At 38.8% G+C, this 72,089-nt stretch overlaps 3 protein-coding genes across 6 annotated transcripts; 1 reads left to right on the top strand and 2 right to left on the bottom strand.

The window, feature by feature from the left end:
- Nucleotides 1–19,715: 19,715 nt before the first annotated feature.
- Nucleotides 19,716–38,789, bottom strand: LIPI (lipase I). The gene is made up of 10 exons (XM_009563543.2): nt 38,544–38,789; nt 33,708–34,084; nt 31,963–32,071; nt 31,741–31,842; nt 30,234–30,323; nt 28,919–29,086; nt 28,204–28,296; nt 27,445–27,556; nt 26,898–27,071; nt 19,716–23,275 (listed from the first exon to the last, which is right to left on the bottom strand). Exons 1-10 carry the CDS (start codon nt 38,590–38,592, stop codon nt 23,188–23,190), a joined length of 1,362 nt encoding a protein of 453 aa, XP_009561838.2. The 5' UTR covers nt 38,593–38,789; the 3' UTR covers nt 19,716–23,187.
- A 5,722-nt stretch (nt 38,790–44,511) lies between these two features.
- RBM11 (RNA binding motif protein 11) lies at nt 44,512–62,128 on the top strand. 4 transcript variants are annotated; one of them, XM_054083874.1, is made up of 7 exons: nt 44,527–44,650; nt 46,436–46,561; nt 47,656–48,342; nt 49,663–49,825; nt 50,460–50,538; nt 51,270–51,363; nt 53,224–62,128. In XM_054083874.1, the coding sequence occupies exons 3-7, from the start codon at nt 48,328–48,330 to the stop codon at nt 53,551–53,553; spliced, it is 681 nt and encodes a 226-aa protein (XP_053939849.1). In that variant the 5' UTR covers nt 44,527–44,650; nt 46,436–46,561; nt 47,656–48,327; the 3' UTR covers nt 53,554–62,128. The 4 variants fall into 4 exon arrangements, with proteins under 4 accessions (XP_053939828.1, XP_053939849.1, XP_053939859.1 ...); XM_054083884.1 differs by lacking the exon at nt 46,436–46,561 and having other exon boundaries at nt 44,535–44,650; XM_054083853.1 differs by lacking the exons at nt 46,436–46,561; nt 47,656–48,342 and having other exon boundaries at nt 44,512–44,650.
- A 734-nt stretch (nt 62,129–62,862) lies between these two features.
- Nucleotides 62,863–71,783, bottom strand: HSPA13 (heat shock protein family A (Hsp70) member 13). Its single transcript, XM_009563550.2, has 5 exons — nt 71,686–71,783; nt 69,805–70,145; nt 68,654–68,867; nt 67,862–68,029; nt 62,863–66,313 (listed from the first exon to the last, which is right to left on the bottom strand). Exons 1-5 carry the CDS (start codon nt 71,708–71,710, stop codon nt 65,652–65,654), a joined length of 1,410 nt encoding a protein of 469 aa, XP_009561845.2. The 5' UTR covers nt 71,711–71,783; the 3' UTR covers nt 62,863–65,651.
- Nucleotides 71,784–72,089: the final 306 nt, after the last annotated feature.

Raw genomic sequence — 72,089 nt, 5'->3', positions numbered from 1 at the left:
CCGGGCTCGGTCAAGGTCCTTGCTTAGCGGCAGAACTGAAGGACATCACCTGGAGAGCAATTCCTTCTTCTCTTATGTTGTCTCGTAGTACAGCACTCAAATAAGTCAAATATGCTACACAGGACACTAAGCTTTTAATGAAGCTTAACATTTTGTGCCTGGCAGCTTATGATATAACCTGATCCTGGTGTCACCTTTTTAGTAAACAGTTTTTGAACTAATGGAATTGTTGCCCTGAGAAAATTGTTACCCACTGCTAAATTCAGGGTTACAGAAACTGATACTTCTAGTACAGACATCAATAGCTGAATCCTTCATTCAGTGTCCACCTGAAACACAAAACCAAACAGTAATTGCACTATGTGTAATTGATTTAGTTAATTTGAGGATTTGTACCAGTCTAACCTTAGCAGAGTAGACTTAAGCCTTAGCTATATTAGCTCACCTGGGATCTCAGAGGAGATACTTCAGCCAGGTGAACCTGTAGCTCCACTCACTGTAGCCAGACAAAGCCACAACAAGGTGGCTGTGGCATAGGAAATTTCACTTTAAAAATCCCAGTGTAGCCATAACCTCTATTAGATGTGATGACTATAGATATGGTCTCTCATAACAGAAAATTATACAGTTCAGTCTACATGTTTGCTCTGTTTGTAAAACCCATCTTTCCAGATAGCACAATCTCAATGAAAGAGATACTATTTACCCTGTCTACTAGCCTGTGAAGTTTTCATTAAATTCCTGGAGGAATTATTCAGATATTTGGAGAAAGAATAGGATCATTGCAAATATTTCAGGCAAGTTAGTCTGTAACCACTTATTGGCGCAACATCTTCTAAAAGGTCATTGATTATTACCATTGTATCTATTAAAATTCAATTTTATATGACATTTTAAGAAGCATGTTGAGCAATAACTTGCTAAATTGAAAGTGTTTTTCCAAAGAAGAGAAGGTAGCCACAAGCACAGATATACACTGCAGACCAGTAAGATTGCAATAAACTAAAGTACACTATCAATCTGCTGAATTAAGGCAGGGGGGCTGATCCATTGTATTTGCTGTGATAGGGCTAGCAGTTGTTGCAGAAAAAGTGTAGCACTAACAAGCTTGATAACTATTACAATGATAAATACTAATAGACAAGGCCAATCTTAAGATGTCCATGTCAAAGCCGATATTTAACTTATTCCAGTTGAGCCTCAAAAAGAGTTTTCCTTTGCTTTGTTCTTCCAATGGACTCTGTCATTAATGGCCATAAATGTGGGCCTGAAAAAGAAGTGAAGGCAGAAGTTTCTTCCTCCACCACCCCATCATGCAATAGATCTCCAAATTTAGTACGAAACCTACTGTTTGGGCATATTATTAAAATAGGGAGAATAATTTTGCAAGAATATATTACCCAAACAGTCCTTTTACAATCTGCAGTGATCCAACGCCTCTCTGATACACTCTTAATTTCCCCCAGCTACACAAAGAAGTTAATATTAATTCAGAGAAGCTACTATTTCCAAATCTGATGATTTACAGGAACAACAAAGCTCATTAAACCAAGTGTTCAGAGAATCATAGAATACAAGTGTTACATGATATTGTTTCATTTGAATTCTCTGATGTGTATAACTACATCTGAATTCTGGAAGAAGTCTTCATCTGAGTGGGGCATCATTAAAATCTTTCTCCCTTGCAGTTTCTCTAGTACTTAGTAAGGATTAATTTCACCCTTTCTTTCACTTGGGCTGAGCTAATATTATGTGTCTCTTCTGGAGCATCTACTGTCACAAAAAGCAGAAACTATTGTCTCCAAAACCATAGCATTCCATTAAACAAAGAGTTATATTTCAAAGGAATGGTTGGACAAAGAAGCAGTCCAACACCATAACCTACATCCTCCTAGGAAACCCAGATGTTCTACAACTTACAAGATGGAAACACTTAAAATAAACGCTAATGCCTGGTTTGGGCAAGTTTTACCTCTTTGCATTTGAATTGCTAGAATGCTACTAAGGCCCAGTAATCACTATTACACATTTTACTAGCATAGAAACTGCTGCAATGGGGGAGTGAAACAGCAAACATTTCCAGCAGATCACTTCTCACTAATGGCAACATAAATCTGCAGTTACCCAGTTGACTTCAATGAATCTACTTTACATTTACATTACTGTAGCCAAGTGTGAAAATAGTTGCAGTGATTTATTCCAAGAATGAGGTAGATCTAGGTTGGATTGAGTTCCGCACTTAGAAAAAATGTTCTGTAGTTAAAAAATCCCTAGTTATTGGAGACAGAAGTCATGGTTGAGGAGTGTTTCCAGAGCAGAATTTTTTAAATGTTTTAGGGATTGCATTACTATGAAAAGCCAGATGTATGCAGTTATTTACGACTTAAAGTGTGCATGATTCAGATATGAAATAGTTCTTAGGACTTAACTGTAGGGAATAAAAAGTGGAACACTCCTCACATTTCAACAAAGGCTTCAATTTGGTATTGCGTAATTCCTGTGTCTGTAATGACTTCATACACCAAAGCAAAAATCATAACCTGAAACACAGAGCTGAAGAAGGAAATGGAATAAATCCAGAACAAAATCCATCCGTCACCTTACTCTAATCTAGACCTATAAATACTTAAAACACTTTCATTATAGTTACACAGGCATTATGGGTGTGAAGAAGACACCCATAAAGATCCGGGCTCTTCTCAAAGGGCATCCAGTGACATGACAAGAGTCAATAGAAATGCCTTTTAATTTATTGAATGTGGTTTATTATCTAAGGAGAACCAAATTGGTAAGAGTGTTGCACATCGTCTACTCTGTCTAAGCTCGAAAGGAAATTTTCTGCCTCTTCCAACACTGGCCTGCATTGGACAAAGCTCCCATGTCAGAATCCGTGAAAGAACCAGAAAATAAAACTACAAGATTTTTTTCCTCTCAGCCGACTGTAGTCTCCACCCTTTTCAGTAGTTGCACAATGGATGCTCTGTAGCAAAGTTCAGAAGAAATTTACATACCCATCTGGATAAAACATAAAATTCATTAACACCTTACCTTGTAGATGAAAATTGCAAGTTTAAAACCTTTCTTCTTGTGAAAAACTGGAGTCTTTTTTTTTGTCAGTAGTGTGAATTGATGTTTCCCATCTTTTACTTAAAGTCTTTGGTGGGAAATGTACAATTTGCACTTCAAAGACTCACTCCAGATTAGTCACGTGCTTTGGGGCTGCAGGAAAGTCTTGCAATTGTATCATTAAAGCGATTTCCGTATATTTAAAGTGATGGGTTTATATTAATTTAGTTTCACAGGCTATATTAGACTGTATATTGTTTGGAACAGCATTTCAGCATATTTGGAGCTCTGATCTATTTTTTTAATAGCATAAATGATGAGCACCATTGCAGTACAAAGTCTCATGTGTGTGAAATAGTTAACCAAATAATCTCAAAACATGAGACAAAAATAAAACAGGCTCCATGGCCCAAACCAATCCTCTCAAAACAAATCCTCCTGCCTTAAGCCTTTATTAGATTGTACAATTTAGCTTTTAAGTCTACATGGTACCAGACTGAACTCTGACAACTTCACGTATTCAGTATTCCTGATGGAGCATGTACCATCACAAAGACTTTGGGTGAGAAGCCAGCAGAGCACTACTTATATACTGCAATCATCAAAATGGTTTCTACTACACCCGTTTAAAGAAGCATCTCTGTAATCACACGGAGGTGCAGAAACATTCTTGCTTCCAATTCATGTCCTACGTAGAGAATATTTCTTCACGAAATGATCTGGAAAGCAAATGTGCCATAAAGTGCTGTCAAGGCAAGTAGCTGAGATGGCCTTGTTCTCAGCTGCTAAGTCTTTGCCAGAGTTTGGAGCCAGGCTGTTCACACCTTGTGGTTTGCTGTTCCCAGCACTGGCATGCCGATGTCTCATGGCAGGAACTAGACATCACTCCAACCAGTGATGGGCACAGGGGGGCAAAGGATCTCTTCATCACCTGTTAGCTGCCATCACCGCCTACTTGTAAATCTATTAAAAACAATAAAATTGAGGCACTGTTACCTAGGAAGAAGCAGCAGGCTGAATATGTCCTCCTGAAATTATCAAACCCTTGGGAACATTATTTGTAGGGAAGTCTACGACATTAAGATTCATAGCAACAGTATAAAGCATGGTGGATCGAACCATGCCAGGCAACATGAGATGGACGTCACAGTGCTCTCCCTTCCCAATCACAGAATCATTAAGGTTGGAATAGGCCTCTAAGATCATCTAGTGGAATCATCAGCCCAACACCACTATGCCTATAAAATTACGTCCCAAACTGCCATGTCTATAAGCTTTTCGAACGTCTCCAGGAATGGTGATGACTCCACTTTCCTGGGCAGCCTGTTCCAATGCTTGACCACTCTTTCAGTAAAGAAATTTTTTCCTAATATCCAATCTAAACCTCCTCTGGTGCAACTTGAGGCCATTTCCTCTCATCCTATCACTTGCTACTTGGGGAAAGAGACCCAACACCACCTCACCAGTGCCAAGTATAGGGGCATGATCACTTCCCTACTTGTGCTGGCAACACCATTTCTGATACAAGCCAGGATGTTGTTGGCCTTCCTGGCCACCTGAGCACACTGGTGGATGCATGTTTAGCTGCCTGTCAACCAGCACCCCCAGGCCCTTTTCTGTTGTAGTAAACCAGTCACCTCCCTCAGCCTCCAGCAAGGCCAGGGCCAGTGACTGGGGTCAACCACAGCCCCACCACCCCCAGGCACTGCTGCAGCCCCTCCGAAGGAATGGAGTCCGGGTGAGGGTGGTGCCTGGTCCAGCAAGTCCCAGAGGCAGGCAGGGGCAGGGCTGGACATCCATTTTTCACCCAAGTGAAACCAGCTTTTGTTCTGTGCTGTCCATGTCAGCTTAACAGCATTTCCATGGGGGTTGGACTAGATGAGCTTTATGGTCCCTTCCAACCCAAACCATTCTATGATTCTACAATATTGTCTTTCCCAACGCTGCATACAGTTAGCAGAGGTGGTGAGGAATCTCAGAGCTCTCCTGACAGCTCAGCAGGGCTGGGTTGAGTCCAGCCACTCTCTCTACTCCAAGGTAGGAACGGCCACAGGTGCATTTTCCCTGTCACCAGTGCCGATTAACTTCCTCCCAGTAACAATGTGCAATTATTTCCCTGTAACATATGAATGATAAAGCAATAAGAAAGGTGGCGATTCTGTGGGAGGAAGTCAAGGCTCCCTTTCACAAACCTTATTTTTCGGTAAGTTGCCTATGTTAAACAAAGTGTCCAGTTATAAGCTTGTTCACTGCAAAAGGCAGAGAACACAAAGGATTATTGTAAGGCAAAAGTTTTAATTTGACATGGAGTTTAGTACAACTTGGTCTCACTTGGAAATGTTGATAGCACTTGTAGTAAAAAAAAAAAAAAAACAACCCAAAATAAAAGCAGACATCTCTGAAAGCTCTAGTACTTAAACACTGTCAGCTAAAACTGATTGTTAGGAATGAAATAAATGCTACGGAGAACTCCTTAACAGCAGAAAGCTTTTTTTCACAAGGAAGTTCTGCATTCACTGTCACTAAATAGCCAGTGCTTCACAAACCTTAATGCATTCATAACATTTCTGGGAGGTAGAGGAATACCATTGTTTTTCATTTTACAGATGAAGAGCTGAGGCAGAGGAGGGGGAACACTTTGCTTGTGGCCATGAGTTTGAATCTTCACTTCGGGATTCCTAGGCCACTGCTCTAAATACTGGGCAATACTTTCTGCCACTAACATTTTTGACCCTGATCATGGATAGTTCTGGATAGAAATATTGATAGCATTATAACAAGAAACAGTAGGGTGCCCATCCCTCATTGCTCAGGGGAACAATACTGAGATCCCCCGTGTTCCTTAGAAAGTCTAGAAGATAACATAATATTAGTCATAGACATTTGAACTACTTTCAGGAGTTCAAGCGGAACTTTCAGGAGCTCCTTAGAGCAGAAAATCCTGTTCTGGAAGTTCTGGCATGTGATGAGGCTTCCAAGGCAAAAAATACCTCCGATGTAGAGCAACAGGGTACCTCTCAAACATGGTTTTGATTTAGTTTCCCTACTCAGCTAGCTAAAGCACCTGTCAGACACAGATCTACAAGACTAGGATTATGAAAAATCTTTTCCCAGTGTTTGCAAACAGCATGATATTTCATGTGTAAATATCACTGAAACCAGATAAAAGACTACCAAAGCTTTACTATAGGCATATGTAGGTTAACAGAGGCCTATGTTTAACATGAGCAGACAAATAAAAGACTAACACTCACGCATATGAAACATAAATTCTTGTTTTACTGGTAACTGCACCTCTGCAGACTCTATTAGATATATAGTGTATTACCTACACACCTGATATTTTTTGGTTTATCATTAGCTTGATGAAATAAAGTTATGCTTGATATGAAAACTATTATATGAAACTAGGACAAGGACCTGAAACCAGGATGCATCCATGCTCCTACCAAATAGTTACACATAACTTCTAGAGTAGTGCAAAACAGATCGTATAAAGATGTGGGAGGCAGCATGTAGTGAGCTAGTCTGTCACTATTGCTACAAATCACGATAGCCCCTTTACAAGGGAAACAGAAAAGACATCCATCAAGACAGCACCTTTCCCCTTGACCAGACTTAAACTGGTATTTGACTCAGTCAGATCAGTGGACAGGTACGTTAATTCACAAAAGGAGGCAAATGGCTTACAGTTTATTGCATTTAGCAATACACATATATAGTAGGTGCTCATTAAATATCTTTTGTTTCCTTGCCTCTTTTCTCTGCAGTCATCCTGATCGCATATAACTGCTCCTGCAACAACAGGTGTCTTAGTAGCTCTAAATCATATAATTTTTTGGTTACCAACAGTTGCCACCATAAGAAAGGAATAGAAACTAGTTTTGCAGGATTTGTCACAAAACCGCAGCCTGAAGAAGATGCTGCAAACCCTTAGTTACTTATGTTTTTCATGTCTTAATCCATCAGTAACAAAGGAAACATGCCATCATCAGTAGCAGGAGGAAGAATCAGAATATATACCCAAGATGTTGCATTATTTTTTCCCAGCTTTCTATAAATGAGACAGAATTCCTTTCTCCTTCCAAACATGGAATTATGGAATCATAGAATCATAGAATAGTTAGGGTTGGAAGGGACCTTAAAGATCATCTAGTTCCAACCCCCCTTCCATGGGCAGGAACGTCCCAGTAGACCAGGCTGACCAAGGCCCTACCCAACCAAGCCTTGAACATCTCCAGGGATGAGGCATCCACAACTTCCCTTGGCAACCTGTGCCAGTGTCCCACTACTCTCACGGTGAAGAAATTCTTTCTAATGTCTCGTCTAAATCTGCCCCTCTCCAATTTATACCCATTCCTCACCACAAGCCTTTATGAATAGTCCCTCTCCAGCTTTTCTGTAGCCCCCTTCAGGTACTGGAAAGTCACTATAAGATCTCCTCTGAGTGTTCTCTTCTCCAGGCTGAACAAACACAACTCTCTCAGCCTTTCCTCATAGGGAAGGTGCTCCAGCCCTCTGATGGCCTTTGTAGCTTTCTCTGGACCCGTTCCAACAGTTCCATGTCCTCCTTATGTTGAGGATTCCAGAAATGCACACCGTACTCCAGATGAGGTCTCACAAGAGAGGAACAGAGGTGCAGAATCACCTCCCTCGACCTGCTGGCCACGCTTCTTTTGATGTGGCCCAGGATACAGTTGGCCTTCTGGGCTGTGAGGGCACATTGCCGGCTCATGTCGAGCTTCTCATTGACCAGCCCTCGCAAGTCCTTCTCTGCAGGGCTGCTCTCAATTACGTCATTTCCCATCGTGTACTGAAAATGAAGATTGCCCCAACCCAGGTGTAGGATCTTGCACTTAGCCTTGTTGAACCTCATGAGGTTCTCAGAGGTCTACTTCTCCAGTCTGTCCAGTTCCCTCTGGATGACATCCCATCCATGCCCTACATCATTCTAGAATACAGCAAATTTTTTTCCTCTGTAGAAGAAAATAATACAACAATATTACACAAATTAAACATTGCTGACTTTTGCACTGCCTTTTGCTGCAGCATTTTCCATTTAATGGTATTCTCCACAGACACGTATACAGGCATATTTATAGCATATCTATATAGATAGTATTTTTCCCACACTCCCAAATTCTGAACTCTTCTCCAGCTCTACTGCATTGTTTATCATCTATTCTCCTTTTCTTTAGGTTAAAATATTTTCAGTTTTAGAAGTCTGTCTTTCAGCTACAAAAGTGTATAATTTTAAGGAATTAACTACGTTACTTCTGATGTGAACTTCTTCAGTTAAATGGTTTGTGTTCATAAACCTGTACTGCTTATGAATTCTCAGCACAAGTGGATGTAATCAGAGCTAGTCATTGCTCACATTGATAATTTAGCACTTCAGCTTCAAAAAAACTGATTAAAATTATCAGTCTCTTGGAATTTGTTTTCTATTTTTTGATCCTTTTGTTTTAAAACTCTGTATGGCTGTAATAAGATAAAAGGTATACATACTTTAAAAAAAATGTTTTCTTCATCCTTCCTCCTTCAGAAATTAAAATTCCTCTAATGTATTACAGATAATTGAAAAATGAAAATTATGTGCTCATTTTTAACTTAAAAAACAAAACTCTTGCAGAGCAATTCAGTCTGGGAAGTCTGAAAGATAAGAAGAGCTGTTATGCAGCATTCAGATAAGGCCCTTCCCAGTACTTTGCAATCAGCCAAAATTCCTACTCATTTTAATAGAACTTTGCAGAAGGGTAAAGTACTTTGATAATGAAAGCTTCCACATATGGAAAGTACAGACACGCCAATAGAGGCTATTTATTCAACAAGTACCTAATAGGGAATCCAGAGGGAAAGAGTGAAAATCAGGGAGAAGCAGATCTGCTGTCATCTCTAGTAGCTGCAGTGCCCTGGGTTTGGAAAAATGTCATGAGACCATCATTTATAGATAACCACATCACTTTAATAGAGAAGCCAACTGATCATAGATACCTCCACAATTAATTATATTGAACTGGAAAATTCTGAGACCATCGCTCAATGCTTTTGTTTACTATATATATAGCTATATTGCAACAGGTTTTTTTTCTGAAAAAGTGTTTCGATTAAACAAATATTTACATATAATTATATTGGCTTCAGTAATGATTCCTATAGAATTTTTTAATTGGAATTTGTTATTGGTCAATTTTCTAATTTGTTCCTGAAAATGCTAAAATGTCATAGTAGATTGTAATTAAAATCTTATTTTGTTTTCTTTCTGGGCTTATATTCTTTTCCTATTACTACTTGACATCTGAGGAGCAATAACTCCTCTTGACATGTCATAATAACCAAAATATTCTGTTACTTATATTCCTTTTCTAAAGCCAACATGAACAATTGAATGTTATCTTCAGATGGAAAAAAAAAAAAAGTGAAAATATTCAGGGTAGACACCTTAGGAGACAAGAAAATCTATTATAGTCTTTGAAAATATGCCTCCTGTGTCTGCTGTAATGAAAACACTGTGATAAGTACATATCTAGGCATCTTTGTATTGATCCACAAAACTCCTACTATTTACCATCCAGCTGTAATGATTTCAAAGAAAACCTAAAATACGAACCAAAGGTGTGTTTAAAACATGTTTGTTTCTTGCAGTAAGACAGAATAATTCTTGCACTCCTGCTTCGTTTCATCTTCCCCAAGTTATCCCATACATCTGTCTGGAAGACCATGAATGAGAGAGATTTCTCCAATTTGCTGGGTTAAAAATGTCTCAGAGATGGCTTTTAGCTTATTTTTACCATACAGATTCTTCCATTGATCAGTTCACTCCTTTAACAGCGTGCTGGCGGAAAAGAGAAAGCAATAAATTATGAGGGAAGGGAAAAAAAATAAATAAGTGGAGATGGGATGTTTTAGAAAAGAAGTTGGACCAGAAAGCTTAAGTGCCAGAGACTGATCTGCAGAAAGCCTGGCACAACTGGTAAGACTGCAAACTGCTCCAACACCAGCAGGAAATTCCCAACTTGAAGAAGGCATACAGTGCATTCAATAGCTGTGGTAGCATGACCTTGAAACTAGCTAGTTTTGGGACAGGTAACTGGAGCCACAGCAGCAGGGGCTCAGCTGAGCTAGAAATTACTGGTTTTGAGTAAATGATATGAACTACATCTGGGAATTAAGCTGGGTCTGCAAAAGCTCTTTTTCTGCTTTTGTTGCTATTAATTCAAGCCTGACTTTATAAGCCTGTTTCCTGATTCAATTTGGCCATGTTGTGAAACTATAGTTTAAGCATCACTTAGGACTTTTAGCTTCTTTCAATTTGAATTACTCAAAAACAAGAGGTGAGACATGGTCTGAATTGAGATCAATGCAGGCACGAGACCATTCCTTGAGAAAAAATTTGTAACCCTACATACTCCTGAATAAGGATGCACCCATAAATCTTCAAAACACTCAGAATGCAATACTTTACAGCATAAGCATACAAAGTAGGTAATTACTGGCTTGCTTACACTTCTTGCCATTCTGCAACTTCCATTTCACTTTATCAAAGTGCTAGGCAAGAAAATATGGAATAAGAATGACAAAGAAAACAAACTTGAAGTGCCACCCTTAACAAGTTAAAAGACATTAAGGATAGTTTTAATGATATTCTCCGGAATGACTGCAATGTCAAAGCATATTCAAAAGAATTTATGAAGAGCTGCAGAATAGGCATATAATAGACATTCAAGCCCGTAAACCTTGTAATACGCAAGCATATAATTAGGAGAGTGCTATATAATAAACACCAATTAAGCCAGAACAATCACAAGGGGAATAACAAAATGAATGCTAAAGCAGGAAATCCAAATCCATCTGCACACTGAAAAATAGCATGAAATCAAAACAGTCTGTGCATACCTGAAAAATTATTTATTACCAAACTAGGCTGGTGGGGGAAAGGGTGCCATAACAACAGTATTCTTGTTATAAAATTCTCTGCAATGATATTAATATACAGGGACTGCATGAGAAATTGCTTCAAAAAGACATTACAGAAATAAAATAGAGTAAGAGCACCTACAATATTTTCAAATAAGAAATTTAGGTCTGCTCACTACCAGGACTAAACCCAAACACTCTAACGCTATCCTGCTATATTAACAGGAAAAATAAGGTTTATTTTGCCTGTGGAGATTTACTGAGAGTCTTCTTTCTATGGCTCAGCTGATTACAGGCATGCAAAACATGAAGAGCAACAGCTTTTATCAATAACAGCTGCTACACCCTTTTTCTGACTAGTAGCAATCCACCTTCTTCACATTCCTTTTTACTAAAATATTATGTTCCTAATTACCATATGTAAAACTATTACTACAACAGAAGTGACTTTTACTTTTCCAAACATGGAGCGTTCTTGTTTTTTTCGCCTGTTAAACAAATGCCTCATTCTCATGAGGACTTAAATCTAATTTCACAAGGAATCAAATCAGTAGTAAAATCCACATCAACTGATATCTGTGCTGAAGAAGTATACAGCTAGTTATATTTAATACTGCATCTGTCACAGAAAACAAAACCTTAACCGTTAATGAAAAATACGTGAATTAACTTATGGCTTTTCATTATTTGCAGAACAGTACTTCTGTTTTATCTAGCATCACTGTACCAACGCAGCACACAACCTTTGAGTGTCTGTGAATGCAGGTAGTCAACAAACTAGCAAATTCTCCTGAACTCTGCAAAGTGATGACATCAGCAATATCACCAAAGAGGAAGAGAATAAGGTAAAAAAGAAGAAGGATAAGGTGCAAGGGATATAGTTTAATTAGGCTGCATCTTCATTAAATCTGGGAACACTTCCTATCAGCAAATCATTCCTCCCTCGATTGCCTCAACCTGTTTGGGAGGGTACTTACCAGCCCACTGACATAGGGGCAATCCTTCAGTTCCTCCTTAGCTAAAAGCAAAATGTTATTTGTTGGTTGTTATTGTTATTTGTTTCCCTGTACCTTCACAGAGAATAGATATTTTGATGCCTATTGGTCTCTGACATTCACCTACTTCCTGCCAGCTCATTTCCAGCCTGATTATTGGAAAACCAAACCCTGGTTGTTCCTCATCTGCTGTGGATACAGGTGGAGAAAAGGCAAAGCATTAAAAAAAAAACAAAAAACCACAAATAAAACTGACCAGCCTAGATTTGGAGATTGGAGAATTTCCCCCTTGCTCTCTTTCAGTCCCTCCCAGAGTTCAACAGTCCTCAGTGCGAATCGTCCAAAATGCTCCTCTTATAATCCTATAGGTGAGGACAGCAAGGAGTGAAACCAGCCTTTAGCAGAGATGGAGTGTTAGTGTCAAAAGGAACTGAGTGCAATTGTTGGTCCATTGCCCCCACCAGGCACGTGACATTACTTTCTCCAAGTCTTGGATAATATTCTCATCCAATTATTCTCACCTTCCAAGCAGACGTGCAACAGAAGGACTCAGAAGTGCCCTCTCTGCAGAAGCCCCCAGACTCAGGTTTTTGTGCTACATAAACAAAAAGGTCACCCACACTAGATGTAGTAACAGCAGATTTTACCTGGCAAGCAAGGTATTATTAGCTCTTTGTGTTCATGTCTCCTCTGGACCCTCCTAAATATTTGGCTGTGTATTGTTTAAAGCTAAATGATAAATTAAATGTTAGAGTTCTGTATTTTTGACAATACGCTATTTCAAGAAAATGAAAAGTCATCCAAGAAAATAAAGTATTATACTCACCAATATTGATCAGTATATATTATGCATGACTCATTTTGAATTACTTCTATAACCCACTATTCTCCTCTTGCTAGTGGGAATAAATTAATTATAACATTAAGAACCATTGTACAAAGGTTAAAAACAGGCATGCATGCATTCAATCTACAGAGAACTAAAAAGTTTAGGTTAATGAAATGTCTGAGGAAAAGAGTCTTATTAATTAGCAGGTTCACAGCATTCTTCACAGCTATATTTTAGAGATGCCAAACTGTAATATATTAACGCTGTAGGCAAAAGCTGCATCTCCATCTAGAGAATCATTTGAAGCTTATTTTATTCAATCCTGGATCTTTTTTTTTTTCTGGTGATTTCGTATGCTGCAAAGCACTCTCTCTTCTTCAAAGCCTTGCTTGAGACGGAAACCTAATGCAATGCTTATGGCCCTGTAGATAATGGGATAAAACTAGTGAAAGAACTCTAGTTATATTTATTTTTTTAAATGGATTGCATTTTCAAAGTTTCATTAATATTGTACCTGATGTAGGTAAGTGTTTATAGATTTTTTCCCCCCATCATTTGCTTTAGATTTGATTTTGATATAATACCTTATTTTTATTTTTTTGGGGGGGGGGGGGGGCTGATCCAAGTCAACTGCAACCCGCAGGAATCTTTCCACTCTGATGAATACTTCAAGACCTAGTAAACAAAAAAAAGTACAATACCTTGCAATGTAACAAACTTGGAGCTTTCCGCATGATATGCAGTGAAGGCATGGAGTGAGGAGTATTGGTCCTAGCTGTCACACTGCTCCAGTTCTTCAGCTGTGACCTGAAAGTCATTCAGGAGTAGATACAATAATGCTTTGTGGTTTTTCTATTTTCGGTCTTTGCCCTTTGAAGAATGTCCATAATGTTGTTTTTCATTGGAATTGCTTTTGTGGGATGGACACTTCTATTTTTTAAGTACAAAGCTCATTCTGTCACTGAGCATCACCTTTAAGCACAAAGTCCCAAACCAACATTTGTGTTCTTATGGGTTGTTTTTGTTGGGAGGAAAAATGGGTGCTGGAGGTTGCTGCAGAGATGGGTGAGCTGCCAGACTCACAGGCAGTTCCAGGGATAGGGACTTCTTGTTCTGTGCTTGAGTGGGTAGGGGATGGAGGAGTTGCCTGCTGAGCCAACTTTGAGTGGCATGGCTCCCAGTAAAGTGTGTACCAGGGTGGAGAGCAGTGCTGACTGAAGACAGCACTTCTTCAGCTGACAGACAGTTCAGGATGAAGCTCTGACTTCAAAATCCACTCATCTGAACTAGAACGAACCCCACCTGGCTCAGACCAGGATGCAACTGTGTTTATGAACAAGGTCCTTCCAGTGGACAAGTCCCCTTCTTAGCAATTCAAAGTTCTTTTCCCAGAAAACAGTGCACCCCAAAATTTCCCTCATTTTCTGTGAGCACATTTCAGAGTTTGTGTTTGTCATTATTTTGACTCTCCTCATGAAAGACTTCCTACAATTTTTTTTTTTTATTATTCTCACTTTACACTGCTGATCAAGTTGAAGATGTGCATTATTATGAGGCTGAGGAGAGACCTTATTGCTCTCTACAACTACCTGAAAGGAGATTGTGGAGAGGAGGGAGCTGGCCTCTTCTCCCAAGTGACAGGGGACAGGACAAGGGACAAGGGGGAATGGCCTCAAGCTCTGCCAGGGGAGGTTCAGGCTGGACATCAGGAAAAAATTTTTCACGGAAAGGGTCATTGGGCACTGGAACAGACTGCCCAGGGAGGGGGTTGGGTCACCTTCCCTGGAGGTGTTTAAGGGACAAGTGGACGAGGTGCTGAGGGGCATGGTTTAGGGAGTGTTAGGAATGGTTGGACTCAATGACCCAGTCGGTCCCTTCCAACCCAGTGATTCTATGATTCTATGGTTATTGGCCTATCGACAAGTTAACAATAACCTATATGTGGGCTAAAGCTTTTATTGCATTCATATACATAGTCAAGTATACAAATCTACTACTTCCCATTCAGCCAGGCTTGGAAGGAGACAGATCTGCAGAGACAGGCAGAGTCATACTGTTTCTGGAGAATTTCCAGTTTATGTGCCTCTCTAATAATGTGGACCTACCAGGATCCCATGTGTTTTGCTAGTCAAAACATTGGGAGAGATCCAAAATTCAGTTATCTTAAAATACAATAAAATGCATTATATGCACTACAACATCTTCAAACCATAAGCATAGTTACTGACATCTTTCATACAGCCCTCTGTTCCTTCAAGGAAAATCAGCTGGAAATCAAATGCTTTAAAGTGAAAGTATTGTATTGAATAAGAACTGAAAAGCTAAACTCCCATCTGCTCTGCATCCACAGTGAATGTGTCTTGCTGTATTTCATAGGAATAGGGGTGTGCCTTGGCATTCAACACTTGACAACGCATGCACCTCATGTTGAGCAGTATGCCATGCTATAAATAATGCTGTCACCTTCTTAGACTTGCCTGAAGGGTGGAGACTACAGACTAAAAGCAACCATGAAGATGGACAAGAGGGAGAAGATTGGTAGAGCCTTTAGGACACCCTTATGCCTCTTCCTTATGCTGTGTATGCTTTGGAACAAAGGCATAATATGCATATTATACACAAACTAAATATCTTAATACAGATTTGAGTGCTAAGAAAATCTTTGATCACTAAGCAAAAATAATTATTTGCTTGAGACTGCAATTAGGTAGGCTCCTGTTTAAGAGCTTACTTAATTTGCATCTTAATTAATCACTTACATCACCTGTGTGGTTTAAGTGCTTTACTGAATTAAGCTCTAAAATCTTCGATAACTGAAGTTGCGCCCTCACTCAGACAAGTGACTAGCCCCCGATCTCCACTCAAGATGTATTTCCAGGAAATTTGAGGACTATTTTGACATTTGATACATATTAAAGTAGACATGGAGCTACAGAATTACATTAATAAATATTTAAAGTTGATAATTCTGATTTCACCTCCTTCATTCTCACTGCCTTTCCTGCAACATAATTCTCAGGTTAGAATTTCCTTCATTGGAGATATTTCTGATTTTTGCTTTTAAAAGTAAGGTGTTTGAGGTGCCTAATATTGGCTTGGCCAACATCTGACTCTGTTTTGAAACACTGAGAAAGCCAAACTAGGTTTGCTTTGATATTACACATTTCTTTATTTAATCTACACAGAGTTTCTTACTTCATTCTTGGAAACCACTTGCCACTGGATCTCACCCATCAGAAGGCTACAAGAATCTACTTTGATTTTTGAAACTTTCCTCCTAATTGACAAAGAAAACATTCTGACGTAGAAAGATAGTTTGAACATCGAGCTAGTTCAATCAGACTCCTACTTTGTGCAACTTAAAGATATATTTTAAGATATGATTTCTGTGGCAAGTGCAGTTGATTGCTCTTGAACATAGGAAAAACTTAATACCACTAAGTGCAGGACTCAACGCTTCTTAGCTCTTAAGAAAAAAAAAATCATTGCAGCCTAATGCTCCTAGTTTCAGACTGGTTGGTTAAAATGTTACAGAATCTAATTCACTGAGGATTTTTGAAAGAAATGCCTGTGTAATCTTACATCTTGCAGGGCTTCATTGACATATCAGCTAAACGGACATAACAATCTGAGTTAGAAGTACTCCAAAATGGGCAAAGTTCCCATCTTAAATATACACAACCACATTAAGTCTTGAAAGTCAAGATTCCTAATCCTCTGATTGTCTTGCCTTGCCTTCCCTTCCTGTTTTTGAACAGATAAAATGTGTTCAAATTGCACTGGTCTGCATAGCTAGCAGGTGGGGCGTCCATTCTTCCAGCACAAGAGATATAATTCTGTATACACTGTATGGAACAGGGGGTCTGAAAACACTTGGGTTACTTTTTATCCATGTAAATCCCTGTGTGTTCAAGAACTCTGCTGATTTAAGATACAGCTACAGAGTAGACTGTAGGCTGCTTCTTTGGCTTGACGGTAGATTGAGTATCTACAGGTAGATGAGATGAGAGCTCCCTCCTCTCCTGTTCTGACCTCCTGGCTGTGAGATGCCTTTGGTCTTGAAATCACTTGACAACAATGGCTGAGTTAATAAGCTTTGCTGAGACACTGGACATTTTAATTTGAGATTTGAGTAAAGGTCTTCATGTGGAAAAGTTCCAATAGATACTGATAAATAATTCATGTAACTGTCATGTTTCTGTTAATTTTTCATGAACTGTGCCCACTTATAATGGCAGTGATCTTTATAAAGCCCTACCTAGACAGTTGAGGAGTTCCTGCTCCATTGCCCTGATCTACTGTAGGCTAAACTACTTGCAAAGAGACCAGCCACAAGGCTACTCTTTCACTCAGGAATCAGAAGTTAAAACAAACACACCTTCATAACCTCTTGTATCAGTTCACAAATAATGTGCATTCAAATTTTAGGGTTTCTCTTTCTTCACTATAGTGATATACCTACTGGAATAGTTACAGACTAGTTGTAGGTGGAGTCTATTGACTGCAACAGGTCCTGTATAAAGCCAGCGGAGTCTACCAACTGCTCATAAATTTCACTATACCAAACAGTCTTCAAGGCTACATATTGTATTTGAATAATAGTGAGATAGATTTATATGATTAAGAATACATTAATAAAGCATCATTCATTTAATATACTTGTGCTTTGTTAGTTCTTAATCTAAATATATTGGCTTACCTCACTGCAATAATATTTAAGCAAGTGTATTTTGACCTTAATATCCAAAGTATTCAAAGTTCATTTGCCTTTAACTACAAAAAAATAAGAAGGATGATTACATTTCCCTTTGTTGACTCATCTTAAAATCATTTCTAACTCTATTGTCTGGACATAACAGGAAAAAACTACTACTACAAAGCCAGTGCTCTGTCCTTTGAAGATCAAGCAACACAAGAGAAGTATTCTTGTTGTGATCAGGTTTTGCACATGCTGCAGTTTCTTTAACAAGGTTAAGCCCACACTGACATGTTTTACTATTGTGAAAGGAATAATTTAAGATGTTTCATATTGTTGTTGGTTTACAGTTTATGTGAAAAGGCTGCCCTCTTCTGACTAGTTTTTCATTTCTTTTAAAATCTTAACACATTTTTTCTCATCTCCATTTATACTTTATCCTTTGTTTCTCTGTACATTGTTTTCATAGGACACTTATTCCTTTTCCTTACTCTCATAATCAGAATAACCTAAGAAACTTAGCTATGAGAAGGTTAAACACTATGCAATTAATGTGTAAACTGCACGCAGTTGATAAACATGGTAAAAATTACTCCATCGAGCAGGGAGCACATGGATGTCTGGTACTCTGCGGTATGGTAGAAATATTAACTGCCACAAGTGTCACACTTTTAAAATAGGTGTCCTTTTACCATTTTTCAGATACATCTATTGTATGCATGCCTTTATCCACAGCATTTTGGCAGTAGCTGCATAAGCCCTTTTGTTTGAACCAGGACCATCCTGACTTACTATATCCTAGTTCACATTGCAGAGCAGTCTTGGAGCATGCACTGGGTTGATTTCAAATGAAATTAGATTCCTTCCAGGAGCATACCTAACATACTCTGATCAGTATTGGGGAGTCAGTCAGAGGGACCAGAACAGTGCCTATCTGAGGACTTGCTAAAGCAAGTGAGCAATCAAGTCTCACATCAATGGTTAATACTACCAATCCTCTCTTCCTGGGCCTACTTGATAGCCACATCCACTGTCTCCAGCTGCACTGAAGTCACAGCAGGTCAGGGACCTAAGAGCTAATCTTACCTAAAAGCTAACACGTTATTTTTTTAGGTCATAAAGCTCTTAATCAACGTTTCTCTCTTACACTCTGACAGTACACAGAAGGATGCAAGGGCTGAAACTAAAACTGGACTTTGACGCCACAGTATAAAGCCCCTCTGGCAGGCGCAGTGAATCTAGGGCTCTGTGGCAGTACGCACTTGGGCTAGCTCTTCACCTTTTGAGAAAGGACAAACAATTCAGGTGAAATTGAGCCCAACTGAATACAGACTTTTCAGAGTAAGCCTGTTTTAAACATTGACCATTTAACAGCCTTTGAAGCTAGGCCTGTTACCCAAGAGTCCCTCTTCTGTTGAGTACTCTTCTGACTAGGGTAACCTCTGCTTTCTCTATCCCAGTCAATCTTAGTCCCATTCTAGACTCCGGCACATCTTCAAGAGGAAAGAGGAAAGTGTGCCCAGCCCAGGAGAGCTTAGATCATGAGGGCACCAGCGATCCCTTGAGAATCCATAGATGTAAATCTAAAATTCCCCGATGCCATGGACAACTAACTTGTACTCCAAACAAGGTCACTTAACTCTTAGCTGTCTGCTAGGGAGCAACAGCATACCATTTTCCTTACACTTTTTTAACAGAAGGCAGTCTGTCTCAACTTTTGTGTGGACTTTAGTTCAGAGCATTAGATGTGCACCAGGCTTGCCCACCAGCCTGATGAGGAAGGTGTAAGCATGCTTAATTCAGGATTTTGATTGGGTGGAAGCCAGAGTCAAATTGTTCAGCACTAAGACTGATGCACATACCTGGATATGCTCAGAAGAAATCTTGGAGACTTCAAGGTGAAAAAATAAGTTGAACTACCCACTCAGTGCTGTCAGTGGCAGCTGCCAAATGCAGTACATGACTCTGAACTTAGCATAAATCCTTACTTAGTAACTCTTTAAGTCCCCGTGTCTGACTCCTTCTTTTCTTCCCCACTCCTATCAGCTATGCTGCATTGGTCTATCACTTGCCATCCACACATTAGTGTCCCATGTGATTATTAATTATCCTGAAATGGTCCTTTAGAAGTAACCCATAATTCTACAAAATTCACATAGAAAGAGCAGACATTTTCACAGGGCTTTATTCTTTGTAAAAAGTCACCTGACCTCCTTTCAGCAGCTCCTTACTAAGTTGCTTTCCACTTAGCTGTATATAAACTTTGCCATTAATTCCATGAACATATATCTGCACTTTACCTTATACAAATAAGTAATCACAATGTGAAAACAATCCTTACCTGAGGCAGAGATCATAAACCACAGCCTTAACAGTATACAGCATTATAGAAATCAATAAAGCCATTAAACTGGAAAATTGTCTTGTTTTACATATCTTTAACCCAGACCATTTCAAACTATTGTGAATTAAGAGAGTGATGTAGTGAACATTCCCTTATCACACATTGCCTTTTGTCTAAGTAAGCTACTGCTTATTCCAGTTACTACTAATGCTTAATGAGTTTCTTGACATATCCTCACTGTCATGTAATTTGAAATAGTATAGCTAAAAGAAAGGTGACATTATCAAATAAAAGTCAGGTCTAACACAAAGGGGAAAACCAAGCTTATATTAGCTTTATAGGCCTGTCAACCATTTCATCTCCCTTTGACTAAGCACTAAATATAAATATTGCACTAAATTTCTCAAGCTTGTTGTATTTGATAGAAATAATTTAGAGTTCATTACGACAAGTATATACTAATGAGATCCCTCTGGCATTACTACAATATACTGTTTAATTACAGAACCTACATTTACTCATGGGATATATCTTTCTTTACATGTATAGAGATTGTTCCTTATGATTAAACACAATAGAAACAAGCAAACTTCTAAAATACAGTTAACAAAATTTATCATTACAAATTGGGAAGCGCCTCTTGACTGGGCCATTATACAGGTGGGAAAACCAAAGCAAAACAGTGTCACCAGGCCACCCAGCAGGCCACTGCTTATTTCCAAATGCTGAATCAGGAGAAAATCAGTGCATTTATGGTAGTTCCATACCGCAAATATTCCACTCCAAGTCAAACTAGTATGAAATGATCTATTTCTCCACTTCAGGTTTTCTCAATGGAAATTTACTTGGGCTTTTCAGCTCATTCTGAATTTTCCCAATGAAAATGTTTAGTAAAATGAAAAATGTTAGTGGGTATTTTGTACAACAGCAGAGAATGCAAAACAGTGCTACAATGAGTCCAAACTCTCTTCATCTGTGATGCAGAAGCAGTGTGCTTCACTGAACTACCATCACCACTTCCTTCAGAACAGGGAACTCCTTAGAAGATTTTAATTTTTTTGCCTGATTGTGCCATCCTCCACTGAGCTTGAGGGAGCTGACAGAATTAGTACAAAGTAGCATGTGGCAGTAAGCCATAAAAAGCAAAGCATTTCTGAACAATTACAGTACATTTTTGGTGGTGCTGGGAGACACAAGGCTACAGTCCAAGTGCTTAGCCACTTGAGAAGTCCAATTATGCATTGGAAATGCACTGCCTGGAACAGTGCATTACGAAATGGAAAGTACCAACTAATATGGGAAATTAGAAAAAAAAAAAAAAAGGTTCTTTCTGTCTCATGTTGTTTATTGGAACCTCATTATCAATGCCGCTTCTTTCCTTTTTTACCCAAAATTTGCGCAAATCAAGACAACACATTGCAATTCCTGTCCTACACTTTTTATAGGTATGTTTAAAATGTGTGAAAATATTATTATTACACATGCGTGTGCAGCACTGCTAGTCATGTCTGTATGTTGCGTTTCATCTTTTCAACAGCACATCACTTTTTTTCCATACGCTTATAATGGCAGAAGTCTAGAAAGGTATCTCAGTCCTCAATTCTTCACATTTTCTTGCTCACGTCTTACAGTCTACCCCCAATTCTATATCGTTGACAGATTGCATAGCCACCATTTTGCCAGTATGTTTATAGGATAGATAAAGGATGCACAAGGCTAGCAGTATGTTGCATATGAGTTATGACTACTGCCTAAAAGCATATATTACTGCAAATTGACCTTTCCAAGGGTTGCAATATCAGACGTCTACCCTAATTTGGGGAGCAAGTAAATGGCAAAGGATATAGTGCATAGTGAAAATGCCAACAAATTTCCTGTGTATCTCTTAATAATTCCCTCGGAGGAAAGAAACAAAGAGGTATACCATAAAGCGATTAAGCTGAGAAAGACACGACCTGATACAGCCTATGGTAATGTAATTACTATTTCTAATGAATAAATAATTTTTTTTTAAAAGTCAGTCCATGAGCAAGTCTGTCCACTGCTTTGTAGATTTTTGGTGTGTCCAAGCACTTGCTTCTCTAGACATGTAAAACCATGTGCAACAGCTGGTTCAGAGCTTTGCACATGCTGACCATCATGCTGGAGCACTCTCTTGCAATGAAAAGGACAAAGTTAGAATTTGTCTTCACTTTCTTACGACACTAACTTCCATCTTCCTTCTAACCCACCTGCTGACTTTCAATAAAACTTACAATTCATAGGTTTTGGACATCCTAATCCAACATTCAGATGAAAGTGGTCAATAGGTTCAAGCAAGTATTACTGTCAAGAGCTAGGCCAGTGGAGGCATAGGAAAGAAAGGGAAAAAGTTATCATGCATAGGAATCATTTGCATGAGAAACCAGGATTAAATACATAAAACAACCTTAAAAAAGACAATATGCATAATCTCCTCTTCAATTAGTACTGCCAGGAAAAGCAATCTGCCATTAGAAAACCTTTTTCTGAACTGGCGGAAGGAATTTTATGTAGGGCTTATTCCTGCTCACATTCCAAAAGGTGAAAATCTGTCATCAATCTCAACATGGGCAGCAGCCTTAATTCCAACAGGCCCAAAGAGAAACATAATAAAATTGCTCTTCTTTAAGTTATTCTCTTCAGAACAGAGTTTAGAACTGCTTCATATATGAAACGTAGCTGCCCTGTCCATAGGTTTAATAAAAAAACAAAAAAGGAATGGTTCCAATTATATTCATCTATGATAAGCATAAAAAGAATTGATTTAAATAGCAAATTTACATGTGTCCACAAATCTTACTGCTCTAGTTCTTAGAGACTGAGATATTATATAATGAGAAAATGTGAATTCACTTATCCAATGAACAGAGCACAGCAAAACTGTATTTTAGTTGTAGATCCCACGTACAGTATATTAAATTCACTTAGTAGACAGATAATTATGTTTCCATGTAAAAGCCATTGCAAACAATAAATAATTAAATACATGTATGACTTGAAAAATAATGTGCCAGGATTATGCGGATAATTCATATTTAATTCAGTGGTTGCTTCACTGCTAAGAAATAATAACAAATAGACCACTGCATGCTCTCCACATGATACATTTACTTTTTTCAAATTTCCCAAATACACACATATCTGAACTTTTCAATTAATTTTACCCTAGGGCACTCAAAGCAAGTAATGCATATTACTATGTACACTCTTGAAAATAAATCTAGCTTATCTCATTTCCTTTGTCATTGCGGTCTTTATCCTGAGGAAGAATCAAAATGTCACTGCTTTAAGAGAAATTAGGTTAGTAGAAGCTCTCTCTTCATGTACCCTTCTCTGGGCAAGGAATAGGTTTGAAGGTCAGTTCAGTGTTCTCCATCAGTACAAAATCATATCTGCAAAGCTGCAGCCTACAAAAATACAAAAAGAAAAAGAATTGCAGAACCAAAAAAGTTAACATTAATAGAAAAATATTACAGTATTTGAATTATTAAATCTCCAGTATTTATCACCTCTCAGAGACAGTACTCAGGACAAGAAGAAATGTCTTCTCATCTAAGTTTACACCTCATTTTACACATCACTAGAGTGGTATGACAGACTGTGAACAATGAGGACATCAGCTGGATGGTGCAAAGTGGCATGAGTAAGTCTATCAGATTAGTCTGAAATATGAAGATGCAATACTTCATCTGTTAAAGCTATTAATCTGGATTCAAATTAATTCCTTAGAACAATGGTCCAAGAACAGCCCAATTCCTGTTAACACTGGGCCTGAATAATCTATTATGATTTCCCTAGGTATGAAAGTTTCTCAGCTTTCATTTCACAAAGTAGAAAACCGCATCGTAATATCTTCTATCTCTTTCAGTTGCAATGACAGCATGCGTAAGAAAGTTTCATTCAAGAAAGTAATCAATCATCTAGACACCTAGAAAACTCAGAACTACATAAGACTACAGGAACACATACAGGGGTCACACAAAATACTATTTTTTGAGATCAACATAGACACTGCCACTTTAGGGCAGAGACGGGTCATAGATCTGCCCTTCAAGTGCTGCTATAGACAGATGGTGAGAGCTCATTTGAACAGGCCAACAGCTAGCATACCCTCTGATGGCACCTCTAAGGGCATACAAGCTAGGATACTTATTTTATTTAAAATTAATTTCTAAATGTCTATATTGCTCTGAACTCACAGAGTGGTACACAACACAATCCACCTTGGACTGGGATGTAGCATACAGTGAAACAGCTAAAGGACAAAGCCTGAAAAAGATCAGTCCACCAGGCACTTCTTTTGTTGTTCGCTAGAGTTGGATTTCCAGCCAGCCAAGGCTTCACCTGTCTGTATGTGAAAGGACCGATGGATTTCAATGCAAGAATGTGAGGCCATTTAAGGACTGCACAAAGCTAAGATAGTAGATTCTATGACTAAGAAGATCAAGATAAATTCTGGTATTCCGTATAATGCAAAGCATAGAATTTCATCTAGTTCTTCATCCACAATTTGTTTTGATTTGAATTTAATGGTTTACTATTACATTATTTTTGTACAGGGAGAAAGAAGGACATAAAAGCACAGAAATTGCAACCATTTTTAAAGTCCTTATAAAAGACTGTGAAAGAATTCACAGGTCAAATTTCCAACCATAACAATGTAAGATTATTACGTGCATCCACTTCCTGAACTGACTTTCAATATCTCATGTAACAGTACGATGCTGTATTTTAGCACGTTTGCAACAGTATGTTTTACAAAGCAGCACAATGTTAGCATAGCCATTTCCCCAACAGCATCTGTCACCTGGGAAGGGCTATATCTAACCACAAGGGACACAATACCTAGACAAACCATAATGATGAATACTAGAAATAAAACCATACATATTCCAACACATTGTATCTCATTTGAAGTGCAATCCATTTAAGCTTGTAGATTATTGAATACCAGTAATGTCTTACAGGACAGTAGCAGGTTCTCCAGTTCACAGACAAGGAGCAACACACAAATAACTTCTTTTGTCAGTTGAAGCTTTAATAATCCCTCACCCCATGTATCTTTTCTGCTGCCTACTAAAAAGCAAGAGCATGACGCGCTCTCTTGTTCAGCAGAGGAAGTCTTGTTTTTTTATTAATCCTGTTCCCATTTTGGTTAAAAAAACCCAAAGTCAGCTAGGCTAGGTATCTTTGAGAGACTAACATTCCCCATCATTTGAGTTTGAGTTGAATGACGTGTTCAAATGTTTGAGAGAACTGGCACCTGGACACAAACAAGACAGTAAAGATTTCTGGTTTTACGGGTGAGTAGGAATGATTTATCACAGACATTAGAAGAAGAGTCCAAAAACTATATGCACCTTTTAGCACTCCCACATTCACACACCATCTGTGTGAGTAATGGACCTGCCCAGTAGACCATTGTCAGTGTCTGCTATTAACCCAGACCTCAGAAGGTTGAGCGACTCCTATTGTCTTTCATCCCTGCACCTGTCTCCTGGTTTGTAGCTACGACTTTGTTATATGAATAATTTAAATATTTTTAATGTCATTTCTAGTTGATTATCCTGTATTCAAGTAATTGTTGTAATTATATGTGACTAAACAAGGTAAATATAGGTAGTTATAATTACAATGAGCAATCACATAATTATACCAACCAATAGTGTTGTAACATCTGCATTTAATTACCTTCTCATACTGATTTAATACACCATTTTCCATTGCTATCTAAAGGTATCTAAAGTGCCTATATGACTGCCATCTGATGAGGCTCTGTAGTGGATCCCATGCCAAAGCAAATCAAGTGCATCTTACTTTAAAACCAACAAGAATCAGAGTAACATGAATGAAAACTCAAAACCAACAAGGGCTCTTCACTGAAAATCTTTCTTATTTGCTAGATCCTTTTCTGAGAAAGACCTGAATGCCAGTAGACTTGCATGAAATGTATCTTCTGATTTATCACCACTGGGTTAAAAAAAAAAAAAAATGATATGATTTAGAGCTTTGACTACCTCTCATCATCAAATGCTTTTCAATAAGACCATGCCAGTTCACCTGAGAGCTTGAGACTTATGGCCTTCAACAAGTTAATAAAGTCTAATGTGTACACATTCTGCGGTACTATTTAGATTACTGAGTGCCGTGTTTCCTCCTCAGTCTCTCCCACCTCTCCTCCTCTTTCCCAGTAAATATGAAATAGTAGATCAATTTAACAAAGTCTCATAATTTTTACATAGTATCATACCTTACCTGATTCCTACTAGGCTATACCCCATTATTAGATTTTATTTCATATTCCGACTTTGTTGAATCTGCCATTCATACGAAGCAAATAAATGTAACAGCTTTTTATTCCATGTCATAAGTTATTTTCACAAGATGCAAAAGTAATATTTAATTGCTAGTTCTATTGTACAAGTATAGAGATCTAAAAACCTAACATATGTCAATACTACTGAAGTATTTAAACCCAGAAAAATCAATAAAAGCTTAGTAATTACCCTTAATTATTAAAAAAATAGATTATTTCATTTTAAGTGCAGGAAAGCATTGACTTTGCTTTGGTCTTGGAAGATGTTTACATTCAGCAACAAGACCAAAAACATATTCCAGTCACAGAAGTAGCTGAAATGCTTCACTTCATATCTGAGTTTGAAAAGCTCTGTACAGACACATGATCAAAACCAGAAAAGTGCTTAACAAAATTTATCTTCTAGAATAAAACTTAACCATGCAGATGTATGTCAGGCTGGCCTACATAAGTGTTCCTTGAAAACCCATTGTGACCAGACAGCAGCAGCAGCCTGCTGTAACAAGTAGCATGCATGACACCTACATACACGAGGGCGCTGTGTACTATATGTTAATGTATAGAGTACCTCTTCCACATGATAAATTTGATTCTAGGTAGGCTGAGAAGGATATTCATGTATTTAGGAATAGACAATTAAAAAAATCAATAGAAGGAAATACACATTTCTGAGGAAACATCCTAAGCAGTTTAGTTGATACACAAACACTTACCTTTCTGGATTATTGAGAGATTTCAGCCTCATTTGGAGAACTCTGAGCTTGTGTTTTGGGCCTATCAAAGTCTTCGTAGAAAACGTCAACGAGATTTTTGATATTTTGTCAAGGTCTCGATAAAATCCAGTTAGTATTTTGACTCTTTTATACTGCTGAAATGTTGAAGCTTCACTAAAAAAAATATTATTTTTAGTTAGGGTTTTGTTAGCTGACATATTCATTATTGCTAAGCATTACTAGTAAGATCAGAAAACTTGTAAGATGTATTGACTTTGAGCATTCAGAACAAGGACATCTAGAACTGAATTTAAACCAGTACTGTCTGAGGACCTAAGCTAGTTCATGAATGGAGAGTGGATTATTTCAGTTTGAGGAACATTGCCTCTGACACTGAGCCATATCCAGGAAAAGGAGTCATGGCCAAGTCTTAACAACCTCATGATACTTTTTTGACTTACAAATTAAGAAGTTAAAAGGTTTAGGAAACTCAGAAAATTAGTCTTAAAACACGATAAGAAAGATTTGGAGACAAAGCACAACATACCTATTCATCTCTGATTCTATTGTGTCTCCAGCATAATCCGTTATTTTAATTTTAATGAAACCTCTCCTAATGCTTTTATTCCAGACAGTAATATCAAGTAAGTAGTTATACACTGAAAAAGAAATAGAAAATAATAAGATTCAAAGAATTACCTCAATAGGATACAGCTGTTATTATCACCTTGTTAAGTGTTCACTGGTTGATGCTAGGAATAGTGACTCTTTACTTCTAAGTTACCAGCTCAAAGCAGAATAAGAAAGCTATTGACAAAAATTAGCTTCTACCAAAGGGCTGCTTGGAGTTCTGTGTAATTATTGTAGCATTCTCTCCAGTTCTTTCATGGAAAGGATTTGCTTCAGAAAGCTACCATCAGAATTAGTATGAAGAGTTTGACCCGCCTAAGGAAAATATCAAGCCCTAACTGCACCTTCAGGTTCTGGCAAGCTGTGCAAAGAGGGAATATTTGAGCTGTTAGTGTAACAACACTGTCGTATTACCCAAAAAAGTGATTTGTCCAGAAAACAGCTGAGATACATTGGTAGAGAGAAGGGAGGAATAGCATTGGCACCAGCTTTATGTACAGGCAGAGTGCAGTTAGATATTCAAGCAGATTAATTAGATGAAATGACACTTAGGTCATGGTTTATTACACTATTTTATGCAACAGTTAACAATAACTTTTAACACTCCAGATTAGCTAACAAATAATAGCCATAACATTTCATAAAGAGTTTGTTATGTATGTATTCAGCCACTCACTGCAGAATGGGTCTTGATCTGAGGTATCAAAATAAGCTTTCACTGGTGATTTCATTGGGACTAATAGTTTTTTCCATTTATCAGCATAATAACCTAAAATCCAAAGTTTAAATGTTTAATTTCAGACATTTAGCAAAATCACAATATACATATAATTAAACAAACAAAGATTTGGCTTTAGTTTTCTTAAGTAGTCTCTTAGAAAGTAAATTGACTTGGAAAATGCAGGAATCCCCTGAGTATAATAGGATATAGTATGCAAGTATTTAATTCTTCTAATATATTAGTACCAATAAAATTGTCATAATATAATAGTTGGAATCTATTTACTTTAGACTACTAACTCCAAACAGTAGTGCTTATGAACTTCTGCAGACATAATAAAAAACCCAAAAAAGTAGCCCACGTATTTGCAAAGAATAGTTACAGATCAACTTCACGTGGTAAAATGTCTTCCTTTCTTTTTTGAACCATTTAAGTAGATATTTTTAAGCCTTTTCAGACTATAGCTGTGGATATTATTTAATAAAATGTTACATATTCTGTAAACCTCCTAAGCTTATGGATGTAACGTAGAAAGGACTTTTGGTTTACACAATTCTATGCAACTCTGCACACAATTAATCTCTACAGATCCCTCTACAACCCCACAAAGACTTCAACTGGATTTCCTAGAAAATCTCACCTAACCCAGAGCAGATATCGTAATGCTTACCCAGTACTGGACAGGACATTGTCTGGAAAGCTTGACAATCAACACATTTTCCTCTCTTGTAATCCACGTAAGACTCACAAGGATATGCTGTTATGTCACATATTCTTTTCAAAGATGATAAGAACAGCATGACAGATCTTTGATGGTCACACTTAAAATATCCAAGTCCTTCCGGAAAGAAAAAATGAAATATCCAAAGAATATGTAAACATTTTTCTCATGAAAGACAAAGTGTTATCAAATTAATCCCATTTCCCTTAGTCATTCTTAGATACCCATGCTTTTATTCTCAGTTTACCACAAAGTGTGAAAAATGGATACCCATACACAAAAAAAGAAATAAAAGACTACTTTGAATATTTACAGGTACAGAGAAAGGTCTACAAGGTTTTATATGTAAGAAATAGTCTACTAAGTCCTATCACTTTCACAGATTTTTTTGTTACAAAACATGAATTTGAGTTAAAATTTGCCTTGTTGTATCCAGTATATAACATTTTGGCCGAAAAATTACTGTGAGGAATACTTCAGAGATCTTTTTCTCTAGTTTTGTTGGGTAATAAGTTCCTTCCTCTCCTAGCAAAACAAACTATGAGAATTGTACAGATGAAGATGACCCTGAGTCTTAAGGGACTCTCCCATACTCACTGACACACAAGTGGAAACCCTATGTTTTCGTAGCAGCTCTAATTCATAGTAGTACTGTGCAGATCAGTAATAGCAACACAGACAGATATAAACATATCATAAAATGTAAACAAAAACAGTGGGTAGCAATCTTGTCGAAGACTTTATAGAGGTTGAAATAAGCAAAATTCTGCAGCAAAAGATCATGTTCTAAAACTGTTTTCACCCAAGAGCCTAAAAGACCTGTGCAAAACCTAATTCATCATTAAAACCAGGAGGAGTCTAAGACAGGGTGAAGACTTGAAAGCTTTGCCTTCTACGTCATATGCAAATGATCCTATTCAAACCACTTGGACACAAACATCTTCCCCCATGCCTAGCCATATATAAACACTGAGAAATAATGATCAGTATATGCAGATTATACATATAACAAAAAAATAAAATTCCATCATACCGATAATAATGATATCGTGCAATATGTATGCTTATAGCAAGACGTTTACTTTAAAAAATATGTTAAATATCTTTGTTATTTCTCATTTGCTGAGTGGGGATAGAAAAGAAAGAATACTATGCCCTCAGTTCCCACATTACTGAATATGTGCAGTGTCCATTGAACTCAGTTTAACCTTCTTTGATTTGATCTCAAATTCTTTTCTCATTAATTTAATACATTTTTACTTACCACTGAATACTGTTCTCGGACAACCAGGCTGATCCATTCCTCCATTTGGATAGAAATCAATGGTTCCTAAAGGTCTCTTGAAACCTAATGCTAAAGTGAAAACATGACAGATCAAAAAACTGTAAACAGAATTATGCGGTCAATTATCATTATAGTCACTAAAAAATAACACGGAGGTATTTAGGAATTTTTTTGCAATTATACTTTTCTTTTGTTCTGTAAACTCAGTTAACGGGTTAAAAGCCATATTTTTCTTTTCGTTTTAAGAAACTTATACACATGCAAAACGCTGTACACAAATGTATACAAATATGTGTAAGATTTCTACTACAACAAAGGAAAAATGAAAGAACAGAGGCAACTATTCATTGCTGTAGCTGAGAAATTATTTGCACAAAGAAATTAATTAAATTCATGTTCTTTCCAGCAACCAGAATTCTTTCCTAATGTTATTTTCATTACAGTAAGATTTTCCATTTTTTGACCCACACTGGATTCTGAGGTACAGTCATATGAGCTGTATAACAAAGTCGAAAAATCTGTATCTGTTCTACAAAAGACCATGAGTAAGATTTAGCTTAATCTAACCTATCTTTCTTTTTACAAGACATTTATTCACATAACTGGAACTTTATAAAAATTGGTATTTTCAGCTTCACATATTAATTTGTATAGCTTAATTTTTAATATTATTAAAGAAAATTGTATGAGACTACACAAATAATGGGACAAGTCTGGTAGGTTTGAAAGGTTTACTTACAGTTTTGAGAGAAAAATTAAACTGGAGTAGACTTTACAATGTTCTTCACTTTGACCTTACCATAACATGATTAAGAATTTTAAGCAGTGGATCTGCAGTGTACTAACATGATACAGCTAAGACTGGCAGTCTCAGAAGGGATTAATTCAGTGATAAACACGTAGTTACAACCTCTATGCTCATACACACTAGCACAGCAGAAGAATGTTGATGTTCGACTATTTTGGAAATGGTGGTGTCATAAATTAACGCAATAGGCAGGCTTCATTCAATTTGCAAACTTTTTTTTTTTTGTATTCAGGAGGAATATACAAAGAAGATGTGAACGACTGGTGTAATTGCTACTTTTGCACGACGTGGAATGGACTCATGACTGAATGGTTATCCACATATGCCTTCAGTTAGCTGTTACACATAAAAGTTATTTCAGTATTTTCAGGTTCAGTCATGAAACTTCACTCACTCAATAACATGGCTACTCATGTCAGAACTGAACAAACCAGCCCATCACTGTTGAAGTCATTACCAAAGTTCAGTTTCAACTTCTTGATGAATAAACGTAATAATATACAGCATGATTTCAAAAGTATACACATTTTTAGAAAGAAACAGCACAGGAATTCACATTATAAAACAAAATGTACTTCTACAGCACTATTTGGATGCTACTGAAACAGCTTATCCCTTCTCTTTTGCTTTCCTGCCTTTTCTCAAGTTGAAATATGAAAGTGAAGGCTATGTCATTACCATCAGTATCTGAATGGATTACATCGACAAATTGTGCATCAGTACGATCCAGTCTCCCCTCTGGTGGTTCTCGAGTGAATGAAGGCCCCGCTGGATCAAGTCCTAAATGAAAAATAACACAGATTATATTTCAATATTTCAGTCCTAGCATCTATGTGATCCGCAACCAGGACAACAAGAAAAAGTACATTAGAATACACATATCAGTATTAAAAGCCTTACCTGTAATTCTGCCAATTTTGCCATTATACTTCTGGCCAACAAAACCAGCTATATGAGCCCCAAGGCTAACACCAATCATATACATAGTGTCAAGAGAAGCTCCGTCTACCTATCAAGGTAAAAAAAAAAAAAACAAACCAAAAAAACAAAGCCAAAACAACACACATGGTTAACTGAACAGACATCAGTAGACCGATTTAGTTTTCACTTTTTGTCAGTACTCTAACTCTTCATCTTTAAAACCAAATGTAATTTACAGACTTCTTTTCAGTTTGACATTCTGTACTAGTTAAACAGCGTAGTAATTATTAAATTCTTTGATCAGAAAAAAATAAAAAGGAAGCTTGAGTCACATTTCTTCCAAACTGTCACGCTAGTTAAAAAGGGAGCGGGAGGTGGAAAGAGGAACACATTTACCAGATACAAGAAAGATGAACCAAAACTAAAAACTGGGAAAAAAAATATCTTTCCCCTGCTATATCCTTCTAATAAAACAAACTTAAAACATAACGCTGTTAAAAATTATGCCACAGATCTGCTGAATAACAGCACCAAATGCACACCTGCTGCAAGGTCCTAATGTGCCCATTCTACAAAGCAGACAGTATTTAAAAACAACTACCCAAGAACTCTGAAACTCAGCAGACTTGTTAGAATCTCTGCAAAGGGATGGGATGATATGTGGGACCTGATATATTAATGCATCTCAAAATACATTAACAAAGGCCTCACAACAGCTTGCAAGTATGAAACTGGTAGCTGTAGAACAGAAAACATCCCACCACCACCACTTTAACGACTTGCCCAACACCATCAGCTCAAGCATGCTCTGCAGTCACTTCGTTGCCAGGCAAACCTGTAACTATCATTTAACCAAAAATCTGCATCAAGAAATGTGCAAAAATACCTTTTTAACCCACTCTGATTGGAGACCATTCTTAAAGTCCTATTTTATTTTTTGATTCCATAATAATAAATTTACTGTCATAATTATGAACTGTTATTACTATATCTAATCCCAGAAGGCATATTCTGATAAGGTGTCTCTTCTTTCACCTCACCCTTTTTCAAAATCCTGCGGGTTTTACCCAAATTCCACATGAATATTTTCTTACTGCACGGCATTCAAAATTTCTGAGAATGACTGGAAAAAGAAGTACATAGAATAGAAGAACCAAATGATAAGTCTAACAATGACATAAATGAGATGATAATATGTTTTGTCTATTTGACTAAGCGATAAATCTAAATCTCAGTTAAGACCACTAGCTTCAACGATTGTTTCACCAACTCTATCTAGAATCAAGAAGTTTATACAACTTTGGAACAAATATTTATATATCTGTTAATGATTTCTTTTTCATTTGAAATCTTCTAATATAGTAGTTTAATAGTGAAAAGAGTCATGTAATGCTTTTATAAAATTTTAATGCTGCATGTATTTGAATGTCTCTCACTCCATCTCCCCACTGGTGGATTCACTCTTTCAATGAGGCCTGAAACTTCCAGCTGGCTAAAGAAACCAGATGCACTTTTAGCCATACTTCAATGAAATGGAAATAAGAACTCAGGTATAACTAAAGATATGCAGTAATAACTGCACGCAAAGTTAGTAAATACTTTGGTAAAGAAACATTATTTGCTATTGTTCAATGGGCTTCTCTTTAGATATATTTTAAATATCCATTCCCACACAAACTATGCTATTTAAAATTATCCAGAACAGATGCAACTCTCTGCCTTACCAGCATCTTGTCAACATAGTTCTTCAGTATTTCTGCAACTTTTCTGCAGTTTTCAACAGCAGTTATATAATTCACAGTTGTAGCACCACGATTCCAATCCACTATAATGAGATTAATATCCTCTGAAGACAGCAAAAGGTCCTTCATGTCACCTAGCCATGCTGGTGGAGATCCTGTTGGTCTGAAGCCATGGATAACAAAGACGATTTTTTTCGAGGTATTGAGGTACTCAGATAGAGTAACATCATCTGCAATGAGTCTCTCAGAACAATTTGGATTTTCCCTTGTATATAGCAGTAGCTGGACTTGAAGTTCTGTTCCGGACAAAGCATTGCCTATGTTAAGATCTGTAAATTCAGGACATTTTTTCTCCTCATCTAGAAAAGATGAAAATGTTAGACAGTCATTTGATGAGTTAGACCACCTGAAATACAACTCTTCACTTCTCTTTACATATTTAGCCAGTAAAAGTGAAGAACTTCAATTTTATTACCTCCAGAGTTTTGGAATGAGGTGCCACAACATGCACTGAACAAGGAGACGCAGTTTAACTAACGACTCTGCAGATAGCACTACGCTCCTCTGAACCCTCCAAACACAAAATTAGCTTTTCTAATTGTTCCTAAATTATATATTTTCTCCATAACAAATACAAATTAGTAGTCAGTGTCGATAAGATCCATTGCTTAACCATCAAATTTAGGTTCTCAATTTTTTTTCACAACTAGATTATGTTGTATAAACAGGAAGATAGCTATGGTAATTCCTTCCTCTTTCAGCCAGGGCATCAAAGCTGCCAAGCCTTAGGCCTTTTGTTTGATCAGCAAAAAGAAACAACTGCATGACAATACAGGATGACCCAGAACCCTTCCCTAGTTTTGATCACCATAAGAACACCATTACCAAGAAACAAAGAAACAAGAAAAAATGGATCCTGTCCTGAGTTAAGAAAAAATAACACTCTGTAAGGTCAATGTACATAATGGTATAAGAAAAACTCTAGTATATAGCATTTCAGTACTCTGATGATTGTGGTATACAAGTTTAAGCTGTAGGTAAATCAGTAAGAATCAACAAGAGGATGGAGTTTTTTCCAAAGGGTCTAAAAAGACTTTTTTTTCCCTGTTTCCTTATCAACATCAAAAGTTAACGCTTTAAAAAATATCCTTTGGATACACTGTCAAAAAACAAAAGTATCCTTGGTCACATTGTGTGGATAAGCCACTTCAGGACTCAGGGCACAATACTGATGCCTATCACAGTTCTTTTGCATGGCCTCTTCACCTCCGCTACGGTGTTAGCTGACTGGCAGCCAGAGATATTTGGGCTAATCTCTTGACCTCTACTGGAATATGCTACTCTATACAAGGCTTTTGCCTGGTGTTTGATGACACCTTTCTCAATTTTCCTGTCATTAACAACTTTGTAGAACAAGAGTCAGTCAACCTCTAGAAAGCAAAAGTAGAAAGAGGAATAGTGGCTACCCAGTTCCTTAAAAAAAAAAAAAATATTAAAAAAGTAGCCAAGAATTTTTTAGCTATAGGGGGATGCAGTTCTAGCTCTTCTCCTTTTTCCCAGCAAGCAGCTAGCAGGCAGAACCGCATGCACCACATCTGCATATCTGAGACAGACAGAGAGCCCTCATCATTGATAAAGCTGCAAAGGGCAAGTGCAGGGGGGTACAAGGTATCTGAAAAATGTGTTTAACACTATAGCGCAGATCTAAATAAAGATAAACAATGCAAGGTACATAACTTAATAAGGTAAAGACACTAATTCACTTAGGGTACTAACCTCTAGGCCAAATCACGTATCTACAACAGCTAGAACAGTTATTTCTGGATTTGACATCACAACAAAATACTGGCTATTTCCAAAGCAGAGCAAGGTAAAGTTATGGAGTGTTAGAAATGGCTTAAAAATTACTGTCTCAAATTGTGCAGACAAAAGATTCATGCCTGTCATTATCTTATGGCAACAGCTGCAATTGTTATGTCTGGGAAAAGTTAGAATTACATACATCTCAAAATAAATATCCCCATTCTCCTTATTTACAGAATCACAGAATCATAGAATTGTTTAGGTTGTAAAATACCTTTAAGATCATCAAGTCCAACCATAAATCTAACAACGCCAAGTCCACCATTAACCTTGTCCCTAAGCACCACACCTACACATCTTTTAAATATTTCCAGGGATGGCGACTCCACTACATCCCTGAGCAGCCTATTCCAATGCTTGACAAGTCTTTTGGTGAAGTAATATTTCCTAATGTCTAATCTAAACCTCCCCTAGTGCAACCTGAGGCCCATTTCCACTTGTCCTATCTCTTGTTACTTGGGAGAAGAGACCAGCACCCACCTTGCTACAACCTCCTTTCACGTAGTTGTAGATGGCGATAAGGTCTCCCCTCAGCCTCCTTTGCCCCCGACTAAATAACCCCAGTTCCCCCAACTGCTCCTCACAAGACATGTGCTCCAGACCCTTCAACAGCTTAACTGCCCTTCTCTGGACATGCTCCAGCACCTCAATGTCCTTGTTGTAGTGAGAGGCTCCAAACTCAAAACAGTATTCCAGATGCAGCCTCCGCAGTGCTGAGTATAGAGGTACTATCATTTTCCTACTCCTGCTGGACACACTACTTCTGATACAAGCCAGGATGCCATTGGCCTTCCTGGCCCCTGGGAACAGTGCTGGCTCAAATTCAATCCAATATCAACCAACACTCCCAGCACCTTTTCTGCTGGGCAACTTTCCAGCCATAGCCTGTAGCATTGCATGGGATTGTTGTGGCCCAAATGCAGGACCCAACATCTGGCCTTGTTGAACTGTATACAACTGGCCCCAGCACATCAAGCCAGCCTGTCCAGATCCCACTGTAGAACTTCCCTACCCCCAAGCAGATCAACACTCCCACCGAACTTGGTGCTGTCTGCAGCCTTACTGAGGGTGCACTCAATTTGCTCACCTAGATCACTAATAAAGTGATTAAACAGAACTAGCTCCAACACTGAGCACTGGGGAACACCATTTGTGACTGGCTGCCAACTGGATTTAACCCCATTCACCACAACCATCCAGCCAGTTTTTTACCCAGCGAAGAGTACGCCTCTCCAAGCAAGCCATGGGCAGACATTTTTTTCCAGGAAAATGCTGTGGGAAATGGTGTCAAAAGCTTTACTAAAGCCTATGTAGACAAGATCCACAGGCTTTCACTCATCCACTAAGTGGGTCACCTTCTCATAGAATGAGATCAGGTTAGTCAGGCAGGAGCTGCCTTTACTAAACCCATGCCAACTGGACCTGATCACCTGGTTATCCTGTAAATGCCATGTGATGACACTTAAGGTGATCTGCTTCATAAACGTCTCCAGCATGGATACACTGAGACATTCATTTAGACATTGAATAATTTAAGTAACTTATACTGAGATTACTGGAAACTAACTGCTGGTACAGGAAGATATCTCTGTTTCATTGCTCAGACTTATCCAAGAAGTGGTTTTGAAATTAAGAGCTGTTCAGCTGCAGTTGCCCTGAATTTAATGAAAATAACATTCAAGAACCTGGTAAAATATCATACATGTGACATGATGGTGAGATGTTAATAGAATGTGTCACATTTAATCTCTACTTATCCTATAATGATATGTGACAATAAAATTAGAATAGGAATTCTATTACACAAATGTCAAATGCAAGGCTAAATAATAATAATCACCCACTTGATTACATTTTTGCTATTCGGATTCAAAGCCACAAGACACTCTTTAAATTTCTGCCTAATACTGTTCTTAAATCCAAGTCTAATCACTGATTCTTATAATTCATTCCCGCATATCTATCATATTGATGCTAAGATATAGTTGAAGTGTTCCACCATATCCATTTAGATCTAATCCTTTGATTGGTAGAAATAAGAATTCATTCTTCTAAAGCCAGCGGAATGAGAGTGACATAAAACAGAGACACAGTCTGACCCACGGAAGTGAGAAATCTATCACAAGGAAATTATTTTAACTGATGAAACCTATTTACTAGCTGGCAAATCTGGAAGTGAAACAACTCATTTACTTATGGCTGTGAAATGACAACAGTTATACTTTGAAAAGTAAATAGAGAACAAAAGATGATTTTTTTACTGTCAAATTAGATAAGTACTATAAATAGATTAATAGATTTAATAGTTTGAATTGTTTAGTGAGGAATCATTGACAGGAGGTTTTTCAGACTCTTATTTCTGATTGATTACTGGAAGACATATTCAGCTGCCTTTCGTGCATGCTTGTAGTACTCACATACACTTTTCTGTACAGACAGAACATACAAATGTTGGGCAGTTACATATGCAGTTTAACTCAGTTAATATACAATTTCAGCTTTCCTGTGTACATTTGTAACCACTGTAAGTATCTTCCGTGGTTGAAGAGGGGAAAAACTTAATTGCACACTGACTTTTGGTAATTAAATTTTCTATTTAAAGCGCAACACACAACTTGGAAACCTGTCAACCTATCAAACCTAAACAATAAACTTATGTAAATATGTTAAAAGTATTTCATAGTTACCTCTTTACTTTGTACAAAGTGCACATACCTGAGCATGTCTCTGTGCAAAGTACAGCCAGAGATAAAGTATCAGGCTTTGTTCTGTTTACTTTAAAATGAAAACCTACGTCTCGGTTTCAAAGTGATCAAATTTTCTTTAGTAATCATCTGCTCCATTAGGCATAATTCACAAGTTTTAATCTTCAGGCAAATTTAAATGAACAAATATTCATTTTTATGTTTGAATAAAGCCAAGAGACATCACAAAGAATAAGCTAATGATTCTTACCTGATTTCACCCAGTATATCAAACAGATGAAGAAACACAACTTCAGCATGTGGAAATGGACAAAGTGATACGTAATACCCAGACAAGTGGCAAATCCAGTTCTTCCCTATAGTATGCTAGATTTCTAACCTAACTGAATACCACTAACAAACTAAGGGACATGTAGACTACAAAGCAGAAAGCAATGCTGTGTTCAAGCTTCTGCAATTCATGACTCCTCCTATTGAATGACTTCAGTAGGTAGGGTGGTTTCGGGTCTTTAAGGGTTGGGACTCTTTTAATCTATTTCCCTCTCTCTTTGGCTGTCAGCAGATTCACACGTAAGCAATCAATGTTAAATATTGCTGACAACTCTGTTACACGCATGGAATTTAGGAAGCAGAGTAACTAGAGGAACATTACATCAAAGACCCACCATGTGTCATTCAACTGCAACTACAGGTACCAAGACAGGCAAAAGTAACTTAGAAAAAAAAAAAGTCATTCTGGTGATAGGATTTTTCTGTAAGAACTTGAAAATAATTCTGATAACTGTATCTCCATGGATTATTTTTGCACAAAATATCTTCTGAGCTTTTCCCAAGAAGTCATTCTCTAATCTAAAGTTAGAAGTCGTCTGTGGAAGTGCTTACATGGGAGAGAGATGGAGCTTCAAGCCCCCCCAGATACTGACTTGCCAGGTGCTTTGGATAGGTAACTTCACTTCATTCTCTCTGTGTCCCCAACTACAAAACAGATGAAGAAAGAACTATTTTTGTGAAGCTCAGTTATTTACAAACCAACTCAATGGGTAAATACAAGAGGACAAACTTGGAGTTTCTCTGGAGTTCACAGTGAGGCAAAGAGGCAGATAGATAAACTCTGCATTATTCAAATAAGAGTTCTGGATGCTCAGTTAGTCTACACCTATCCCAAATTATTTCCACTGCAAGAGAAATTAAAACAAACCATAACCACTAAAATATGAGATATGCACGTTCCAGAATGTTTTTTTGAATACTGTATCCTTCACAATGCTTCCAAATACAAATACAACGTCTAGATCTCCTTTTCCATCCATCACAGTTAAGGGGCGTGGGGGGGTGGGGAGTGGGGTGTGTGTGTGCGTGTGTGTGTGTTTGTGTTTTTCATTATTTACTTCCAAGTGATCAAGCTCTTCAGCTGGCTTTATGACACTGAACAGATCAAGAAAGCTGGGCTATGCAAGCTCCTGCAGCAGACAGGAAACCTCTCCAAAGTCTTTTTCCCTTTGAACGCAGCCACAAGGAGAAGATGATGCAATATATCCACCCATATGAAAATCAACTCAGCCTAACCAATGAGCTTTTATTACTTCTTTTGCTTCCATTTCTCAGATTTGTCACCCTATTCTCAGTAAATATCACCAAGGCACCTTCTGTTATTCCTTTACATAACCTCCTTATCTCAAATCCTTGACTCTTTGTCCAATTATTATAAGAGCATAGCCCTACTGACGTTACATATTACATAGAACAAGTAATGGTGTAGTGTTGGTTTGGCTTGTTCTTTTACACATGAATGGAGAAAAAAAGGAAATTTTTAGTTCCCCCTTGTACTGAAACCCAATAAGCCCAGCTCACACGTAAGTAAAGTACTGTACTACCCGTGTTAATATAGTGACCCATGAAAAAGTTTTAAAGCCCTCTGAAATCAGTCTCAGGAAACGACTCCATTACTAAATCAACACCCAGAAAGTTTTCTGGTATTAGTCAGGATGTTGATCTAGTGCTTGTTGAACTCACCTCTCTGGCGTATGACAAGGGGACTTTGTTCACTAGCAGTGGCACTTATGTCACATAGAAATTCATAACTTAACTACTGTTACTGTTTGCACTGTAGTTTCTACTGATATCCCATCAGATAAATCCCTAAAGGCAAAACTGAATTTCAGGTACACTGTCACACACAGATGTGAGACCCTCCAAGTCCAGCTACTGCTTCACTGCATATCATTATGTCCATTATTTTTCTCACAAGGATACACTTCTTCGCATACTGAAATTCAGAGTTATCTGCTCTGAAAGCGCCTGATGCAAACCAGTGGAGGATGCCAGCACTGCCTCTTCAGCACTCTGTTTGTGTCCCAGTACTCAGTATCTTAGGAGTTGTACCTGCTGAACAAATCCTGGTGCTTTGGGGAGAGCCCACCATCTACCTGCTAATAAAAACCCCTCAAGACTGGCCAAGCATTCAAGCTGAACAAAACCATATAAAAGCTACATTTTATTACAGTACAAGATCACGGTGATTTACAGGTAACAGAATCGCACGTCACTTCAGTCTACCCGAAAATGTTTCTGATAAAATAACAGCTAAAAACATTACAGCATGGTTTTCAAGATTAAGATCAAACTCTTACGCAAGCCTTGATATCCTGATCTGTGGTCGTGTGTAAATGCATTTCTCCTAATCTTCTTTCTACCCCCAAGGATTTCGTAATCTTGAGGAATCCTGTTCTCATAACAGTTCTCATAAGAATTCTCACTTCTCTAATGAATCAAGTCACTTCTCCAGAAAAATTCCTCTCTAAACACTAGCTTAAGAGCACTGCTCCCTTTTAAGCAAGATGAAATCACATCTCGATTTTGCAATGCTATACGTTTAACTATGAAAAAAAAAGCTCTCTAAAGGTTACAAAGGGAAAAAACCTGATTGTCTGGAAGAAATTTCTCACTATGTATTCTAGACTGTGGCTTGCAATTCCTGTAAATTGATAATCTCTTTCTAAATACACTTGATAAGCCTGTGGCTAAGCCTCCATTAGAAAGCAGTGGGCACTGAGACAAAGTACACCATCTATTACTACAGAAAAAAAGACTCTTCAATAATATTTTTCACATTGCTGTCATCAGGGTGACTTCTAAAAACGTGCTTGTTTTTAAAATGACTTTAAAAATACATACTGAATGTTAAATGTGGGGGCTTGAAACCTGTTTGCAGCAACCACGCAACAACGGGTTATAACATGAGTGACTTCAGCTTTAAAGAGAGCAATCATGGAATCATTAAGGTTGGAAAAGGCCTTTAAGAGTTCAACTGTCAGCCCAACAGCACCATGCCTATTAAACCATGTCCTGAAGTGCCATGTTTACATGGTTTTAGAACACCTTCAGGGATGGACACTCCACCACTTCCCTGGGCAGTCTGTTCCAATGCTTCACCACTCTTTCAGTAAAGAAATGTTTCCTAATATCCACTTCAAGAAACACACAGCACCTGTCACTTCACATGCATCCTTTATTAGTGACTATCACAACACTTGAGGGCTTTGAAGGTTTCTGAAGCAGGTGCCACCCAGCCCAGCAACCCAGGTGTAGTTCCTACTGCTACTAAACACTATTAAACAAAATCTGAGCCTCACAGGAACCAAGACAAGGCCTCTAGCAGGATCTTTGTCCACTGTGCTGGGCTATCCTCTGTCCCTGTGCACGCCTCTTGCATGATGCCCCAATTCCTGCCCACCGATCCCCTTCTCAGGGTGGTGAAGCACTGGAAAAAGTTGCCCAGAGAGATGGTAGATGCCTTGTCCCTGGAAACATTCAGCCTGAGGTTGGATGGGGCTCAGGGCAACCTGACCTTGTTGAAAGTGTCCCTGCTCACTGCAGGGAGGGTGGACTAGACGACTTTCATCATCTCTTCAAACCCAAACCCTTGTCTGAGTTTATGATTCCATGATTCCGTGATTCTATTATTCTATTGATACTGAAAATGCTGGCAAATAAACTCTCTAAGACTCGTTTTTGAGTTTTAGAAATCAAGCACCCTTTATCAGGCCTGGGCAACACAAGGCAGTGATCTCCATCAACCATGTGCAGTGAGACAAGAGCTGGGCACAGAACGTATTTCCCACTTACATGCACATGGATAAATTCTCCCAGAAATCTTATGCATATTCTATTACATTCTAAGGTCTAAATTTAATGTTACAAAACTTCACAACAGTCAAAACTCTTGCCAGTTTGGGGCTGGCTCCAGCTCTCTGCTTGACCTTGCATTTGAGATGGGGAAAGGCTGCACACCGAGGTGATTACAGAAGAAGAGACATCTGTTCAGCACAGATCAGACTTCACATAAGATATTATCACCTCCAACAAACGAAGAGTGTCTGCAAAAACAATCTGGAAAAAAAGCATGCTATGAGAGAAAGAACATGTGCTGTCACAGGGACGTTCTGCGTAACTTTCAAAAATATACAATTACCTAAACGGAACTTAACCCTGCTTTAGGTTAAATAAAAAATATTCCATTTTTTGTAATAGTAACTACTTCTTGTATTTGTAACTACTTCTTGTATACTTCTTGTACTTCTTGATACTTCTTGTAATCTACAGATTGTAGATACAATATGTGGAATATTTCAAAGTGGAATATTTTGATTTAAGCTAAAGTACAGTTATATTTCATCTAAGCAGTTATGGCTTTTGAAAGTTAGAGAGTATGTCCCTTTGATAGCATGTTTTCTTTCTCTGATAGCACGTTTTCCTTAAAATGGTGCTTTGCAGACATTGTTCCTTGAAGATGGTAACACCTTGTGTTCAGACTGATCAGTGCTGAGCAGATGCATCTTCTTCTGTACACCCGTTTGCAGTATTTTTTTATCTCAAAGCCAAGGTCAAGCAGAGAGCTGGAGCCAGCTCCAAATTAGCAAGAGTTTTGACTGTTGTGAAGTTTCATAACATTAAAATTAGACCTTAGAATGTAATAGAATATGCATAAGATTTCTGGGAGAATTTATCCATATGCATGTACATGGAAAATACATTCTGTGCCCAGCTCTTCTCTCACTGCACATGGTTGATGTAGATCACTGCCTTGCGTTGCCCAGGCCTGATAAAGGGTGCTTGCATTTGAAAACTCCAAAAGGAGTCTTAGAGAGTTTATCTGCCAGCATTTTCAGTATCAATAGAATAATAGAATCATGGACTCATAGAACAGGCTGGGTTTGAAGGGACCATGAAGGTCATCTAGTCCACCCTCCTTGCAGTGAGCAGGAACACCTTCAATAAGGCCAGGTTGCCCCGAACCCCATCCAACCTCAGGCTGAATGTTTCCAGGGACAGGGCATCTACCACCTCTCTGGGCAACTTTTTCCAGTGCTTCAGCAACTTGAAGGGAGGAGTGCTGGGCAGGAATTGGGGCATCGAGCAAGAGGCATGCACAGGGACAGAGGATAGCCCAGCACAGTGGGCAAAGATCCTGCTGGAGGCCTTGTCTTGGTTGCTGCGAGGCTCACATTTTATTTAATAGCGTTTAGTAGTGGTGGGACCAACAGCTGGGTTGCTGGGCTGGGTGGCACCTGCTTCAGAAACCTTCTAAGCCTTCAAGTGTTGTGATAGTCACTAATACAGCATGCATGTGAAGTGACAGGTGGTGTGCATTTCTTAAACTGGATATTAGGAAACATTTCTTTACTGAAAGAGTGGTGAAGCATTGGAACAGACTGCCCAGGGAAGCGGTGGAGTGTTCATCTCTGGAGGTGTTCTAAAACTATGTAAACATGGCACTTGGGGACATGTGTTAGTAAGCATAGTGCTGTCGGGCTGGTGGTTGGACTTGATACTCTTCATACAGAGAGCTCGAGCCAGCTCCAAATTAGCCAGAGATTTGATTATAGGAAAGTTTTGTAACATTAAAATTAGACCTTGAAAAGTAATAGAAGATGCATAAGATTTCTGGGAGAATTTATCCATACGAATCTAAGTGGGAAATACATTCTGTAACCAGCTTTTGTGTCGTTGCACACGATGGATGGAGGTCACTGCCTCGTGTTGCCCAGGTCTGATAAAGGGGCCTCGCTTTATAGAACTCCAAAAGGCGTCTTAGAGAGCTTTTATTTGCCGGCATTTTCGGTGTCAGTACCACTACGCCTCTATGCCTGTGTCCGCCCGACTCACTGGCTCGGCGCTGCGCACGCGCGCCGCCGCGTTGCTAGGAGACCGAGGGCGCTTTACGGCAGCGCGGTGTCCGCTCGCCGGGGCTCGGTCATGTCCTCGGCGGGGCGGGGCGAGGAGGCGGACAGGACGCTCTTCGTGGGGAACTTGGAGAGCCGCGTGCGGGAGGAGATCCTCTACGAGCTGTTCCTGCAGGTGGCGGGGCGGGGGGCTCTCGGTGCTGGGGAGCGGGGCCGGGCAGCGCTGCGGGGGCGGGAGCGCTTCCTCTCTGTCGCCGGTTCTGCCGCGCCAGCCCCGTCCCTGCCCCGCCTCCCCTCCCTCGGGTCTGTCTGCTGTGCGAGGCTGGGGCCGCAGGTGGGCCCTCAGGTAGTGAGAGGGTTAGAGGGAATCATAGAAGCGCTAGGTTGAAAGAGATCTGTGAGATCATCCAGCCCAACCTACACCTGTTCTCTGTTGAGCTCCATCCCCGAGCTCTTCACCTACCTGTCTTTGAAACGCCTCCAGGGATGGTGGCTCCACCACCTCCCTGGGCAGGCTGTGCCAGTGCCTGTAAACCTTTTCAGTACAGAAATTTTTCCAAATGTCCAAGCTGAACCTCTCCCAACACAACTTGAGGCTGTTCCATCTTGTCCTACTGCTTGGGAGGAGAGACCAACACCCACCTTGCTACAATCTCCTTTCATAGAATCATAGAATAGTTAGGGTTGGAAGGGACCTTAAAAGATCGTCTAGTTTCAACCCGCCTGCCGTGGGCAGAAACATCCCCCTAACACAGGCTGCCCAAGACTCCATCCAACCTGGCCTTGAACACCTCTAGGGATGGGGCATCCACAACTTCACTTGGCAACCTGTTCCAGTGTCTCACCACTCTAATGACAAAGAAATTCTTCCTAATGTCCAGTCTAAATCTGCCCCTCTCCAGTTTATACATGTTTCACCCTGGTCCTATCACCACAAGTCTTTATGAATAGTCCCTTTCCAGCTTTCCTGTAGGCCCCCTTCAGGTACTGGAAGGTCACTATAAGATCTCCTCTGAGCTTTCTCTTCTCCAGGCTGAGCAAGCCCAACTCTCTCAGCCTGTCCTCGTATGGAAGGTGCTCCAGCCCTCCGATCATCTTTGTAGCCCTCCTCTGGACCCGTTCCAATAGCTCCGTATCCTTACGTTGAGGATTCCAGAACTGGGCACAGTATTCCAGATGAGGTCTCATAAGAGAGGAACAGAGGGGCAGAATCACTTCCCTTCACCTGCTGGCCACGCTTCTTTTGATGCAGCCCAGCTTGGCCTTTTGGGCTGCGAGCACACGTAGAATTCTTTGGGTTGGAAGGGACCTTTACAGGTCATCTAGTCTGACCCACATGCAGGAGCTGGGACATCTTTAACTCTATGAGGTTGTTCAGAGCTCCATCAAAACTGACCTTGAGTGCTTCGCTGGGCAACTTGTGCAAGTGTTTCATGATACTCATTGTAAAAAATTTCTTCCTAATGTGTAGTCCAAATTTTTGCCCCTCCAATGTAAAGCTATTCCTCCTCATCCTATAACTACATGCCCCTGTAAAAACCCCCTCCCCTGCCTTCCCAGGGACCCCCCCTCAAGTACTGGAAGTGGTTGTTGTAAGTGGCTTTCACGTGGTTGTAGACAGTGATAAGGTCGCCCCTAAGCCCCTTTTAAAGATTTTTTTTTTCAAAAATCCCCAAGGAAAGCTTAAGTTGTTTTTGTTCCAGTATTTCATTAAGAAAAATCAGTGTAAAACCCCAAAATGTGTTGAGCAAGGCTGAAACTATTAACAGAGTGCAAGAGGCATGATCTGCAGGTGGGGCTCTGGATTTCCACCTATAAATGATCTTTATGTTTAAGTGGTTTATATTTTAATGCTTGAGAAGGTATTTAAAACTCCATCCTTGGAATCTTCAGGGAGGTCATGGGAAAATACGAAGTAGCCGGAGCTGTCTCAAACCTAAGCTTAGTTCTCTTTCTTTAGAAATAAGGTATGCCAAAGAAGAAAGAAAACAGCAAAGACAGACAACGTTAAGACAGTGACGTGACTTCAGTTTTGCTCTTCTTTGACAACATCACTGGCAAAGCCAAGCTTATTAACCTGAAAGTAGTAAGGAGAAGGGAGTGGGATATGGGTGGGATATGGAGAGGAGACGGCATTATATCACTAATGCAAGCATCAAATTTCAAGATGGATTGACAGTAGTTGCTGATTGCAGGCCTTTGCTGGATTTGTTTATGGCTGCTTGTTTTATGGTTTTGGTTTTTTTCTTCCTGGCATGATCCAGTCAGCATCTGTCAAGCTAAAAGGTCCCAGACTCTGACAGGGACCTTTAGCTGACAGTGTGGTGATAAACATGCTTTTATCAGTCCACTGGTTTTGCTCAGTCTTCAGAATGAACCTTGCTTCTTTCTGGTGAGTTTGCAAAATAAATAATGCAAAAGTGGAATTGGGCAGAATCATTTGTTGTCTTGCTATTTCAGTTGCTAATCAGAACTATTTCTACTGACCAGTTTTATTACACTGATTAAACTGATATGTGTCTTGCTAACTAAGCAAGACCTCAGTATGCCACGCCATTTGCATTGAAAGGCCTTTTTTTCTTTTTGGTGTATTTTAGCCCTTCGAGTTTTTAGCTCTTCCCATCTCTTCCTAACTTTCAGTTTTCAGCCTTTCCTCAAAATTTGCCAATAAATAGTTGTGGTGTTTTGGTTTTTTTCCCCCCTCCTTATTTTCTATGCAGTATTCCTATCTTTTTCCAATACTAAACAGTAGTCTGCTGTTTAACGGTAAATGTTGGGTTAAGAAAGCTTGCCTTACCAGGGGACGTGAGTAATACTGTATGAATTCTTTTACAAAAGTGATATAAAGAAGCAGATGCTCTTAGAATGTGGGTTTGCTTGACTTCTGCATAATCAGCAGCAGTCATCCAACTGCTGACTTTTACCTGGGTGTTTAAATCATGCCAATAATACCCACTTATGTTTTTCCTTCTCTTAATCTTGTTCACACTCAGGTTTCTCTGCCTTTCACTGCAAAGCATATGCATCTCATTGCTGTATTGTCCTTTCTTGGACAGCTCAATATTCCTGCTATGCCATAATCTTAAAGGTGCACTCCTAACCTATAGCTTTTCCCCCATCAAATTAATATCACATATCTATTAATATTTCTAAACTATTAATATTTTTATTTATGGACAGGAAGACCACATACTTAAAGACTGATCTGCAAAGGGCTGTAGTCTTCTAGTTCTTGAAGAACCAGACCTTGCTCATTAGGGAATTAATAATCAGAAGATGGGATCTATGTAACTTTTTATCAAGAAAACTGTAATATAATGTAGAGCAACAACAATAATTCCTCAAGGAGCTAATGCAGTCAAAACTAAATATGTTCCGAATCTTAGTGAAATTTCTTCTTTAAAAACAAACAATCACAACAAAAACAAACCAGAAAAAAATATCAAACTTCAAGATATTTGGAAAGACGAGATCAGCCTTGGAAGATTCCCTGCACAGGACAACCTAGGTAGTTTCCCTTGCCATATAGCCTGGTCACCCTCTTAACCAATAATAAAATTAGTACATTATTTTTGATCTTTTGTGTTTGTCTATATGACTCATCTACTTTCCCTAGGAATGGGATGGCATTGTTTCATTTTTCAGCAAAAGCATCTTATTTAATGGAACATCAGTTGATACACTGCTGGCAAAAGCATGCAGCAACTGGACATTATTACCACAGATGACAATCGATAATATCTTCAGTCTGACAACGTGGAGGGTATAATAAGAGGGACAACTCCACATCATCACTCTAAATGCCTGCAGCAGACACACTGCAGATTTGTTGTTTTATAGTAATCATTGAAAATGCGGAATAATAAAGTAAATATATTTCTACAGCTTTGTTTCTTCCTCTGAGCTTATGCTGTGTGTTTATTTTGAGTGTTTAAGTGTTTATGCAGTTTAATTGCTGTAGCACTGTTACGAGTTAACTTGTATTTGCCTGAAGCTATAGATGACTTCTGAGTGACTTTTACTGAAAAGTACAGATTATATCAGCGGTAGTAGAGGAAGCCAGTTCTGCCAATGACTGTGATTTTTTTTGATTCAGAACAATGAGCTATCCACCTACCACAGTAATTTACACATTCAGTTATTTTTAATTTTTTTTTTTACTGGTGGATTTTTTTTGTAACTTATGTTCACTTCATTGCTCATCTGGATGTTTTGTTCTCCGGAATTTAAGTTGTTGCATCCCTGACTCTCTTGAGCTGTAGCGAGAAACTGCTGTTGGCCACTTCTTTTCACTCTGTTAAGTCAGCCACACAGATACATTGTTTGTTTTGATGAGAAACTGTTAATTTGGTGACTAATATAATGATTCCATCTTGTGTAGAGAAAATTCATTGTCTGATATCGCTTATGAAAATTAGAGTTTCTTTGAAAATTGAGCCAGTTTTTTGGAATATAACTGCTTTAATTTGGTTCTAGAACTACTATGCAAGGATTAAAATGGTGTTTGTAGGCAGAAATGGAACTTTACAATGAAGACATTTCAGCTAAAGTATATGATGTAGGGGTTTGGTTTTTTTGAGGAGGGCGGAGGACAGAGGGTCTCTTGATTCCTTACTGTGCAGTTGTGATGAGGGTTAGGCAGTACAGAAAACTGTTTTCTGGTGGTTCCAGAAGCACTGCTCAGGTTTGCTCTCTGCAGTGTTGACGCTGCTATTTTAGGAATTTAAGCAAGAGGAAGATAGAAGCATACTATTGGTATAGGTCACTATTACATAGCTGGTACTATAAATTTGCTTAGTTATGTTAGGTGTGCAAAAAGCCTCTAGTAATTGTATTAGCAGCTGTACATGCATAAGATAACTTTTTTGCTGTGCAGTCAGTAAATTACTCTTGCAGCAAACATAATCGTATTCTACAAATAATAAAAGATCTGATTATTGAAGACTAAACATCACCCATGGATGTTTGGTTCCCTTTTAATGTTTGTGGTGCTGTTTTTGTTTGTAGAAAGCTCAGAATTTGAGCTTGGGGAATCTGGAGAGTTGCAAAATTAAGTAGAGATTCTTACACTGAAAAACTTACTCTTTCTGACAATGGCAAAATATCCATCATTATGAAATATTCAAAACAGAATGAATTATTGATCTCTGTTAATTTCTGTGAGAGAGTAATACAGATTTCTTTCAGGCTGGACCATTAACCAAAGTGACAATTTGTAAGGACAAAGAAGGAAAACCTAAGTCTTTTGGATTTGTCTGTTTTAAGCACAAAGAATCAGTGCCTTATGCAATAGCTTTGCTGAATGGAATCCGTTTGTATGGAAGACCAATTAAAGTGCAATATCGGTTTGGTACGTTTAGTAGTCCAAATGATTACGTTTTTGTAAATTGTTCTATTTTGTTAATAACTATTTTTGAATCCCACAGTCTTTTACAAAGGTGATGATTTATAGTTGGAACAAATTACAGTTATTTTTTTTTTTTAAGAAACAAAAAATTCCTCTTGGTTTTGCATAGGAAAGGATTCAGTCTCTGTATTTTTTGTTTACTGAGAGAATACAATAGCTTGCTTCAGAACAGCACATCTTCCAAGTCAGCTCAGACCACACTGTGTGGACAACATAGCAGTACAGGTTTTCATGGCAGATTACATTTAGAAATTGAAGTGTGACTTTAACTTGCTGTCTGGCAGGAAAAGTTGATCAACTTTCAAGCTGTTTGTTAGGTTTTGTACTGACGCCACAGACTTATCAGAGCTGTTCTTTTAAGTGGAAGGGACTGTAGATTGAAGAATTTAGCCAAGTCAGTCACATTTTTCATTTTATGTTTATGAAAATAAGCATTCTAGAAAGCTAATGATCAGGCAGCATTTGCAACCCAAGCATTAAGGACTCATGTCCTTACAGGTGACACAGAACACTGTCTGTGTTTTTGTTGTGTTAATTTCAGAACTGAATAGTTATTATGCTCTTGTCTTATTTACAGGGAGTTCTCACTCGTCAGAACTAAACAGCCCTACACATGGTTTTGAGAACTATACTGACTTATATTCACCTTCGTATAGGTAACAAAAATCACTTGTGAATGAACTGTATGATTATAATTTCTGAAAAGGCTTATTAAGACAATTATTGATGTGGAAGAGCGATCTTTAAGCTTTTCATTAAAACAGCTGTCGCATCATTTAGTTGCATCTTTGCTGATGACTAGCAATGTGCTGTAGTTAATTTTATCATTAAATAATTAGGTTGTTGAGCCTGCCAAATGTTCATTTAGCTTTAATTTTCAAATTTTTAGTTGTTTCTGCAAGGTGCAGGACCTGAGAAGTTATTGAAATATGGCATTTATACTGACAATGTTTGCAGTTGTTGGGAGGAAAAGAATCTTTTTAAACCCTACTGAGTTAAATCTGTATTTTTTGTTTGTATATGTACAAGCAGCTGTCATGGATATGTGAATACACAGGTATAAACCTGTTATAATGGAACCCTGAACACCTCATGTTCAGTATTTTTCAGTGTTTCAACATTTTTATCTACTAATGTGACAAAACTCAATGGAAGCTAGATTCTCATGGTGAAATCCAGAACTCTTTTGCAGCTGTATTTAAATACACGTAGGATTACGCATTAATTAAGCCTTTCCATTTTATCAGTTTCTTTATGGAAGTCCAGTTGTTAATTTCTCAGTTCTCCTCCTGGATATGCTCATTATAGACTGAGAGCTCAGCACTCTGGTAAGCAACCATCCATCTGATGGATGTCTAGTCTTTGTATGTTTGCTTGTTTTTCCTAGGTGTCAAGAGGCTTATGGAAATCCTCCATTTCCTCTTACTCCTTTTCCAATGAACAATAGTTTACCTCATGAATACTCAGGCTTTCAAAAGATGGTGAGTTTGTGCTAAAAGTTTAGGAACTTTTTTGTGAGGTTGGAAGTGTTATATATTTCTGCAAACAACAGTGTTTATATAATGCCACAAGATGTGATTTAGGCTGTTCACTTTGACTGTATTAGGTCTGTTTATTTTAGCACCTAAGGTACTATAATAACGGGATATACCACATTGAACTACTTTCTTACTGCACGAATGTCTTAAAGAGAGGCTAAAAATATCAGTCTGCAGGCAGAGCTCTTTTTCTGTGCTGTGTTCCACATCAAATCCCCTTGGTGAGACAAGCTCACCTAGTAGAATTACAGCTATGCAAGCAATAGCTTTTTTATACACAGCTGATTCAGTCAGGGAACCTGTTGGCTCTTCTACTTAATTCAGAAATGCCCAGCAAAAGTTTAAAACATTGTAAAAACAAACCTAAAACTCTTCCAACAGATCACCACTGCCCAGATTAGAGCAACAACATTTTGAGGTTTTCTGGCCTGAAGCTTTTCATGCCCCTGCAGTTCTCACATTCATGACTTACTTTCAGTCAGAAAAGTCATGACAGAACCCTTATTCTACTTCCCCTCTAACGGACTCTGGTGCACTGAGCCATTCTTATAATCTCTTTTGAGATATTCTACGTGGCAAGTGGAATGTTCTCTTCATATGGCCAAGCCCTACTCGCGAAACACATCATGGAGCTTCTGAATCTGATGAGTATAAGCTGGTAGGACTGAGGAAAAAAAAACATTTAATGTGATGTACAAACTGTGGATGGTACTGCTGTCACCCGGTCTGTCTGGGGAATGGCTATCCCTTTTTTTCTGTAGAAAGGGTGAGGTCTGGCTAGATTACTCTTGCTAGCTGTGATCTGAGCAGGAACATGGAGAGGATCTGTTCCGTGTTGTACAGAGGTGATGGGCTGCCTCCACTCTTCCCAGGCTGTACCCTCAGAAGGGCTGGTGCTTACACAAGCTTTCCCATACCTTCCACTGTGGTTGGAAGGTTTGGGAGTCTACCATCTTCCCTGCTGTGTATGCTCCTCAATAAAAATGGAGTACATAAACACTGAGAGACCAGACTCAGCGGACTGTCACACACGACCAACTTGAGCGCATTTTCTGCTTGCTGGAAAGGATGATAGTTGCATGATGTCTCCAATGACAGTTGCAGTTTCAGCAGGAAGCAATCTCATTACCTGTAGGCTTTCACACATCTAATCTTACCTTTATTTGGGTGAGCCAGGCAGATTACTCGCTTGAAGTCTGCCTGCACGTATAACAGACATGCTCCCCATCATTTTCATTGTTACTGCCAGGCAATAGAAAGCTGCTCCTTTCTGACCTTTGTAATCCTATTTTTGTATTTGGGCTGTGTAGTTTTAGGAGAGGGACTCTCAGGATACTTTAGAGACTGTAGCAATAAGCTGGGCAATTACAGCATTGTTCCAAGTGCTTTGATACATGGATTGGAAGGCCTTGTTCCCCATTAACTTTAAAATTAGTTAAACCAAGATTAAAAAAATTGCAGACGTGCATGTCTTTAGCTACAATGCCTATTGTTAATCTACAACTATTTATAAAACATGATGGAATGAAAAGAATGCCATGTTTGATTACCTTACACTAAGAGTAACTGCCTGTTTAATTTTAAATCTAATTCTGTTTCTTTTCTAACTTAGCCATGAAAGATTGTCTACTTTTTTGAACTAGACTAGTTAGTAAAATAAACTATATAAGATTTATTCTCAAATGTTGTGTTATGTTAATAGTTTATCAGTGTTTTCATTGTAGAAGCCATAATGCATGCAAAGTTAAACTCTTTGTAAGTTCCTCTTTACATTGTTAACAACTTGAGTTTCTGTTTCTCTAGATGAACCATTTTTTAGCTCAGCAGTATACAGTACAGAGTCCAATGGGTCAACAATTTCCTTACTATCAGATGACTCCGCCACTGCCTTCAAATTTATCCTTTTCTGTCTATCCAAATCAAGCTGCAAATTTTAAGTCTGCACAGAGTTCTTTTGAACTCGCCCTACCACATTCAAGTGACTGTGAAGTGCACCATGTGGATGAAAGCACCTCTAAAAGAAAGAGAGAACAGCAAAGCTGTGAGAGTGACTCTAGTATTGAGGATGACAAAGTGAGACAGAGAGAGCGTGACCAAAAATACAAGCGCAAAGCCAAGAAAAAAACACACTAATACTGTGTAACTGGATTCATCCTTTTTATTTATTTGCTATTTTTATTTGAGAGAAATTCAATCTTTCATCTTTGCACTTTATTATAAAAGGAATGTTCAATATTCATATTATTTTTGAAATGTGTTATGCACAGAATATACTGATACTTTATTTAATCTCAACCTCCTTAAAGAGGAAGGTACCATTTAAGGTATGAGAAACATTTAGGAAGATAAAGTTTTCCTGATAAAGGAAAAAAATTAGTTGTTTCCCCTCCGAGGATCATGGAAGGCTGTGAGTTCACTGTTATAGAAACTATGAAAATACATAATTTCAGGCAGCCATGAAGCATATGTATCACTTCCATCACTTATGGAGTGTATTTTTGTGAATGGTGTAAGAATTTTCTGGAGCCATTGAAGGAGTGAGCTAGAAATTCTAAATGTCTTGTCAGAGATGTGTTTGTCACTGAAGTATCAACATCTATAACATTTTTCTGATTTAGCTCTGTTGTTACGTTCAGTTAGAATCACCTTGTATAGTTACTGGAACTAGTTTATTCCAGTAGTACATTTGAGATAAAATCTGGGCATTTGCACTAATTAAAGGACTTATATATGTATCAGTACTCAAATAAATGTGTCTACTTTGTGGCTGCAGTACTGACTAGAACTACATGGATATACATACATCTTTCTATACAGTTGCTCTCTAGTGTTTTGTTTGCTTATTTGAGAATCTTAAGTGTTTATTGTAACAAATGGATTAAAAATTTACTGAATATCTCATCTAACTGATAGCAGAAAAGCATGAGTCAGTGGACTTAGTACTTCCTCTTAAGAGAAGTTTTTTTCCTTTGTTTAACAGAGAAAGAATAAGTTGTCTGATATTGAGATGAATCAAAGTAGTCAAATGACCTATTTTCTATCTTTCACAACTGCCATCAACATCCTGTACATGGATACAGAGGTATTGTCCTATACAATACCAAGTACTTTTAAAGTCCTTTTATATAAGATAGCAAGACATTTAATTTTCAGCTATTTAATATTGGTTAAAGTTAGGTCTTCTGTTCAGACTAGGTGTTGGCTTCAAATTGAACCTGATGAAAAAATATTTTGGTTTTCATAGAATCATTGAGCTTGGAAAATACCTCTAAGATCATCCAGTACAACCATCAGCCCCACGCTACCATGCCTACTAAACCATTTCTCCAAGTGCCACATCTAAATGTTTTTTTAACACCTCCAGGGAAAGAGACTCCACTACTTCCCTGGGCAGCTTTTTCCAATGTGTGACTACTCTTACAGTAAAGAATTTTTTTTCTAATATCCAATCTAAACCGCCCCTGGCACAACTTATTTTGGTGAACACACCAGCACCCACCTTGCTACAACCTCCTTTCAGATAGTTGTACAAGGCAATAATGTCTCTCTTCAGCCTCCTCCAAGCTAAACAATCCCAGTTCCCTTAGCTGTTTCTCATAAGACTTGTGCTCCAGTCCCTTCACCGGCTTCAGTAGCCTCCTGTGGATGTGCTCGAGGACCTCAATGTCTTTCCTGTACTGAGTGGCCCAAAACTGAACACAGTATTCAAGGTGCAGCCGTGCTAGTGCCAAGCATAGAGACATAATCACGTTCCTGCTCCTGCTGGCTACACCATTTTTCACAGAAGTCGGGATGCTGTTGGCCTTCTTGGCCACCTGTGCACACTGGTGGCTCATATTCAGCCAGTGGATGACCAGCACTCCTAAATCTTTTTCCACCGGGGAGCCTTCTTTCTGTTTTCTTGGTTATAATGTTGGGTTGCTTGAAAGGAATACTTTTCATCCTTACACTGGTATTGAAAAAGAATATCAAAGTTTACTAGTTTAAAGGTGGGGTTTTACAAGCTTAAATACGTTTCAGAAATGGAAGAATGTTTAGCTTGCCACAATTACTATTTTATCTGATAAGTTAAAAAAATCAGTTTCTCAACACATTGCTTTAACTTCCCAAAGGGATTGCTTCTTGAGCCTAAGAGACTTTCCTGTAAGGCCACAGTATGGTACTCTTGAAATGTTATTAGCAGATGAAGTCAGCCTTCTCTATGAGAAACACTCATGCATTGGTAAAATATTGAAAGGGACAAAGTCTTCGAAACAAAGACAATAATATTTTTATTTTACAATTCAGCGCTGAATCAGATGTCCTTCTAAAAAAAAGGTATAACATTTTACAAAAACAATGGGTATATATACTAGTTTTAGACAAAGAACCATGTAAATCCTCAAAGAATGTTCATTCTTTTTTTAGATTATCCAACCATGTCTGGAGATTCCCTTCAGGTTATCTCCTGACCCTACAAGAGCTGCATCTTACAAGACAACTAAGCGTATTAATAAGTTCTCGCAGCCCTAAGGTTATCTCTTGACTTAAAACAGCTACATCTTACAAGACAGGTTCATATGATGAGATAATTAAACATACAAACCAGCTGCAGCAAAACTTATCAATTAATTCTCACATCTAGAAAGAATGTACATAATAGTTTGTGCTTTAAATAAGGTCTTATGTTCTAAGAAATTTGCTAAATCTGCCTAATCACTTTTACTTTTTCCCTCTACCCTTCCAAACAAACACTTGCCTCCTTTTTCTTTTTCATTATTTTCTTTCCCCACCAGTAGTTTTAGGGTTAAGCTTTGTAGATACAATCTCCTCTCTTTGGGGATGCTGCTGACATTATACCAGTAAATCACTGATCACAAAAGTTGCCAAATAATGGAAAAAGTTAACAAGCAAAATACACTGGATTTCCTTAAACCTATTCCTTGTGCTAAAGAAATTTAAATATAATTAAGTAGAGGAGTAATATGTCAACATTAGCTTAAGTTAGAAATGAAATTCATCAGACAAAAGAGAAAACGAATGGCCAAACCAGAGTTAGCCTACAGAGCAACTTAGTCAGGTCTATGTGAATGTGTCCTTACCAGACTTCCACACTGGATAGACAAGAAAATCTGTTCTATGCAATTATGCTCTACAAAAAAGAATGTCAAGGTGGATCATACTGCATATGGCTGATAAAATATCAATACAGTTAGTTCTTCCTAAGAAATACTTTTTCTCAGCCGCTTCCTTCCCAGTCTCCACAAAAAGTGGAGTATTTTTTATTTGGGCTGGGGTGGAGTTGGGTTTCATCTATGTAATTGTGGCTTTTGAAAGACAGAATGTCCTTCTGATAACATGTTTTCTTTCTCTGATAGCATGTTTTCTTTCAGAGTGTTTTCCAGGCACTGTTCATTCTTTGGAGGTGATAACATCTTTTGTTCAGTCTGATTTGTGCTGAAAAGATGTCTCTTCTCTGTTTGCAGCCTTTCTCTGTCTCAAATGCAAGGTCAAGCAGAGAGCTGGAGCCAGAGCTCCAAATTAGCAAGAGATTTCACTGTTGCAAAGTTCATAATAATATTAAAATTAGACCTTGCAAAGTAATAGGATATGCATAAGATTTCTGGGAAAAAACATCCATATGCATCTAAGTGGGAAAACCATCCTGTCCCAGCTCTTGTCTCGCTGCACATCATTGATGGCGATCACTCCCGTATGTTGCCCAGGTCTGATAAAGGATGCTTTCTTTCCAAAACTCCAAAATGAGTCTTAGAGAGTTGACTTGCTGGCAGTTTCGGTATCATCACTGTTACTCGAATTCTGTGCATCCGTACAACAGACAGGACGAGAGGCACATGCAGACCATGCCCTCAGCAGCCACAGGTTGCGTTCTAGGGCACAAAAAGTGCATTTCACCACAAAACTTCTCTGCGGCCATGGGGGTACCGGGCTGCACTGCACAGGTGGAGTGACAGAACTGGGAGCACTAGACCTGCCTCACTGGATGCAAGAAAGTGACAGGGAGGAGGCGTTACTGATGGGGCTGAGAGTGGGCATCCTGTCTCCCCTCTCCAGGACCTGCCTGCTGCCCCAGGAAGGAGCCGGCAGCTGCCGGGGCCGCCCCAAGAGGTGCAGAAAATATTCAGTTTTTCCAGACAGTTGTGCAGTGCACTGAGTGCAGGGCTCCTGTACAACACACAGGTGTTCACCCCCAAATGTTGAAGCTAGGCTATCTGTTGTATTTTTTAACCAATTCCACAGTGTTTAACAAAAGAAGAGAGGACAACTCCGTATTTAATAATACATAATAAGCTCTACTTAGTGAGAGCTTATTTAACTGTGAAATAACTGGATGCAATTAAACTAATAGTGTGAACATTAAGTATGTTCCCTCTTTCTAATCACAAGCTGTCATGGTTTAGCCCCAAACAGCTAAATTCGGCAGCTAAAACCATGCAGTTGAACTTCCAAAATCCTTTCCCCACACCCCACAGGGAAAGGAGAGAGAGAAATGAGAGGAAAAAGACTTATGAGTTGGAAACTGAAACTACAGCTTTAGTGAAATGATAATGATAGTAAAGAAAAGAATTAGACAATAATAAAATATATACAAATATATGAGATCATGCCCCCACCACTCAATGACTACATGCCACCACAAATGCTGCAGAGTAGACGTGAGGGAAAGGGTCCACGGCTAGGAAGGAGCTGGACTCAGGAACTGGATTCAGGAACACACGTATCCGAGATCAGGAGCAACCAAACAGACAAGGTCCTCACTGGATGTTGGCCATTGCAGAGAGAGACCCTCGTGATCTCTCAGTTTATACTTAGTGTGACGTACATGGGATGGAATACTCTGTTGGTCAGTTTGCAGTCACCTGCCCTGCTTGCCTCTTCAGTCTTCTTTAATTATCTAATGAGGGAAATTGCAAAGAGATCAGGAATTTCTTAGCTGAAGAACTGAGACAAAACCAGTAGAAGTTCAATTCCATAATATTATTTTTACATATGTGATGTATTTAAACATAAAATTTAATGCTAATAAAAATGGTGGTTGCAACCATTCTAAGTACAAATATCTAAATTTTTTTTCTTTTTTTTTCTTTTATGTCATTCTTTATTTGTAGTCCATTGTCAGTGAAGTCACCAACAGGATATTTTGTCTAGAAGTTTATTTGAGAATTGCTTTTGAGTTAACAAATTGGAAAACACACATAAGACCTGCCTTTCCTTAACATCATATTTCCTTGTGACCTTCCACCATACCTGTATCCAAATGGACTTGATTAAACAAGTTGCCGCTATGTCAGTTTATTGAACTTTTTATTATCAGTTGTTGATTTAATGCAGAGAATTTAAAATTTCTTTTCTTTCATTTTCAGAGTAATGATAATGGTCAGTGAAAATCATCCCAGTTTATATGGGAGTGGATATGCTATTGCCTTGGTTTTTGTAGTTCTCCATTAGTCATATCAGCGTAACAACTTGCTTACCACGGTCAAAATTGTGACTGCAGTTGTTGGCCTGATATACAAAAAGGTAATCATTTGTTCTACTTTTTTTTCAATACAAAACCTAAAATAAACACACAATGTTAAACGACAATATGCTTACCAGCTCGATCTAAACCCAGGATGTTATATGACGGTGACAGGCTAACAGATTGACTTCATATTCTGATGATTATTTATTTATAATGATTTGGAACTTCAGCAGTATTTCTATTTTAAGATTCTAATCCTAAAATTACATACTCTTGTCAGCCACCTGTACAGACATAATATTGGAGAAGTATATAGAAACTGAACTCTTCCTATTTTCATTATGGGTTAATTTCCCAGATTTGCTGCATGAACTGGGAAAACTTTCTAGCTGTGGTGTCTGGGAATAACATAAGGGTATTGGTCATCCCTGTTTTCACTCTGTAGGAGTAGTGAATAGGGAAAGCTGAAGTTTGCCACATTGTCTCTTTTGGAGTTTGAAATTCCATTCCCCACTCCCTGTCCTGATTTTAGTGACATTTTCCATTGAGTTGAATACCTAGTAGGTTCCTTGCTTTTCAGATGTTTAAAAGATGGGTAACTGCCGTGGAAATCTATCTGTAACTTATCCCACCTTTAATAAGATATGCTGAGGTGGCAGTATTATTAGCTGCAAGAAATGCAGGTGCTAATAACGTAGAAATAAAAGTAGCTGTCTGACCTGCTAAATATTAATAACCTTTACTACACTGCTATTAAGTAGCATATGAGATGAAGTTGTTTTCTCAGTATGGCACCTTTAGTTTATTTTGTTACAAAAATGGCACATTGGTATGTTTATGAAGAAAGCCAAAAGATTATCCAAATCTGAAATAAATTAATGTATTTGTTAACTGAAAATACAGTATCTTTCCTCAAGACAGCCAAACCTATCTTTTGACATAGATTCCTCAGGTATTTTCTAAACAAGTACACAAAATTTTACTCGTAAATTGCAAATCAGTTAAATAAAGGAATTCATTCTCTCACATCACGTATCAAGGTGTGTCATTACATGAGACTATGAACAGGGGAATAGAAGCTACAGTTGGGGTGGGCGTGTCTTCTGGCAAGCTTTCACAGTTGCAGGGTAGAGATACAGCTTCATCCTCTCTCTGAGTGGAGTTGATCAGTGACTATTGGGTCAGGTTGTGCTTTGCAGGTGGGATGGATGGTGGAGCAAGTTGCAGTACTGTCTTGTTATGCGCAGGAGTTGAAGGTGACAGTGGAAAAATGTGAGGCAGCAAAGGAGCCAGTTGCAGATGACACAGAGGAAAGATGAGACAGAGAGTCTTTGTGTCTGTCTGTCTGGGTGTCAGTCCTGAGGCACCTGGGATTTATGATATCTGCCTGCACCAACGAGATTATACACATGCCTGCTGCGAAGCCTGCTGTTGCTTGTTCCTGCACTGGAAAGCTCTAAGCTAGGCCAAAGCTGAAGTTTTCATAGAATCATAAAATCACTAGGTTGGAAAGGACCCACTGGATCATTGAGTCCAACCATTCCTAACACTCCCTAAACCATGCCCCTCAGCACCTCATCCACCCGTCCCTTAAACACCTCCAGGGAAGGTGACTCAACCCCCTCCCTGGGCAGCCTCTGCCAGTGCCCAATGACCCTTTCCGTGAAAAATTTTTTCCTGATGTCAAGCCTGAACCTCCCCTGGTGGAGCTTGAGGCCATTCCCCCTTGTCCTGTCCCCTGTCACTTGGGAGAAGAGGCCAGCTCCCTCCTCTCCACAACCTCCTTTCAGGTAGTTGTGAGAGCAATAAGGTTTCCCCTCAGCCTCCTCTTCTCCAGGCTAAACTTGCTAAGGGTCCACTCAATGCCTTCATCCAGGTCATTGATAAAGACATTGATGGAGTTAACTCCATTGACCATCACTCTCTGGGCCCGGCCATCCAACCAGTTTTCAACCCAGGAGAGTGTGCGCCTGTCCAGGCCAGAGGCTGACAGTTTCCGAAGCAGAATGCTGTGAGAAACTGTGTCAAAGGCTTTACTGAAGTCCAAGAAGACTACATCCACAGCCTTCCCTTCATCCAGTAGTCGAGTCACTTTGTCATAGAAGGCAATCGTGTTACTTTGGCAAGACCTGACTATCGTGAACCCATGATGATTGGGCCTGATCAGCCGTCTCTTTTTCTGAGCTCTTTTTGTGCCATGTTGTCCTGTTTATTTAGTATAAAGAGTAGCAAGTCTGTTTCACTGAGTTCAGCTTTGCTCTGTTGTCCTTTTGGCTCCTCTGGGCAGCTGAAACCACCTAACGGTTGAGTTTTGTGAGTTCTGTGTGTTTTCTGCTTTCAGGCATTAAATGCAGCAAACTCCTCACGATCAATGCATACAATTGGGAAAATCGTTAGCCTGACATTGGTAGATGCTCGGCAACTCATGGTGTTAACTGTAAGCATTGGCCCGTTGTGGTCAGCACCTTTTCAGACCATCACGACTGTCATCTTTCTCAGGAAAGAACTTGCCCCACTGTCCTTGCAGGTGTTTCAGTGCTTCTTTAGTTATGCCTATAAATGCACTCATTGCAGCCAAAGTAAAAAGACTGAAGGTGAGGTATTTAAATAAGCATAGGAAGGAGAGTTTGTCATAATACAGGAAGGAAGGTGGTGGCAGGTTATGCGTATTTAAGAATACTATTGGTGCATCTAAGTTGAGCCCAAACCAAAGCACAGCAGTTTTTCATTGAGGGGAGAAGCATAAATGCAGTAAGAAAGCCATATGTTTGATAACTAAACTAGTATTTAGATTGGATACCTAAATTTTCATTACACTGAAACAATACCTTTGTATTAGTAAAAATTACTGTATGACTCAATTTAGGCCACAGCTATGTTTTTGTATATTACACGAGCTAATTCCATTAAATAAGAGATTTTGTAGGATTACGGCCCTCTTTCACTTTTGTAATTCAGGCTAAGCTGCTCACTCAAATTTTGCACATTGTCCTAAGATTACAGGAATTCCCTCAGAGGAACTGCATGTGTTCTGGATTTTTCTTTTACTACATTTATATCTGAAAATGGTATAACTGCAGTGCTAGTGTGTTTTTCCTCAAGGTGAAATTGGATAAAAGGTATTTATTGCCTACAATACGCTGCATATTTTACTTTCCAAATCTTTTTGCTGTTTGGAAAATGAAAACATTGTTCTCTTTTAAACAGAAAAGCCAAATGAGATATTCAGATCAACAAGTCAAGCTACTAAGAGAAATGCTACATAGAATAAAGGTAATGCCACAACTAATACGGGTTATGAGGGTTTTTTGTTAGATTATAAATATAGCAAGTAATTTATTTAAATAAACAAGGTTTTACGAGTAGTATTTCAGCGGATAATGGTAGAATTTTAAAGACATTTTTTTAACATAAAGTGTTTAAAGAGTTTTTGGAAAATATTTACTAATTTAATTTAACATATGTATAAGATACATACCTGTTCCCAGCCTTCACTCTGCATATGAAAGCCATTCCCCACATCCATCCTGCAGCTGTTGTCCAACATGAGGGTCTGTTCCTCACCCACACTGTGATCCACCAGGCAGAGCACAAGCAGCATAAGCGTAGGAGGGCTGAGTACTGCTTTCACCCCCAACAGAAGCAATGAATTCATTGTCAACCCCTTTGACCAAGGTTTCCCCCCTTGTTAGTGCTTCTTCCTCCCAATCATTCCTTGTTTTTCTTGTACCAGCCTGAACTTTTCTTCTCAGTTCTATTCTTTCATCCCAAACTGCAGCTTGACAAGAAAAAGCTTTTTTCCCTTCCTGCCTCAGTTCGTAACACTCCTCTGTGCCACTTCCCAGAGAATATATGTCACTCCAGGGTACAGCAACCCCTTGACAAGATGAGGGATTACAGCCTCATCCTCTAATCTCTAAAGGAATTTGATGAAGATGGGGGAATAGTGCTGTTACAGTATTCCTTCAAGAAACTGGAACAAGACTTATCCAAGAGACAGAAATTGCTTTTATTAAAAACATTCTAAAAGGTTGTTTATAAAATGCATTTAATCATCTGCACTTGGAAACAATTCAGGAACACACAATTAGTGAGGCATCTCATACTTTGAGAATTTCAACTCGCCGCACAAGCTTTAGCTATATAAATTGTTGCACACCCAACACCATAAGCAACCATACTCAGATTTCAAGCACTGTTCGTAGAAAGATTTCAGCCTTCAAATATCTACTTGTTTTAAGAGACTTTTGATAAGCAATACGTGTGCGTACCTGGAAATACCCACTTAGTACAGTGGATTTGTCTTTAAAATTCAATGGTTTGTGCCAAAATACAGTACCAAAATCAAAAGATATAAAATAAATAATCTGACTGTAGAAATCACACAACAGTTATTTAATAAATAAGGATGCATTGAGTATACAATGTACAGTAACTTCTTTACTAAAAAAAAATATCTGTATGGAAATCTGAATAAATACCCTTTTATGATTTCTTTTACAAGTAAACAACTGATCCTTCTCTTACAATTCTCAGATTAACACTGAAGGAAATTTAACACCTCCAGAGTCAAGAAGCATATGAAAGAAAAAAGTACTTCATTTATTTGCATTAAAAGTTTAAGAGTTTAAAATTAATCCCACACTCCTACCTCACTTTTTCCAGAATTGCAAGCAGCATTTAATAGTTTTAACTTCACTGCAATGTAGTTCTGTTTTTATATAGGTCTGCTCATTTTACAGTGCATTAAAAAAAAAAAATAACAACTGAAGACCTACTGTAACTCCAGTAGACTTCGAGATGAATTTACAGCAGGGCAAAAAGAAAGGCCACAATGACTCCAAAGACATTGGAACATATGCTAAATTAAATGCATACATTTGTACCTGCAAAGCAAAGGCCTCGAATGGCAACAGCATATGAGAACTGTACTGTATATTGGCATTCATCCACGATTTCATTGAAGAGGCACTTCTTTCAACACAGGAATTTTAGTTATAGTCAACTTAGTCCCTAACCAGTCACTCTTTATAACTGTGCAATTTTCTTCTGGACACATTAACACGTTACTGGAAGTTCCATGCAGCCTTAGAGGCAGGGTCACTTCACAAAGAAAACAAATCTCAAATTAAAAAAAAAAACTTTGGTTTTCAACTCAGTGAAATTAAATAGATGTTAGCAATATATTGCGATCCTGCTGTGAAGCTAAACAATGCCGGCAGAATGGTTGTGTGCAACTACAATTCAATTTAAGAGGTTTTAAATTGGATTACTTCAAAGATTTGTTCAGACAAGAACTATGAAAAAAGCTGAATCAGCACAGTTGATCTACAGTAGTGCCATAAATGAGGCCTACTGCCAGGATAATAATAAGCCTATTGTAATACAGTCATAGGTTAAACAATAAATCTAAGCCCCACACTTTATGTTGGCAAGCTTAATACAAATAGAATTATTCTGGAGCATCACCTGTTAGTAGAGCTTACCTGATTAAGACCGGGCAGGACAGATGTGGAAGCCAGTCTTAGCTGAATGAAGCACTTTATCTATGCAGAACTTTCTACAATGAAAAGAATTTAACTGGCCTTTAATACTGATATAATTCTCCAAAGGGAGCAGCACTGTCATAAATTTTCTTTTCCAGATTATTTTTTTTCTGCTTGTGCTTTTGCTAGATAGCTGCATGACAAAACATATGACTAAAATAAAGTCCTAAGAAGTGCTGCCTCAAATCCTCAGTTTCACACACTGCTCCCTTCCCTAAAGAACAGCTACTATCTCTGATCTATGTTCAGTTTAAGAGTAGGAATATGACAAAACTTAAACCAGAGATACAAGCTAAGAAGTACAAAAGAATTGGACGAATCTTCATTTACTAAGACTACAGGTTCTAGACTTCATCCAGGCCGTCCCTTCCATCTCATCCTCTCTCCCTGAAAGCAGTATGCGTTGGGATTCTCAGAGAAAGACATCCCGCACTTGCAGATGTGCAACAGTGTAATGTGTGTTGGTCAAATTCAAGGGAAGATACACAGGTGTGGCTTTAAGATACATAAAATTATGGCAGTTTTCAAATAAGGCGGAGAATGTATAAATAGTTGGCAATACACTCTTGTTCTTTGTGGAGAACATCAGTGGTATGAAACAGCACCTGTATGCTAACCATCAAAACCAGCTCAGGAAGTAAACCATGAGAGACATAAATACAATTCCAATGAAATATGAGGCTGTTTGCCACATAGCCTCAGTAATACAATTATGCTGTTATGAACAGCAGAAGAATCAACTGAATGCCTAAGTCTCATTCAAGCTGCAACATGCCTTTTAGAAAGGTGCTTAAATGCTCAAATGACTCAATTTAATAAATAGGTTTAAGCTCAACACTGTTAGTGCTATGTGCACTAACACTGCTTCACATTCTTTCTAAGTATATATATTGGACCTGGGAATACCTACAGTACCATACCACATTACCTCTAACCTTTGGTCACACTCCCTTTGTATTTTAAACACACATCTTTTCAGGATTTGCTAATAAAATTTAGCAAGAAACTGTAAGTGTGTCATCACTAGCACTTCATCCAACAGACAATCTACAAACAAATACAGGACACTTCAGAAATTCAAAAACCTCTTGTACCATTAAAGTAACAGCTAGCTTTAATACAGTTAGGCCTAAGATTAGGCTCCACTGCCAGTCAGATAAAGTACACATCATAGGAGTACGCTTTTGGAGAGATGGAATGCAATGGGAAAGAGTTCCTTTTCAGTTAAAATTAGTCTTCCGTAAATGCTTATTAGGAAGTTCTATAGCGCTGACTTGGAGAGGCCAGGACCCACCAACAATCCCTGCTTGGATAGCTACACCCATTACAACTGCTAGATCAGGATCTACAGAGGTGTTAGGTTCCTTTCCAAAGAAATCCTGAATAACTTTCCGTATCTGAGGGATACGGGTGGAGCCTCCAACTAACACAATTTCATCCACTTCTGCTTTGTGTAGGTGGCCTTCCTTCAACACTTCTTCAATGGGCACAAGAATCTTCTCAAAAAGGTCCTCATTTAACATCTCAAATAGCTTCCTAGTGATTTCTGTTTCGAACACAACTTTCACAAAGTTGTTCTCTACTTCTGAAGTATCTCCAAGATCCTTTGTGTTTTGTGAAGGCTTGCCTTTTAGCACAGTGTTTGTTTTTACCACACTTTCTGGATGTTCTTTTGAAAGCTTCCTTTCTGGCATAGTCAACAACACCCTTAGTGTAGCTGCCTCATGAACAGTCAAATTTAATTTAACTGCTTCCACAGCCTGTCTGAGGCGATGTATTTCTTCTTTTCTTGTTGGTAGAGAACCATACATTTCACGAAGCTGATCATATAAATACTGCATCAATCTCTGATTAAAATCCTGTCCTCCAAGTTTGTTGTTACCTGAAACATCAGAAAAGAAGGCATCAGACATCACCTTCAAAGCTGCAGAAAGCAACACACTTCTCTTTTACTGGTAGGTGGTTCTCAATGGCCAGAGCAATGATACTAAAACCATAAGCGTAGCACAAGAGCTTACAAATCTGCAGAACCAGAAATAATTTCTGTCTGCTGAAGAACATGTGATACATAGTAATTTCCAGTTTTTTATTTAGCAGCTGTTTTAGAATTTATCCCTCCCAAGATTTTTTCCCTGGACCTGTTCTGCTACACTGTAACAGAAAAAAAGCAGAAGTTGTTAACTAACAGAAGTATTTTCTGTAGAAGAACATACCTAATAATAAATTTCTACCTGGAACCCTGTAACTGAAGTGCTATCTCTCACATCAAATTATTTTTCCAGCTAAAATTCACGGTTACAAATTTCTCTCTCTGCCCAGAATGGATTTTTCTCTTTGCACTTCCACTGCACAGCTTTTTAGGGATCATTGTTTTAGCAGTTTCAAGTTATTCAACATCTTCATGCACCTACACGAAAAACTACATGCTGCTGAAGTATATGTATATGTGTATATATATATATATACCATCAAAAGTGGAAGTGATAAAATGCAAGCAGTGAGCATCAAGCTCTAATAACAGCTATATCTTATGTCAGCCTTCAGAAAAAGGGGAAAGAAAAGAGTATAATTTATAACCAATTTCTATTGAGAGATTATTCTTGCACCGTGTTTATAAAACTTTTCAAACAATTGTTCATGGTTTCCATTCAAAAGACTTCAAAAAGTATCCTGCAGATTCTCATCTGCATTGAACAATTTCTCAAAGTTTTTTTTTTTGCTTTAAGTGAAAACAAGAATTCTCCTAGTGGACTTCCATCTAAATAGATTGGAATAAAGCTGCTGAATATTTCTTCCTGTTCCATTCTAGTAATTACTAGACTTGGCAGCAGCTTATATTAAAACTTGTTCATTGAAAGCAACGCAAACAGCATTGCATCTCAGACCTGCCTGAATCCAAGTCATCTGAAAAGCAGTTGTGTATTCACTACAGTTTTACCAAACATTGCTCCCAGAACTCTTTGCCATGTGATGAATCACTTTGGCATAAACATATCAAAAACTTACTTCTGGGTTTAACGCATTCACAAGCCTTGTCCAGCTGAGCTGGAGTCAAACACAAGGAGAGGATGCTTTAAAGTACAAGTCAATGATTTGTCAAATGTTTCCAGATTGGACAAAGGTAACAGAAACATTTGTAACATCCAAAAGTCCAGTGAAAGCAACTGTAATACGCATCAGCACTTTTACTAGTGGACACAAAAGTTAACAGCCATGGATAAAATGAAACCACAACTTATGCTTTTGAGTCATCCAAAACTGTGAATTTATCTTAATTGTTGAAACAAGTAATAAACCTAATTTTACATGAAAGGCAGCTGAGAACCCTTTGTGACAAGGCTAGTATGTTTTAAAAATCCCCTCTAACAGTGACTTTAGGTGCACCTTTACTTTTCACCCTCTCTTTGAGAAAGTAAAGCACTTTCCTCACCTGCCATGGCTCGTGTGAGAAACATCCCTCCTTGCTTGTTCAACAGAGACACATCCAAAGTTCCTCCACCCAAATCCACCACCAAGACATTAAACACATCAGCTTTGTGGAGCCCATAAGCCATAGCTGCAGCCGTGGGTTCATTGATTACTCGCAAAATTTCTAGCCCTACAAAGAGAAAAGATGGCAAGCAACAATCAGATGCACTTCAGAAAACTGCAGTTCTCACATCATAATTACATTTACCATTGGGTTGGTGTTCTTTTTTTTTTTGCACCAAACTTACCTTAAGTAAAAGGTCAGATCTAAAAGAAATAGTTTTTTAAGCAATAATACTCAATGAACTTTTTTCCTTATTTAAGCCTACAGTAATACTACTTCAGTGTCACGGTGAAGTCATGAACAATGATTTGCCCAAACATGTTTCTTCTGGAGAAATCTTGCTAAGATTTATTTCACATGTTCTATTTCTGTTTAAATTATTGTCCATGAGTGCTCTGTATAGTCTGTTCATATGGAGATTACAACAAAGACTGTTACCTCCAAAGTAAAACTTACTTCCTCTATCTATCTATGTTTGCATTAGTCAGCTGCACCTTGTCGGTACCAAAGAGTTTTCTGTTGTTCCTCACAACTGTTAATGGTCTGTATTAAAAAAAAAAATCCATTCTAAGGTTGTCTGTTATAGATCCACTGTTTCTATATCTTCCCCAAAGACTTTACTGTTAGTGAAATAGACCTAAAAATAATTTTAAGGCTTCACAGAAAAACACTGGAATAGAGAGACATCACCTGCAAGGTTTGCTGCCTCAATGGTAGAATTCCGTTGCCTTTCATCAAACTCTGCTGGCACAGAAATGACGGCCTTCGAAATGGGCATGCCAAGATAGTCTTCTGCCATTCTCTTCAATTTCAGCAGCAGCTGAGAGCCAATATGCTCTGGAGTGATGTGAAAGGTTTCTTTAGTTGTCACAGAAAATTCGGCTGATCCATTGTTGTTGAAAATCTAGAAAGAAAAAGCAACACAACCCAGGCAAGAAGTCTCTTTCTTACGCTCTCCCATCCTGCTCCAGCCATGAATTCATGTGTTTTATTTGCATATAGTCTGTTTATTCTGGAAAAACACAAATGTGCTTTTGTTACTTCCTGAATCACTCTTACCCCTCGCCTATGAGTATTAAGCAAAACATGCAACTTAGGGGGTCTGAATATACCCAGAGTAGTGACAACCACTGGGCCCAGGAATGACACACTAACAAAAAAAAGTTAACACCTGGCAAGTGTGTAATCAACTTCAACACCACATTCAAAGATAAAAGTAATGCTTTTTAATAATTAGGTTTATCCTACTGATAAAGTTCCCTACAGGTTCTTCTTTCTGAAAGGAAGCAAACAGGTTGGCACTGGAACAGCTTCACTTAACAAGTAGAGTTCAAAGACTGTTGGCAGTAGCTGAAAATTTGTCTCTTTTCAGCAAATACTGCCCCTTGATAAATTAATGCAATGCTTCTTTCAAAATGCAGCGTTTGAGATCTGCTGTAGGTCAAATAAGCACTGGAAAAGCTCTAGGGAAAAAATTGCACTCAGCAGAGAAGAGGTGACTTTAACACTTGCTTTTTTTTCAATCTAAGGAAAAAGTGAAGTTTCAGCAAAGCACAGTTAAAATTTCAAGTGAAATCTATACTTAAGGGAAGGGGCTGGAGGATTACCCAGAAAGACATTTCAAAGTAGAGGACAGCATCCTCTAGAAAATCTCTACCAGCTCCCACGAAGAGCTACAACTTTCACAACTTGTTTTCCTCTGCACCTCTCTGGATACCTCTTATGGTTTGCATATCAGATTTAGCCAAATGACTCAAGGTCAGAATATTTGGTCACCTACTACATGTTTCAAGCTTCCTACAGAAAAAGGAACTTGGAGACAACTGAAGATGCTTTCTTACCTTAAAGGGATACCTGCTACTTTCACTTTTCAGTTCTTCTGAAGTGAAGATTTTCCCAATGAATCTTTTTGCATCATATATAGTATTCTGAGGATTTGAATCAGCCAGTTCTAGGCCATCATATCCTACATACACATCTCTGTCTGTGAAAGACACTATACTTGGTATGCTGTTATGCCCATTTTCATCTGCAATAACCTTCACCTGCCCTGTTCCAGGAAGAAAGACACCAACAGAGCAGTAAGTCGTGCCAAGGTCAATCCCAATCACTTTTGGTGTAGGATTCGGTAAATATTGCTGTGCTAGATAGCCAGCTAACAGGAGAGCCAGAACAGCCGAGCCTGAAACACAGGTTTAAAAAAAAATAAAAAATGGTTAGATATCTACTGCTGCAAACTTAGAAGTCAATGCAAATGACACAGCATTATACCTTACACCTCATGCAGTTTTCTTTCACATTCTGAAGTCTGTTCAGCTACCTAATTAGTTTTTCATTTCTTCAAAGATCACCAGCAAGTTTAGGTTGCTTAATTAAACAGAGTGGTTAGAACAGTCAAAATTCTTAGCCATTAAATACTAAGCTCGTTAAAATGCACCTCAGAGGTACAGCAAAGCCAAAAATATTACTACCTTGTAATAAGTCATTTTGTGTCTGCAAGGTAATGCCAAAATATAGGTTAATTAATATTTTTTTTGGGAATTGCCTGTGAATGACCCCTAAGGGACATCTAGTTAATGAGGCTGCACAAAATCAGATGAATGACAAATTTCCAATCCCAACACCTCCTCTAACTTCACTGGAAATCTGAAAATAAGATTTAAGAAAAAATATGCTAACTCCTCCTATTTTGGTCACAGCTCCCAAAGAACATCTTCCCACATCTCTAGATCTTTTCCATGCCTTGAAATCAAGAGGTAATTTCAGTGCAGAGCTGTTTGTTTGTTTTTATTTTTTTCTAAAATTCTGCACATAATCAACAGACAAAACAAGAAACTCCAGAGTCCAACACAAAGCAGTGTCACTGAGAAGGAAAACAAAAGCACCAGCAAACAAAAAAAATCTCAAGAATAAATCTAAATAGCTTGGATTTCAGGTAGCAGATAAGCTCTTTCCCCCAAAGGGAAGGGTGGTCACAGCTGTGCTTCAAGCCAAGTGGTGAGTAAGAGCAGGTTTACTTCCGGCCATAAATCTGCCAAGGCATTCCTTAGCCACATACCACCAAGCACTTTGGCTTTGAAAAGAGCGTGATACCAAAAGTGCTGGTTAATAAAAGTCTCTAAGATTCGTTTTGGAAAGCAAGCACCCTTTATCAGGCCTTGGCAAAATAAGGGAGTGATCTCTATCAACCACGTGCAGTGAGACAAGAGCTGGGACAGGATGTATTTCCAGTTAAATACAGATAGATAAACTTTACCAAAAATCCTATGCAAACTCTTATTACTTTCCAAGGGCTAATTTAATGTTATTATGGACTTCACAACAATCAAATCTCTTGCTAATTTGGAGCTTAGGAGCCAGCTCTCTGCCTGACCTTGGATTAGAGATGGGGAGAGGCTGCAAAAAGAGGGGACTGCAGAAGAAGAAACAGCCGTTCAGCACAGATGAGACTGAACACAGGGCATTATCATCTCCAAAGAAGGAACAGTGTCTGGAAAGGAACTGTCTAAAAGAAAACGCGCTACCAAGAGGAACCCGCCACCGCAAGCCGTGCTGCCCTGAGAGAAACAGTCCGGGCCGGTGACGCGGGGACGAAAGCCGCGAGACCGGGGGGAGGCGGCGTCACAGGCACGGCGAGGCCTCCCCAGCGCTCCGCCGTACCGGCTGCCCCCCAGGCCCCGTCCCCGCAGCGGCCCGGTCCCCGGGTCGCTACCCGCACTCACCCAGCACTGCCATCTGCCCGGCCATGGCCACCGACCGGCTCCAGTACCACCCGCCAACGCCAACTGCTGACGGCTCCTTCCGGGCCACGCCGCGCAGGACGCCGGGACTGCTAGTTTGGCACCTCCCGCCCTCCCTAAGGGAGCCCGTATGTTGCTAGAGGGGAAAGACTACAACTCCCATGAGGCAAAGCGACGCGGGAGCCAGTCAGTCCGCTGAGAGGAGGTGGGTCATCCGGAAGAAAAGGAAGCGGAAGGGTGCGTCCCGGCGCATCTGCAGGTCGCGGTGCGTGCTGGGAGCCGTAGTTCGGCTTCCTCCCGCCATCCTCACGCCGTCCAGCGGTGGCGGCGGGGAGCGCGCGCTGAACTCGGTGCCTTCGCCCGGCCTCCCACCCGCCCCGAGCCTG

Source organism: Cuculus canorus, chromosome 1, assembly GCF_017976375.1.
Source record: "Cuculus canorus isolate bCucCan1 chromosome 1, bCucCan1.pri, whole genome shotgun sequence".
Lineage (NCBI taxonomy): Eukaryota > Metazoa > Chordata > Aves > Cuculiformes > Cuculidae > Cuculus > Cuculus canorus.
This window is presented reverse-complemented; position numbering and strand designations above follow the sequence as displayed.

Coding starts and splice junctions, on each gene's coding strand:
- LIPI (XM_009563543.2), bottom strand. CDS start 38,592: ATGCTGAAGTTGTGTTTCTTCATCTGTTTGATATACTGGGTGAAATCA. Junction 30,324..31,740: donor AATCCATTCAGATACTGATG/GTAATGACATAG, acceptor TTTTCACTTTAG/CATTAGGTTTCAAGAGACCT. Junction 23,276..26,897: donor TCTCTCAATAATCCAGAAAG/GTAAGTGTTTGT, acceptor GTATTTTTGTAG/GCTGCAGCTTTGCAGATATG.
- RBM11 (XM_054083853.1), top strand. CDS start 44,549: ATGTCCTCGGCGGGGCGGGGCGAGGAGGCGGACAGGACGCTCTTCGTG. Junction 50,539..51,269: donor TTATATTCACCTTCGTATAG/GTAACAAAAATC, acceptor TGTTTTTCCTAG/GTGTCAAGAGGCTTATGGAA. Junction 51,364..53,223: donor ACTCAGGCTTTCAAAAGATG/GTGAGTTTGTGC, acceptor CTGTTTCTCTAG/ATGAACCATTTTTTAGCTCA.
- HSPA13 (XM_009563550.2), bottom strand. CDS start 71,710: ATGGCCGGGCAGATGGCAGTGCTGG. Junction 70,146..71,685: donor CGGGCAGATGGCAGTGCTGG/GTGAGTGCGGGT, acceptor CCTGTGTTTCAG/GCTCGGCTGTTCTGGCTCTC. Junction 68,030..68,653: donor TGAGGCAGCAAACCTTGCAG/GTGATGTCTCTC, acceptor TTCTCTTTGTAG/GGCTAGAAATTTTGCGAGTA.